Raw genomic sequence first — 60,948 nt, forward strand, 5'->3', positions numbered from 1 at the left:
TTTTGTCTGGTTGTCGCACTCAACTGGTTTCAATGACCTAATTACATGTTGAATATGTTCCCTCTGTTCCCCCAATGTCCTTGTCGGGTATTGTTTATAGTAAGTACGTGTGCTTTATGTGACTGGTGCGATACGGGTTTTGTTGCCCATGTGTTTTGTTATTTTTGTATATCGGTAGTTATGTACATTAAACAGCTCCGGCTATTTACCAAGTTCTGCTCTCTTCCGTTTGACTTCCATGCCACCAGTTACACACTCCTGACACCCTGGTTCTAAATCAATGGTTGTTTAGTAGTCCGAAAATGTCAGAAATATTCACTTGCTTGACCTTGCTGTTGGTAATGTAATTAACTTTTTGTTACATGCAAAATGCTTTGCGGACTTCACCGGACAGATGTGGCTCTCCGGTTTTGTGATGAAACACTTGAATTTATTCTGCCACTGTGTCTTATTATTGTCTCGGCCTTAGGCCTATATATCACATTGGCAGGGGACAGGAACTAAGAGGTTAGAGAGCAAACAATGAATTATCACAACACATACAGTAGTAATTATGGCTTTTTTACCCTGGCCTGGCATCCACAGTGATTGTCATTATCATAATGAAAGCGTGTGTTTGAGAGCCGTATTGGCCAAGTTGCTCTGTTTAAAACTATATAAAGATACACAAGTTTGTATTTCTAGGATTCAGAACACTGTCATTCTTCAACACTTTGTATGACCCCTCGTCAGACAATGCAATGAGTCCACAGTGGTTACCGGTGAGAGGTAACCTCAGACAGTGGTTACCTCTGAGACTCGACGAGGAATAACTCCAAACCGTTCTCATAATGAAACGCTACCAAGCACAGCGTCAACTAAAGTGTTTATCTACAGTTTGTTTTGAACAGCATTCCTATTATAGTCTTAGGAAACTTGTATTGATATAAGTTCATTATTTTATTCTCATGGAATTGCATTTACCATCGTGACAAGAGGACAATGTTGATAAAGATCAAGAGTATTGTGACGTAGCAATATAGTCATAATGACATTACAGACGATTATTTATAAGTGTCTTCTTCAGTCTTTGCCTCTCTAACCTGTGATATCAGACAACCATCCCCTGCCCCATCCCCAGCCCTCTCTCCAAGCCCTATCACCAGCCCTCTATCCCCCCCACCCTCATCTTCAGTCCCAGACCTCTCTCCAAGCCACATCCCCAGCCATCTATCCCCCTCAACCCCACCCTCATCCTCAGTCCCAGACCTCTCTCCAAGCCACATCTCCAGCCATCTATCCCCCCTACCCCCATTCCCAGTCCCAGACCTCTCTCCATGCCACATCCGCAGCCCTTTATCCCCCTACCCGAATTCCCAGTCCCAGACCTCTCTCCAAACGACATCCCAAGCCCTATTCCCCCCCCCCCCCCCACACACACACACTTAGAACTTAGGGTCACCATAGGAGAACCCCTTTTGGTTCCAGGTAGAACTCTTTTGCGTTTCAAGTAGAACCCTCTGTGGGAAGGGTTCTACATAGAACCGAAAAGGGATCCACCTGGAACCAAATAGGGTTCTTCAAAGGGTTCTCCTATGGGAACAGCCAAAGAAACCTTTTAGGTTCTAGATAGCACCTTTTTTTCTAAGAGTTCACCCCCATCTCCAGTCCCAGACCTCTTTCCAAGCCCCAGCCCACTGTCCATCCATCTCCAGGCACAGACCTCTCTTCAAGCCCCAGCCCACTGTCCATCCATCTCCAGTCCCAGACCTCTCTCCAAGCCCCAGCCCACTGTCCATCTATCTCCAGTCCCAGACCTCTCTCCAAGCCCCAGCCCACTGTCCATCCATCTCCAGTCCCAGACCTCTCTCCAAGCCCCAGCCCACTGTCCATCCATCTCCAGTCCCAGACCTCTCTCCAAGCCCCAGCCCACTGTCCATCCATCTCCAGTCCCAGACCTCTCTCCAAGCCCCAGCCCACTGTCCATCCATCTCCAGTCCCAGACCTCTCTCCAAGCCCCAGCCCACTGTCCATCCATCTCCAGTCCCAGACCTCTCTTCAAGCCCCAGCCCACTGTCCAGCCATCTCCAGTCTAAGACTCAGTATATCAAGGCCCTAGCACATCCAGCACAGACATGGTAGCAAACACCCAGACTTCCTCTGGTCGCTGTCTCTCTCTCTCTCTGCCAGACAGAGGACTGGAGGCCAGAGACAGGGGACACAGGAGGAATGTAGGACGTCAATGGGAAGGAACTCATTCAGAGGTGCCAAAGGAGAGAGATTATTAATTGTAGTTTATGACAGCAAGCTGGGAGGGGAAAAGGATTGTTGATGAGCACAAGCACATTTACTGTAGGTTGTCTGATTCGGAAACTATGGTTGAGGATTAAGGACTTGTGTTTTATTATTACTGCACATTGAACCACAAGTATTTAACGGGGTGTCACAACAAAAATAGTGTCAACGATAACTCCACTGTAGTAGCCTGGGTAATGATAACTCCACTGTAGTAGCCTGGGTAACGATAACTCCACTGTAGTAGCCTGGGTAACGATAACTCCACTGTAGTAGCCTGGGTAACGATAACTCCACTGTAGTAGCCTGGGTAACGATAACTCCACTGTAGTAGCCTGGGTAACGATAACTCCACTGTAGTAGCCTGGGTAACGATAACTCCACTGTAGTAGCCTGGCTAACGATAACTCCACTGTAGTAGCCTGGGTAACAATAACTCCACTGTAGTAGCCTGGGTAACGATAACTCCACTGTAGTAGCCTGGGTAACAATAACTCCACTGTAGTAGCCTGGGTAATGATAACTCCACTGTAGTAGCCTGGGTAACGATAACTCCACTGTAGTAGCCTGGGTAACGATAACTCCACTGTAGTAGCCTGGGTAACGATAACTCCACTGTAGTAGCCTGGGTAACGATAACTCCACTGTAGTAGCCTGGGTAACGATAACTCCACTGTAGTAGCCTGGGTAACGATAACTCCACTGTAGTAGCCTGGGTAACGATAACTCCACTGTAGTAGCCTGGGTAACGATAACTCCACTGTAGTAGCCTGGGTAACGATAACTCCACTGTAGTAGCCTGGGTAACGATAACTCCACTGTAGTAGCCTGGCTAACGATAATTCCACTGTAGTAGCCTGGGTAACGATAACTCCACTGTAGTAGCCTGGGTAACGATAACTCCACTGTAGTAGCCTGGGTAACGATAACTCCACTGTAGTAGCCTGGATAACTGAGCTATATTGATGTAATATGTTTTATCTTGACAGCTACGGTATAAAGCCAGACTGTCCATGCCCAGAAACACAACTTTATAAGACAACTTTATAAGGTTGGAATTCAGTATTAATGAGATACAGGATAACAAAGGGGCCCTGTGTTTGTCTGTGGGAACAAGTACAGTATGGTCCCCTCCTTTCATTTCCATTAAGACTAAACATAATCTCTGTTGTGTGCCAGGGCTTAGAAGAGGAAGAAGAGGAACCCTTAACCAATGACAGATGCTTCGATATGTATCGTAAAAACGGCTTTGAAACTTGGCCTCTGGAGTATACTCACATTCACTCCTTACCAAGGATGCAACATCTGATGGCAGGAACTATTTCCCCAGCTCAATCAATACCATATGATTCACAGGGTGTATTAGTACACCATTGGGCTCTTTTGTCAATGCAAAACAAGCTGTATTGCTTATGAAGATAAACTGATATGAAATGCCTTTAGTGGCAATTCAATATGATGGGTCTGTCTAATTTCACACATCATTAGACTAAATGAAGTAGAGTAAGTGGAGTACAGTGTGCTTGCACTGCCCCACAGACTAATCTCTCTCTCTCTCTCTCTCTCTCTCTCTCCCACACACACCCTGAGGTTGGAAAGCCCTTTAGCCTTGTGAGACATGTCACACTCATCCAATCCACGGAATTCTCACAGGAACTCGCTCTCATGCAGGTGAGAAAACACACACACAGGACACAGAGAGAGAGAGAGAGAGAGACAGAGAGAGAGAGAGAGAGAGAGAGAGACGGAGAGAGAGAGAGAGACGGAGACGGAGAGAGAGAGAGAGAGAGAGATGGAGAGATAGAGAGAGAGAGAGAGAGAGAGACGGAGGTCCTATTCTACTCAGCACGGAGGCAGACTCACTGTTTTGGTGCGTGTGTACACTGTTTTGGTGCGTGTGTACAACGTTTCCAGCGCGTATGCACTGTCTCCACTCTCAGCTTATTAAAACGGAGATGACCATGCAAGAGGGAGAGAGACAATAATAACTTCAGCATCGCACTCAAGTCATTGTCAACATACTTATTATCTTAGCCCTATCAGGTGACCACAACCTTTCCAAGACGAATAGATTTAGCCAATTTGAATTCTTGTTAAATGGGCATTTCCCGGAGACGGGAGGTATTACTATTGAAATGTTTAGTATTTTATGTTAAAAATGCAACTACTGGATTTTATTTCATAACTTGCTCTGCATTTTTGTTTGAGAAGTGGACAACATTCTGACGGAATAGTATCGCCTTCATACTTCAAACCAAAAGGACCTTGCGTAGATGAAAAGTTGTCCAACTGAGTTTTTTATTTTGGCGCTTTGGGAATTTAAAAGGGAATAAAGAGATTTAGGAACTGATGATGACGAAGACTGTCAAATTTATCACCGGAATATTTATAGTTTTCCAGTATCAAATAACTCATGTGGAATTGATGCCTGCCAGTGGTAAGTCATTATTTAAAATAGTCTTTATTTATCGTAAGTCATTATTGTTCTTCAATTCTCTTTGGTGTGTTTTGTTTTTGAAGCTCAGCCGTGTGGACTAAGATTTCTATATAGCCTTAATGTTTTGGCAAGATATTTACTTTTTAAATAAATCAAATATTGAAGGAATTACTGCAAACATTAGACCAGTAAAGTACAGGATAAAATGCTGTGATAGGCTATATCACTGCCATACTGAATCCTTAGAGAGTGGACACAGTTCTCTGGCATAGAATAGAATACTTCCCAAGTGACTTTCCTAAGATAAGAGGAGATAAGATAACTTAACAAGATAAGTGGACTTGCTACATAAATGTCACTTTGCTGACATGCATGTAGGTTTGTTGCTGCTTGTAGTGTCAGTTCATGGCTCATTAAAGGGGCAATAAGTAATTGCAACATTCATTTGTATACCCATGGATTCTTGAAGAATATAATTTATAAATGCCTCATGAGCTTCAATTGTCACACTCCATCAGAACCCAAACTAGGAGCTTGTTTTACTCTGGTGTTTGTAAGCAAAGTAATTGTAAACAAACACGGTATAGCCTCAAAACAAGTTTAAAACCGTAAATTTGATCTAATGGATGGCCAGTCCTTGCATCTGTAGCTCTGTCTTAGAATTTGACAGATGCTACATGTATCCAGACCTATCCCTAAGCTATTTACCAAATCAGTGGCGAGGTGCCCGCTTTCTTACTGTTTACAACTGCAGATTGCTCATTAAACCAGTTTCTTTTAGGTGTTCTATATGTCTCCCAACCATAACACTTCTACGTCTGCTGATGCTAGTAGAACACTATGTGACATACTCTATGAGACTCACAACATGTCTTCCTCCGTCATAACTGCCCCATAACGTCTGGGTTGGGCCTGCCAGTGTGAAGAATGTGCGGCAGCCTTTCACTCTCTCCTGCGAAAAGAGGGGGGAGTTTAGGTGCACTGCTGTCCCTGGCAGGATGATTGAGGGAAGGTGGATGTTTGTTTTTCCCAGGGAAGAGAGGTTAGTATGCTGTTTGTGTCTGTCACATGTTGACACTGACAGGCAGGCAGACGTAGGCTAGTATATAAAGATGGGTTTAGTTCCAAGGTCTGAAGACGTTCAGTCATTGTCAACCTCACATGGGAGATTCCTGGGCCCTTTTCAAACACTGGTGAGATGAAAGGTAACCAGCACACTATGTCACAGGGAGCCCCTTCTACTCTCCTCAGGGGTCTCCCATCCTGGTGTGCAGGGGTTGGCCCTCTCTAGATGAGAGTCAGATCTGGATCAAATACATTATGTGTCAAATACTTTGAAGTGTACGCTTGATTTAGCTTGACCGGAATTCAGGGTGGTTTGCATTGGTTCCATTGGATTAGGCAATGGAAGGCCTGTCCCAGACCTGCTGTTTTCAACTCTCTAGAGACAGCAGGAGCAGTAGAGATTCTCTGAATGATCTGCTATGAAAAGCCAACTGACATTTACTCCTGAGGTGCTGACCTGTTGCACCGATCGACATCCACTGTGATAATTATTATTTTACCATGCTGGTCATCTATGAACATTTGAGCATTTTGGCCATGTACTGTTATAAGCTCCACCCAGCACAGCCTGAAGAGGACTGGCCACCCCTCATAGCCGGTTCCTCTCTAAGTTTCTTCTAGTATTTCTAGGGAGTTTTTCCCAGCCACCGTGCTTCTACACCTGCATTGCTTGCTGTTTGGGGTTTTAGGCTGGGTTTCTGTACACCACTTTGAGATATCAGCTGATGTAAGAAGGTCTTTATAAATACATTTGATTTAGGCTAAATCAAGCACACCTCATGTATCTGAATGTGTTTTTGTTTGGTCCAGGTCTGGGGAGTGTGTCTGAGGACCAGGGATCCTCCAGCCAGAGGTGGAGGAGGTGGCTGGCCATCCCCAGGCCAGGTGCCCCGAGCTGGGCCAGTGACGACCGCCACAGCCACTACAAGGACCAGGATGACCTACTGACTGAGGAGAGACATGACAACAGCTCCCAGATTGAAGTAGGAACAACAACAACAATTTCAAAGGCCAGGGTGTTTCCTGACATCATGACCAGGACAGTAATAAAGTCTGAGCCCTAGTTAATTAGACCCCAGGGTGTTTCCTGACATCATGACCAGGACAGTAATAAAGTCTGAGCCCTAGTTAATTAGACCCCAGGGTGTTTCCTGACATCATGACCAGGACAGTAATAAAGTCTGAGCCCTAGTTAATTAGACCCCAGGGTGTTTCCTGACATCATGACCAGGACAGTAATAAAGTCTGAGCCCTAGTTAATTAGACCCCAGGGTGTTTCCTGACATCATGACCAGGACAGTAATAAAGTCTGAGCCCTAGTTAATTAGACCCCAGGGTGTTTCCTGACATCATGACCAGGACAGTAATCAAGTCTGGGCCCTAGTTAATTAGACCCCAGGGTGTTTCCTGGACAGGTCTTGTGTTTAGGAAAAGTCAGGACCCTGTCATGTTTAATAATGTTTCATGTTCTGTCATATCGGCATGAAATATAATTCTATGCACTCTACATCTCACTGTCAGAATCAAGCTTGAAATTATCTCTAATTGTTCAGCACATATTCAGGACTTATAGTGTATAACATCTAACACGGTGTGTCCCAACCTTGGTCCTCCAGTACATGTTTATTGTAACCCTGGACAAGCACACCTGATTCAACTTGTTAACTAATCATCAAGCCCTCAATGAGCTGAAGAGGTGTGTTTGTCAAGGGCTACACACTGAATTCTAACATGAATATTGTTTATCCCAGGAAACACTGAATGCTAACATGAATGTTGATTATCCCAGGAAACACTGAATGCTAACATGAATGTTGTTTATCCCAGGAAACACTGAATGCTAACATGAATGTTGATTATCCCAGGAAACACTGAATGCTAACATGAATGTTGTTTATCCCAGGAAACACTGAATGCTAACATGAATGTTGTTTATCCCAGGAAACACTGAATGCTAACATGAATGTTGTTTATCCCAGGACATGAACCATAGCTACTACACATCTAAGATCTACGGGGCTACAGAGACTGCTGGTAAATATCTGTGGGTGGACATAGATCAGCTGGACCCAGGGAAGGGGAAGATCCACGGCCTGCTGTCCAACACACACAGACAAGCAGCGGTACGCAGCCTTAGGGCAGAGGATATCAAACCATCAAGGATAAGGGCATGCTCCTGTTTAGTGGATACTGTCATGACAAGTCAGTGCCTAGCTCTACAGCCGACTGCTACCTGTATGACTTCTACAATATCAGTGGTGATCACTCATACCTTGTGGCACCTTGTCTTGTCACTGAAACTCATCTTTGTTTTTGTGGTTTTTCTCCTTTCATTTCTCCTTTCAGAGTGTTCATCTGTCCTTTGACTTCCCGTTCTATGGTCACATACTGAGAGAAATCACAGTGGCAACTGGTGGTATGTCAAACTCTGATGAATGAGAATGAATATGTGAGAGACTACCACCATTATAAGGGACCTCCACAATCACTTCCTGAAATAAGAGGGGTGTGTGTGTGTGCGTGTGTGCGTGTGTGCGTGTGTGTGTGTGTGTGTGTGTGTGTGTGTGTGTGTGTGTGTGTGCGCACCCCCTCCATCAGGTTTCATCTACACAGGCGATGTCATCCACAGGATGCTGACGGCCACTCAGTACATCGCCCCTCTGATGGCCAACTTTGACCTCAGTATGTCCACAAACTCGACCATCAGTTACTTTGACAACGGTAAGACATATAGACATAGAGCCAAACAGGCAATTGTGTCTCAATAGATGTTAAGCCCTGCTCAGTCAATCAAAGGTTTTCTAGAAAAGTCAAGGGCAACTAACTTTATCCATGTGCAGTGAATTAACATAGCTACTGTCTTTGTGTATCAAGCACAGCCTTGGTGGTTCTAACCAGCCTGTGTGTGTTTCTCTGTCTGTCCTTTAGGTACAGCCTTGGTGGTTCTAACCAGCCTGTGTGTGTGTCTCTGTCTGTCCTTTAGGTACAGCCTTGGTGGTTCTAACCAGCCTGTGTGTGTGTCTCTGTCTGTCCTTTAGGCACAGCCTTGGTGGTTCTAACCAGCCTGTGTGTGTTTCTCTGTCTGTCCTTTAGGTACAGCCTTGGTGGTTCTAACCAGCCTGTGTGTGTGTGTCTCTGTCTGTCCTTTAGGTACAGCCTTGGTGGTTCTAACCAGCCTGTGTGTGTTTCTCTGTCTGTCCTCTAGGTACAGCCTTGGTGGTTCTAACCAGCCTGTGTGTGTGTCTCTGTCTGTCCTTTAGGTACAGCCTTGGTGGTTCTAACCAGCCTGTGTGTGTGTCTCTGTCTGTCCTTTAGGTACAGCCTTGGTGGTTCTAACCAGCCTGTGTGTGTGTCTCTGTCTGTTCTTTAGGTACAGCCTTGGTAGTCCAGTGGGATCAGGTTCACCTACAGGACAGTGTAAGTCAAGGCCCATTTACCTTCCAGACCGCTCTGCACAGTGACGGACGCATCGTCTTCGCCTACAAAGAGGTGACGCTCCTCTTCCTCGCTAACTATTACTTATTCTAGAGAAGTAGAGCTATTTGCCTTGAGCTTTAATTGTAATGAATGTGTATACCTCATTGTCCTGTGTGTAGGTTCCCATTGACATCAGTGAGATCAGGTCAGTGAACCATCCTGTCAAAGTGGGCCTCTCAGACGCATTTGTGGTGCTTCATGAGATTGAGCAGATACCCAGTGAGTACCATAATGTCTCTGTGTGCCCCCCCCCCCCCCCCCCCCCCGCATCCCTGGTCTTCCAGTAAGATTAGATCTGACTGCAGTCTGACCACCATTGACCACCTTCTCATTATGCCAGATGTTCGCAGGAGGACCATCTATGAGTACCACAAAGTGGACATCCTCAAGTCCAAGATCGCCAACTCTACAGCGGTTGAGATGCTTCCTCTGCCCAGTAAGTTTATATCCCCGTTTATACCTTGTTCTAACGTGTCCTGTGTCCTGATCTTGTCCACATTCTGATTGTGCCCACATTTTCAGACGTGCGTCTACACATAGTGTTAAAATGTGTCACTTATCTGTCCACTGTGTCCATATTTTGACCTGCTTTCCTGGTCTCTCCCTGTATGTAAATCATTTGACAGATAGTCTTTCAAAATAATATTTATTTATTTTAAGACATACTGTATATTGATGCCATAAGTCAATTGTGCCACGTCAATGGTTTTAGAGGGCCTTATACAGTGGGGCAACAAAGTATTTAGTCAGCCACCAATTCTTCAAACAGGTGCCATTAATACAGGTAACGAGTGGAGGACAGAGGAGCCTCTTAAAGAAGAAGTTACAGGTCTGTGAGAGCCAGAAATCTTGCTTGTTTGTAGGTGACCAAATAATTATTTTCCACCATAGTTTGCAAATAAATTCATAAAAAATCCTACAATGTGATTTTCTGGATTTTTTTTCTCATTTTGTCTGTCATAGTTGAAGTGTACCTATGATGAACATTACAGGCCTCTCTCATCTTTTTAAGTGGGAGAACTTGCACAATTGGTGGCTGACAAAATACTTTTTTGCCCCACTGTATATTGATGATTTGAATGGTTTCACTCTCCAGATCCGAATACACTTGTAAGATATCCAGATACAGTGGGTCCCTGGCTACCTTTGGAGGTGTTCAGGAAGATCTGATCACAATCAGTCTTTTAACTGTCTACACCAGTCCAAAAATGTTGGCACAATCACAATCAGGGCAAAGGACACATGTTAGAACTAGGCATAAACGGGGCTTAAGTCTACAGGGTTCTTTACAGTTATATCTATGGTAATTATTTGTGCTGGGCTAGAGCAACTTTTGGTGTACTAGGATCTCACTTTTTTTTCTCTTAGCTTGTCTTCAGTTCTCCAGCTGTGGACCTTGTATGTCATCTGAGATCGGCTTCAACTGCAGCTGGTGCAGCAGACTGCACAGGTAAAAGTCCAGGTCAAGTTTGTTATTGCCATTTGTAGGTACAGAATGCATACAGTGGAATTTTGCTGTGACAAGAGTTCAAAGAGAAATGTAACAACCTATCTCTCCCAAATCAGCACCATGTTGTGTCCTAATGGTTGTTCTGTTCTGTTATTTATAACAGGTGTTCCAGTGGCTTCGACCGGCATCGTCAGGACTGGGTAGATAAGGGCTGTCCTGAAGCGGTATTGAACAGTTCACTATTCACTTCATTTGTTTTCTTCTGCCTCAAGGAAACTCATTCAAAACTGGAAAGTAATTCACGTTGTCTTGATTTCACAGGGGAAAAACCAGAGCTGTGTTCAGATGGTTCACACCAACACCACAACACCTTACAATGTGCCTAACGCTCACACTACAACCACTCCAGTTGCCATGACAAGAACAGTGCGACAGCGGACTACCACCTCCATCACCACAACTACCTCCTCTACCACCACTACCACTGCCACTACTACATCCAGAGCCAGACCTAGCCCCACTGTCACCACTGCCCTCCCCTTCACCAGTGCTCCTACGGTGGGTAAGTAGTAGTACCACTACCTGGCCTTTTTGATCAAAACACAATTACCATTTGGTGTGATGGGATGAGTGAGTGCCCTGGTGGGTTTACAATGACTTAACATTTACCAAGCCCTGGTGGGTTTACAATGACTTAACATTTACCAAGCCCTGGTGGGTTTACAATGACTTAACATTTACCAAGCCCTCGTGGGTTTACAATGACTTAACATTTACCAAGCCCTTGTGGGTTTACAATGACTTAACATTTACCAAGCCCTGGTGGGTTTACAATGACTTAACATTTACCAAGCCCTCGTGGGTTTACAATGACTTAACATTTACCAAGCCCTCGTGGGTTTACAATGACTTAACATTTACCAAGCCCTCGTGGGTTTACAATGACTTAACATTTACCAAGCCCTGGTGGGTTTACAATGACTTAACATTTACCAAGCCCTGGTGGGTTTACAATGACTTAACATTTACCAAGCCCTCGTGGGTTTACAATGACTTAACATTTACCAAGCACTCGTGGGTTTACAATGACTTAACATTTACCAAGCCCTCGTGGGTTTACAATGACTTAACATTTACCAAGCCCTCGTGGGTTTACAATGACTTAACATTTACCAAGCCCTGGTGGGTTTACAATGCCTTAACATTTACCAAGCCCTGGTGGGTTTACAATGACTTAACATTTACCAAGCCCTGGTGGGTTTACAATGACTTAACATTTACCAAGCCCTCATGGGTTTACAATGACATATTTTAAAAGTCTGAAGTGGTGCAAGAAATAGAGTGGAAACACATTCTAGTTCATTCCTGCTTACACAATCCAATGCTTTGAAACCCTTGATGTGAAGTGAACAAGTGCACACTTGGAAGTGAACAAATGCACACTTCAGGTATAAGGATGGAGAATGGGAGTTGGGCTGCGGTTTGTGTTTGCTCTAGCTGCTCAGGGACGTAGAGATGACGAGGGTCCGGTCTGCAGCTATTTCCCAGCCTGCTGTCAGATAATTGTGCAGCCGCTTATACAACGCAATGACAAATACTACACACTGGCACCATACTGCACACGTGGATCTTATCTGCTGAATGATGCCTCTCACTAGGTATCTGTCTATGTCAGTCTGGGGAGGATGGAAGGTATGTTCTCATCGTATACTGTTTATGAACACACACAGTACATGCCTATATGGCTCTGGGATAAACATTAACTACAGGCCTCTGACTTGCCTCAGAAAGCTGGTGACCAGTTCTGATTTAATTTGGCCCTCACATCCATCCATATGTATTTTTTTCTTTCAGATGACTCTAAGTTTTCCCTGCACACAGAAAAAGAATTGCGTAAGTGGTTGCCAATCTCTTGCATGGTTCCAACGTTCTCATGAATAATACATAATACACTTGTGAGACTATTATATTGGTTTCATTACACTGGCAAGCTACATAAAACACACCTAAAGCATTTTTATTAAAACAAATATTATTTTGGATATGGAAGACAGCCCAGCAAACAGTGAAGATTCCTACAACGTTAGGTAACGTTTGTTACTTGTCCCCCTCCAGCTGCTGAGGTGGACGAACCAGAGGAGGAGCAGAGAGAGGTGCGCCTGCAGACTGGTCTCCTGGTGGGCATCTCGCTGGTCATGATCACCATGGCAGCAGCCGTCATAGCAACGGTGTACATGTACAACCACCCGACCTCAAGCGCCAGCCTATTCTTCATAGAGGTAAGTAGGCCCACTGCCCCCTGCTGGCCTGGCTGGCACTCACAAACATTTGTATGTCTTTATTTACAACATGATTTGGTCAGGGAAGTCACTGAGAGTACATCTAATTTAATGTATTTTGTTAAGGCTTAACACATTGTGACATTTAGGTAAGTGAAGACCTTCATCAGACAATGTCAGACATTGTTTTTGCCTATATGGAGTAGTTACACATTTTAGGGAAGCTCCTCTAATACATTTTGTTTAGCACAAATCTCCTTTCAGTTCTTCTGCCTGTGCTTCCCACAGAGGCGGCCCGCACGCTGGCCAGCCATGAAGATGAGGTTCTGTCGCAGCTCAGGGAACCCTGCGTATGCCGAGGTGGAGGATCCAGGGCTGGAGAAGGACGATCTGGTGGTCATCGACCCCAAACACACCTTCGTCATCTCCGGCCACGACCGCAGGGAGAGCTTCATGGACAGCAAGGATGGCTTCATCGTCCCCAACCAAAGAGAACGGTTCCTGTCAGACCATTGCTGACCGGACCTGACTGGATCTAAACGGATCTGACTGAACCGGACCTGGCCAAAACTAACCAGACCTGACCATTCAGGAGGCTTTGGGGAGGAACTAGTATTTTATACTGTGGAAGGAGAATGTATACTTCGCTACCTTGCATTCTAACTAAAAGTGCATGAATAAAGGAACAGACAGGATTTGTAAGAGACCATATTCAGACACTTAGAGGACAAATGGAAGTTTGAGGGGGAAAAAAGCTTATTTTGTTGTTTAAACCAACACGTTTGGGCCTTCTTCAGTTCTACCGTGGAAGTGGAATTCCTTGAACTAATAGATGGCCTTTTATTTAGCATGTACAAACGTCAAGGTTCAGAGCTGCTGAGGAAGAAAAACTAGCTGATTTTAAAAAACAATGAAATATATAAGCTAAGAATGTCATCAGCATGTTGACCAGGTTTTGTTTTTCCTGGTGGAATGCACTGCTACAGCTGTCTGGAGATGGAAATGGCAGTGCCTCAGGAGAATCTCAGGCCGACTCAGAGTGACTCAACGACAGCTACAGGACAATCTTGAACAATGTGCTGATGATTCTCTACTGTACATATGCTTAATCTGCTGTCATTTTCACGACGTTTGAAACATTTGTGATTTGTGTGAGAATGCTGTGATTGCAGAGGACAGGACACATAATAAATTAAACTGGACAGATGAATTAACCTATACCTCTCAGGTAATTTAGTCGTGTTTACTAAATGCAGGCCTAAGTGCAGGTGGTGGAGGTAGAATGCTGTTGAATGTCTATGGAAAACAAAGGCAAGAGCACTGTTTGGGTGAAACAAGTGGATGTTAGAAGATGCTCCTGGAAGCACTCATTGGAACATAAAGGTTGTGTTTAGAGAGTCAGCCCAATTCTGATATATTTTCCACTAATTGGTCTTTTGACCAATCAAATCAGATCATTTCACATCAACTATTTTTCAGCGCTGATCTGCTTGGTCGATTGACCAATTTAGTGAGAAAAAAAAACATTAGAATTGGGTTGCCTGTCTAAATGCAGCCAACAAAATATCGAAGTCTGTTTCCATAAAGATGGCCTTTACTTCTCTAGTATGAAGTCCTGGGAAGATTTCAATTACATACTCCTCGTGTCCTCTTTCCTCATCTCCTTCTCAAAAACCCATTGGAGGGGTGGGAAAGAGGACGCGAGGAGTATGCAATTGAGATCTTCCTCCTGTGTTCAGGTCCCAGGCTCCATCAGGACAGGAGGAATGTCAGACACTGGTGCCACTTCCTCGGCTCAAAAACCCAAACAAACTTTATTTTTCCAACTCCTTAAACTGTAAGGTTAGGCAAGCTCTGTGTGTGGATGAATCTCAAGATTGATTACTTCAAGGCTTTAGTTCATGACTTTGTTCATACAATTGTTATAGCGGAGGACATCTACAGGTAGCCTACACAGTGAAACATCTATCTGTAGGAGCACAATGATAAGCCAAAAGTAATACCATTATTATTTTATTGTATATAATTTACAATGTAAATTCATACATCAGATGCACAAGGTTCCAAAGAACTAACAACCATATGAGACTTTCTGTCTACCTGAAAGTTTAATATTCTGTATGACCAATATTCAACAGATAATTAATACAGTATAAGAAATCACTGCTGATTGTTTTATTGAAATTAGGAATGTTATTTTGCACGCACTTCAATAACTGTCTATTTTATGTAATGATTGTTCCCACACCAATGATAGACCAGTGTCTTTTATAAATATTTATCAAATAGGTTAACTGTTAAAAACATGTTAAAACAAGCAGTAGTATAAATCATATCTTGCCTTTCAGACAATGGCCACACATCTGTTAGAGTTACATCTCCATCGTCATAACAACATTCTCATTCAGCTATATAAACATGGCTCTGGTCACCGATTGGTTGGAAGGTCCAATAACAAAGAGATGATTGACATTTCACTCAACAGCATATTTAAGAAAAAGATTCTATCAAAACTGCTTTGTTTCTTAACTTAATCCATTCTTTGTTTTTACATCAAATTTACATAAAGTATGTAGCTACTATATCTCATTATTAAGAAATGTACAACTCGTCTTTATCCACAGTGCCAGAAGTAGTGGTAAAACTGTTAGTCTGTACTCTGTAGTGTCTTGGTGGCAGGGTAGCAACCCTCTTACTGGACACTGATGATACCGTGGACAAGGGGCTCAAGGCACTGGTGTGGGGGGAGTCAAGGGGTCATGGCAGTGGTCAACATGCCCAGTCAGTTAGGTTTCTTTATCTGAGAAGAGATAAGGCATGTGGGTCAAAATACAGAACAACATGAGACCACACACTCTATTGAATACAATAACTAATGTGATTCTAGTAAATGTGTGACTATCTTGCCAAAATAATGGAAAAACTTGAATGAGGGATACAAAGTATATTGAAAGCAGTTTCTTCCACACAGCTGTGGTTCCTGAGTTAATTAAGCTATTAATATCCTATCATGTTTAGGGTCATGTATAAAAATGCTGGGCAGGCCATTATTTGGCTATCATGGCTATGCCCCCATAGGATGACAATGCAGCCACAAGGCACGAGTGGTCACTGAATAGTTTGATGAGCATGTAAGCCATATCCCATGGTCATCTCAGTCACCAGATCTCAACCCAATTGAACACATATGTGAGATTCTGGAGCGGGCCGTGACAGCGGTTTCCACCACCATCAACAAAACACCAAATAATGGAATTTCTCATGGAAGAATGGTGGTCGTATCCCAACAATAGAGTTCCAGACACTTGTAGAATCTATGCCAAGGTGCACTGAAGCTGTTCTGGTTCGTGGTGGCCCAACGACATACTAAGACACTTTATGTGGGTGTTTCCTTTATTTTGGCAGTTACCTATATATGGCATATATGACATATGTATATCTAACCCTTCAAGGGTGGAGCAGGTAGCCGCCTCCTCGTTTGCCGTGAAGAGTCCAATGTTTGTGGCTGCAGAGAGTCATGTGACACTTAATTAGTTTGTTAGAAAATCACAAGGTATGTGTTTGTTAAACGCTGGTAGTGAGTGACAAGTGGGGACCAGGAGTTTTTCCTGACCCCACACTGCTGACCAGGAAAACCTCCTGGTCTTAGTCCTACGTGGCTTGGTCCGGTCCAGTACCTTAGGCTGTTCTTGGAGCTTAAAGAAGCGGTTCTGTGGGACCACATTGAGACCTGCGATCTTCAGAGCTGCGATCCTGTCTGCGATTTCCGACACCTACAACAAAGTAGAAATATTCATATTATCTGACTCAGATAAACTTAAAAAGGACTTAAGAAGCACAATTGAATGTTTTTATGTCAATCATAAAGACCCCTTTCTAATTCTCTTTCAAACATTGTATTTTATATTTTTCATTATATGGCAATCACCAACATTCAAACACATACAATTTTCTAATTCTAATTTCACCATACCCAAAGTAAAATCCCTGTAACGGTCATCGTCGTCTGATGAGGAAGAATCGGACCAAAGCGCAGCGTGGTAAGTGTTCATGACTTTTATTAAAACTGAACACTAGAACAAAGTGACTAAACGAAACCGAAACAGTCCTGTCAGGTGCAGAACACTAAACAGAAAACAACTACCCACAAAACATAGGTGGGAAAAAGCTACCTAAGTATGGTTCCCAATCAGAGACAACGATAGACAGCTGTCCCTGATTGAGAGCCATACCCGGCCAAAACAAAGAAATACAAAACATAGAAAAAAGAACATAGAATGCCCACCCCAAATCACACCCTGACCAAACCAAAATAGAGACATAAAAAGGTCAGGGCGTGACAATCCCAGGTTAAAAAAATTCAAAGCAAAAGACTGATTCTGAAATGCCACAATGGGCTCAGGTCAAAAGTCTTGCACTCTTATACGAAAAAATAAACACATTTCAATATATTTAACTTTATGTAAAATGTATTTCAAATACATGTACTGTACACACATATAATACGGACAATTCCAGAAATGCATGGCTGTGACATGTAGTTTGCAGGGTGGCCAAAGTGGTTCCTAATTCGGCATATGACGTAGTTTGGCCCTTCAGAGGATTCTTAAATTGCTCTTTATGTATTTATCAATGGAGATACATTTTTGGGGGAAACCAACCCAAAACTTTAGCAGTAATATAATTTAAATTGTTATGGTGGGAAAGAAAAAAAAGATATACAGTATATCGATTTCACCTCATTTTTACAATCTGTCATTAAGAGCACATGTACAATAAAAATCTAACATTTTCCCATCGCAAGAAGTTATTAAAATAAAAAAATACAAAATGACTATAGTAAGTGTTGCCCCCCCAACAGGCTTTACTCTGCCTCCACCCCAATGGACATTTATTTATTCACTGCTACAGTTGTTATGATGTACAGTACCAGTCAAAAGTTTGGACACACCTACTCATTCAAGGGTTTGTCTTTATTTTGACTATATTCAACATTGTAAATTAGTAGTGAAGACACCAAAACTATGAAATAACACATATGGCACATATTGTACTGTAGTAACCACCATTAAAAGTGTTAATCAAGAGTTTGAATAATCTCAAATATAAAATATATTTTCATTTGTTTAACACTTTTTTCAAATCTGATCATTGCTAGACAACCATTTTCAGGTCTTGCCATCAATTTTCAAGTAGATTTACATCAAAACTGTCCTTGGCCATTTAGGAACATTCACTGTCTTCTTGTTGATAAGGAACTGGATAATATGTGTGAAATGCTTGATAATGTGTATGATATCAACAGAGAAGTATATTTTCTGGGTGATTTAAATATTGACTGGCTTTCATCAAGCTGCCCACTCAGGAAAAAACTTCAAACTGTAACAAGTGCCTGCAACCTGGATCAGGTTGTCAGTCAACCTACCAGGGTAGTTACAAACAGCACAGGAAATAAATCATCAACATGTATTGCTCAAATCTTTACTAATGCTGCAGATAATAGCCTTAAAGCAGTATCCAATTCCATAGGATGTAGTGATCACAATATAGTAGCCATATCTAAGTTCCAAAGGCAGGGCCTAATATAGTGTATAAGAGGTCATACAACACGTTTTTAGTGATTCTTATGTTGAGGATGTAAATAATATTTGCTGGTCTGAAATTGCTTATTCCAGTTACTAATAAGCATGCACCCATTAAAAAAATGACTGTAAAAATTGTTAAATCCCACTGGATTGATGAGGAATTTTAAGAAATGGTATGGTTGAGAGGGATGAGGAAAAAGGAATGGCAAATAAGTCTAGCTGCACAACCGATTGTCAAACGTACAGCAAATTGAGAAATCATGTGACTAAAGTAAATTAAAAGGGAAAAAAAATATACTATGAAACACAAATAAATGATATAATAAATTATAGTAAAACGCTTTAGAGCACCTTAAATTACTTTTTGAAAAAAGGCAAACTCAGCTCCATCATTTATTGAATTCATTGAATCATTAATTGAATCAGATGCCTCATTCATCTGATACTGCCAACTATTAAAATTATTTTTTATTGGCAAGATTAGCAAACTTAGGCATGACATGACAGCAACAAACGCTGACACTACACATCCCAGTATATCTGACCAAATTATGAAAAACAAGCATTGACCTTTTGAATTCCATAAAGTGAGTGTGGAAGAGGTGAAACAATTATTGTTGTCTATCAACAATGACAAGCCACGAGGTCTGACAACCTGGATGGAAAATGACTGAGGATAATAGCAGATGATATTGCCACTCCTATTTGCCATTTCCTCAATTTAAACCTTTTAGAAAGTGTGTGTGCCCTCAGGCCTGGAGGGAGGCAAAAGTCATTCCGCTACCCAAGAATAGTAAATCCCCCTTTCCTAGCTCATATACCCGACCAATCAGCCTGTTACCAACCTTTAGTAAACTTCTGGAAAGAATGGTGTTTGACCAGATACAATGCTATTTTACAGTAAACAAATTGACAACCGACTTTCAGCACGCTTTATAGGGAAGGACATTCCACAAGCACGGCACTTACACAAATGACTGATGATTGGCAGAGAAATTGATGATACAAAGATTGTGGGGGCTGGTTTGTTAGACTTCAGTGCGGCATTTGACATAATCGATCATAGTCTGCTGCTGGAAAAACTGATGTGTTATGGTTTTACACCCCCTGCTATATTGTGGATAAAGAGTTGCCTGTCTAACAGAACATCCTCTGCCCCTCCAACATAATCCAGGTAGAATCAGGAATTCCCCAGGGCAGCTGTTTAGGCCCTTTACTGTCCTCAATCTTTACTAATGACACACCACTGGCTTTGAGTAAATAATACATTCCAATTTGACATTATGGGGTATTTTGTTTAGGCCAGGCCAATCTCAATATGATCCATTTTAAATTCCGGCTGTAACACAACAAAATGTTGTGAATACTATCTGAATGCGCCGTATGAGACACAGAGGAAATCCAGACTTGGACACAAACCTGGAGGTCAGACTGCTGCACCTGGGCGGAAGCCGTTGCCACCTGCTCCTCCAGGTAGGACAGCTCCAGGTCTGAGGTGGCACCGCCGATGGCCCGGGCACAGTCCTCCAGGTCGCCAAGCTCCGCCTCCAAACCGTAAGCTGTGCCCGCCACCACGTACACCTGGTGGGCACAGTTCAGTTTGCACAGACAGACTGTGGTCATTTCAGTTGTATAACATGAACAAAGGTTAGCATCACACACCATTCTTAAACCCACAATGAACGTAAGATACAGTGCATTCGGAAAGTATTCAGACCCCTTGACTTTTTCCACATTTTGTTACGATACGGCCTTATTCTAAAATGGTTTAATTTTTTTTTCCCTCATCAATCTACACACAATACCCCATAATGACAAAGTGGAGACAGGTTTTAAAAACCAGAAATACGTTATTTACATAAGAATACAAACCGTTTCTACAACTTGATTGGAGTCCACCTGTGGTAAATTCAATTGATTGAACACAATTTGGAAAGGCACACACCTGTCTCTTTAAGGTCCCACAGTTGACAATGCATATCAGAGCAAAAACCAAGCCATGAGGTTGAAGAAATTGTCCGTTGACACAGATCTGCAAAGTGTACGAAAAAAATGTTTTGCAGCATTGAAGGTCCCGAAGAACACAATGGCCTCCATCATTTATTTATGTGTTTTTTATAACCACCTTTAAATGCTGCAAAAAAATGTTTTGGTACCCTTCCCAAGATCTGTGCTTCGACACAATCCTGTTGTGATACAGCACGGGATCGAACCCCGCTCTGTAGTGACGCCTCTAGTACTGCGCTGCAGTGCCTTGGACCACTGCGCCACTCGGGAGACCCCAGCCTCCATCATTCTTGTTTGGAATCACCAATACTCTTCTTAGAGCTGGCCACCCGGCCAAACTGAGCAATCGGGGGAGAAGGGCCTTGGTCAGGGAGGTGACAAAGAACCCAAATGATCACTCTAACAGAGCTCCAGAGTTCCTCTGTGGAGATGAGAGAACCTTCCTCAGGACCTCAGACTGGGGCAACGGTTCCCCTTACAACAGGACAAAGACCCTAAGCACACAGCCAAGACAATGCAGGAGTGGCTTTGGGACAAGTCTCTGAATGTCTTTGAGTGGCCCAGCTAGAGCCCCGACTTGAACCTGATCGAACATCTCTGGAGAGACATGAAAATAGTTGTGCAGCGACGCTCACCCCATCCAACCTGACAGAGCTTGAGAGGATCTGCAGAGAAAAATGGGAGAAACTCCCCAAATACAGATGTGCCAAGCTGGTAGCATCATACCCAAGAAGACTCAAGGCTGTAATCACCGCCAACGGTGCTTCAACAAAGTACTGAGTAAAGGGTCCGATTTTTTTTTTCTTCAGTTGTGTATATTTTATATATTTTTTTAAACAACAACTTGTTTTTGGTGTGTCATTATGGGACATTGTGTGTACTAGATTGATGAGGGGGAAAACTATTTAATCCATTTTAGAATAAAGCTGGGGGGTCTGAATACTTTCCGAATGCGTTGTATGTTGAATGAACGAACAGACAGACAGACAGACAGACAGACATTATCCTCCAGTCTGCTGAGTTGTTTGTCCAGCCTCTTTGTGTCAGTGTTGGGGGACAGTGAGGGGATGCAGTCATCCCTCTCCACCCCCTGGAGTCGGTCTTCTGTTGCGTTTAACACCTTCAGCACCTCAGTGGTGATACTGTGCAGTGACACCTCCGAGTACCTCTACACACACACACACACACACACACACACACACACACACACACACACACACACACACACACACACACACACACACACACACACACACACACACACACACACACACACACACACACACACACACACACACACACACACACACACACACACACACAGTTTGTGATGTCACCTGCTGTAGCAAAGCAGAAATGAACTGGAGTGTGTTTTCTAGGCCCTTGTCATTAGGACTATCCTAACATGAAGCAATGGAACAAGGAAGGACAGGGGAAGAGAAAGGAAAAGACAAGTTAGGGAAAGTAAAAGGGTCTAGAGTAGCAAGCACATAGTGTTACAGCTGTTAGTTGCTTTCAGGTTAGAAATGTCAGAAGAAATACATAGCCACATACTCTATCTCTAGAGGTAAAGCTAGGTCCTTTGTTTCTTACATTCAGTATCTCCTCCTGAACACAGGGGAAACCCTTTCTCCAGGTTTGACTCCTGTCTTATGCAAAGTGCCAAACCTGCCTGATAGCTGTTCTAGCATTAGCATTTTATTCATTAGATATTAATCTACCTCTTCCTTTAACTATTTTTCTCTATTATTTTCCTCTCCTCTCTCTTCTCATTCTAGGTCCATCACCATTTCTCCATCCATCTCTACCTCCATTCCACCCAGTGTGTTCACTAGGCTGCAAGTGATGTTATCACATAACACCTTCTTCCACAATGTCCACACTATCTGTTCTTTCTCGCTCTTGTCCTCCCACCCCACCTTCCACCTTTATCTCTGCTTCCCCTAGCCTCTTTCCTTCCTTCCCTCCTTCAAACATCATCTCCATCATCCTCTGTACCGTCGTTTCCCTCTTTCTCTTCCTCTTTCTCTACTTTTGTGTCTGTGTCTTCGTGTTGCAGCTCTACCTCTTTCTCACTCTCATCCTCAAAGTCAAACAGTCTCACGTCTAGTTCGGTGATTCTATCGCGCCTCTTCTCGTTCATCATCCTCCCCTCCACCACCATCATCACTCCCAGGTGCCAGGGCTTCTCCTTCTCCACCTGTCCCCTCCTCCTCTCTCCCTCCATCTCTCCCCGTCTTTCTCCATGCCACTTTCCCCCCATTTCTCCACATCTCTCTCCGACCAACTCTGTCACTCTCTCTGATAACTTAATTATGTCTCCTACATTCCTCTCTGCTCTCTCCTCCTCGTTAGACGAGAATTGTGAGGCGCTAACAAGACTGGCCAGGTCTCTCAACTTGGAGATCAGTTCCTCCCCCTTCATCTCCCACAGAGCCTCCGCAACTATCTCTTACCTCTCTTCTCCTCCTTCTCTCTCCTCCCTCTCTTTCTCCATCTCTCCACCATCAAAACCCGCTCTATCCAGATCATCCTCTGTGGATGAAAACTGTGTGGCATCGACTTGTCTAGCCAGTCTACACAGTTTGGATGTCAGCTCTTCCTTCTCTCCCTCCCTCTCTCTTTCTCTCTTCTCCTCCATCTCTCCATCGCTGAGACCCACTTGGTCAAGCTCGTCCTCTGTTGATGACAACTGTGTGAATTGGCTAGCCAGCATATGCATCTTGATGGTCAGCTCCTCTCCTCCTTCTCCCTCCCTCTCTTCAGCTCTCTCCTCCATCCTCTCTTCCTCCCATTCCTCCACCCCCTACACATTCTGTCTAACTCATCTTCAGTGGATGAGAACTCTGTGCCTCTGAACTGACTAGCCAGATTGATAAGTGTTGACTCTCCTCCTCCAAATCCCTCCCTCTCCTTTGTCTTCTTCTCCTCTTTATTCTCCTCCACTCTTCCTCCCTCCACCTCCATATGCCATAACCTCTCTTCCTCCCTCCATCTCCACCTCCATATGCCATAACCTCTCTTCCTCCCTCCATCTCCACCTCCATATGCCATAACCTCTCTTCCTCCCTCCATCTCCACCTCCATATGCCATAACCTCTCTTCCTCCCGATCTCTTTCTCTCTTCAGGGAGGCGAGATGAAGCTTCTGGAGCTTCGACCCTTGACCCCCAACCTGACCTTCTCCTACCTCAGACTCAAAGTTGAGGGTGTTCGTGCTGGCGTGGTGGCCCAGCGAGGGTAATGGGATGCTGGGTTGCTGGCCAGCAGAGGCCTGGGCGTCTGGAGCCTCTGACCCCTGGTTGTTGTTGGCGCTGGAGGTCATCTTCCTGCGTATCTCCAGCAGGGCAGCATCCCAGGCCCCCTCGGCGTTGTAAGAGCCCATTTCGTTGCAGGCGGATATCACACCGAATTCCCACTCCAGGACACTGAATACCAGCGACTTCCACTTGGTCAGCAGGCTGGGCCGAGAGAGCTGGGTGCTCTGCAAGGCGATCCAGTTCCCGTCAGGGCTCTTCAGCACTGAGGACGCACCTCACACACACCAGGGTAGACAGATACCACACACACAGAATTGTGTGGAATTCACCACACACAGACATGTAAACACACACACACACACACACACACACACACACACACACACACACACACACACACACACACACACACACACACACACACACACACACACACACACACACACACACACACACACACACACACACACACACACAAAGGAGGGAGCCTTTAGCCACCAGTCTCTAGCTAGAGTACATCACCAAAAGGTAACTCTGAAACTTACTACATAAGGTGTGTGTACTAAAGACATTTTGTAAAGATGTGTGTGAATAGTAAATTGCAGTGGCCAGCAGGCTCTTACTGGAGTTGTCCAGGCGGTCAATACTCTTCCAGCTGGCCAACCCTGCCGCTCCTCCCTCCTCCTTCAGCCCCTGCTGAGAGTCCTGGGAAACCCCGAAGCACTGCATCACAACGTTATCATCCAGAAGGGAGGCAGAGCGAGACCGCCAAGGTAAATACACACACTTAAATATGGGTAAAGAGAGGTAATGATAACCAACCAAGTCACACTCCATATACTGTATTATGTTCTGGTCTTATGTGACAGACTGGGCTTTTAAACGTGTTAGCCTGCTAAGCTAAAGCCTGGTCATCATTCAACACAAGTCTTCATGTTGGGCAAACCATAGTCTCGAGTTACCATGTCTCGTTTATCACTCTGCTTTCTGAACAAACATGAAGAAGCCTGGCTATCGAAGTTCAGCCACCTGCGCACCACAATACTGTGTTAGCCCTCTGAACTGTAGCCTAGGCAAGGTTACTAATCACATAAGCGTAGTTCCCTGAACCACCTTACTCTACCTTGGCGTGGACTGATGTGGTGATCTGGGGCTGAGAGCTGGGGCAGCTTGAATCCACAGGCTTTTCACCACTCTGGTTGCCTGGGGGCCAGTCCAGGTCACAGTTTGGCTTCATCTCAACCAGGTTCTTCCTCCGCCGGATGATCTAGGATGGAATTGAGTTGAGTTGAGTTTAATTTAATTGAAATTAAATTAAATGGTACTTACTGTCTGTACGATGGTTGTGGCCATCAATATCCCTCAATATTTTTGTTAAACAGAAAACCCAGACATATGGCAGCAGATCCACAAGGTCTGCCATGAGAGGTGACTGTATAGTTCCCCTAAGGAAAAGCACCTTTAGTAAATCTGCATTCTCTGTGAGAGCTTCCCATGTCTGGAATACACTGCCATCAGACACACATAACTGCACCACATATCACACTTTCACAAAATGCTTGAAGACATGGCTAAAGGTCAATCAGATTTGTGAACATGGTCCCTAGCTGTGTGTTGCCACTCCATGTTGTCTGTTGTCTGTAGCTTGTGAGGTGTGGAAACACTTTGTTGCTTTTATGAATTTTGTCTTGCTGCTTTTTGTCTTATGCTGCTCTGTCTGTATGCTACGTCTTGCTTGTCCTATGTTGCTCTGTCTGTATGCTATGTCTTGCTTGTTCTATGTTGCTATTGTCTATATTGTAATTGTTTTTAATAACCTGCCCAGGGACTGCGGTTGAAAATTAGCCGGTTGGCTAAAACCGGCACTTTTACTGAAATGTTGATTAATGTGCACTGTCCCTGTAAAAATAAAAATAAACTCAACTCAACTCAACCTCTGAGTCATATGAGTGACTCTCCCTATCACCTCTGAGTCATATGAGTGACTCTCCCTATCACCTCTGAGTCATATGAGTGACTCTCCCTGTCACCTCTGAGTCATATGAGTGACTCTCCCTGTCACCTCTGAGTCATATGAGTGACTCTCCCTGTCACCTCTGAGTCATATGAGTGACTCTCCCTGTCACCTCTGAGTCATATGAGTGACTCTCCCTGTCACCTCTGAGTCATATGAGTGACTCTCCCTGTAACCTCTGAGTCATATGAGTGACTCTCCCTGTAACCTCTGAGTCATATGAGTGACTCTCCCTGTCACCTCTGAGTCATATGAGTGACTCTCCCTATCACCTCTGAGTCATATGAGTGACAGACAGACTGACCGCCGCAGAATATGTTACCCGATTGTCGGTGTATCCCTCTGCCTTGTAGATGGCCTCGTCGATGGCCTCCTCTGCCACCCTCAGTGCCACTGTGAGGGTCTTTGCTGTACTCTGAAAAGGGAAAGGGGGTATAATAGAAATGAAGCTTATATTTATCGTTAACTGTAATTGCGTTAGTTACACAGAGTATACAAAACATTAGGAACACCCCCCCCCCCCCCAGCCTCAATTTGTCGGGGCATAAGGGATCGTAGCTTTCACCCGGATTCACCTGGTCAGTCTATGTCATGGAAAGAGCAGGTGTTCTTAATGTTTTGTACACTCAGTGTATGTTCTAACATTCCCTCCATCTTGTGCCAAAATCTGTTATTTTTAAGTCGTGGTTCCAACAGTTCATATTTTTTTCTAAGAGATTGTCAGTTGGATAGAGGTTTTATATATCTTACCTATCATATGAATATCCTGTCCTATCTTAAATAGGATTTCCTCAACATTGCCCTGATGTCCAAAAGATTTCTGATCTACATTTCGTGACAGAAACCTTTTAAGATGCATGTATTTGAAAATGTCTACATTGGTCAGCCCAAACAGACCAACAAAAAACGATCTGCTCCTTCAATAAAGACATTAAATACTTGCACTTGAAGTAAGAGGAGATTAGGAATGTAGAGTATATACTGTATAATTATTTAACTACAGGTACCCCGAATGTGAGCAAAAATAGCTGTATGTAGCGGTATCAGTATTGTTGTCCTTTAATCTACTCCAGTTTGTGTTGGGATGGTAGGGTATATAGAAAAAAGACATTAAATACCTAACCCTACATTCACTATGTCAGAAAAAAGTATTTGTCGCTACAGACGCTGCCCTCATTCCCGATGCTCTTCTCTATGTGCTTCCCTCTTCACACAGGACAGGTATGGGTCATGTTCAGAAGGCCACAATGTAGCAAAACAGGTTGAAAGAGGAAAATAAAATGGGTGTTTCATATTGGACAACTTCAGGTAGGACATCATCTGTTTCATATCTCTTTCTCCAGTTTTGTGCCCACTGAGCACATGCAGAGCATTCAAACACACAGAAACACTTCAAAAACCTCAATAAATGTTGAAAGAATTTTGAGCATGACAGTGAAAAAATACTCTCATAACATGAGCACACATTGGTTGATTAAACAATGATACTGTAGCCTCAGAGTAATTGCAGTTGAATTAGGGGTTTGCCTGAGCAGGGGTATTTTCTGTACCTAGTCATAGATTCTCAGTCTTCTTTGAGCTCTATTCAGGTCCTCAAGATATGCACACAATGCTGTGGTTATTTATTGTTATATAACTGCCTTACTGGGTCTTGTGTCAGGCCTTATCAGCCTTATCCCTGTACTGTGCAGGTCCAGTGTATAAATAGTTCAGATTGGGGAACAGTAGCGTAATCTATAGTCCTTTTTAAAGGGAAGGTGGTTGAGGGACATGAACTAGATTTGAGAACAAATTAGCGACTCTATTGCTAACTGGCTGTGTCCACACACCATGCACACACACTCTTTCCTCCACCTCTCTCCTCTCCTCCTCTCTCTCACCCTCTCCTGCAGGTCACAGAGGAGGACTGAAGGCACTATAATCCAGACAGTAGTGCAGCAACAGCAGTCTGTTATCTACAGTGCAGCTCTTCCTCCATTCTTAATGCTGCCTGGCATGACTCAATCAGCAGCCTCCAGCCTGCTTCCCCAGGCTCTCTGTGTGCTCTGCAGAGGTAGTTTGACAGATTTCAGCACACTCACGTGATGAGTAACCTTGCTTAAGGCCCTAATGCCTAGGCTTTAGCTCAGTGGACTAACAAAGTATTGTCGTGACACACAGATGCACCGGGTTCCAAGCCAGTCAGTCGCACTCGCTATGCTTCAATCAAATCCTATGGCCTAACCAGGCACCAGCACAAGCCTCTTTGTACTGCCAGAAAGCACATTTTGGATGACTTAACTTTGAACTTCGAGCTGACATTCATTGTTGTTTAATGCTACCAATTGGCTATGCAGAACTATGCTACCATTCTCCTTCTTGTGGTATATTGAGTCACTAGCCTATGGCTCTGTGTGCTACGGCTCTGTGTGCTACGGCTCTGTGTGCTACGGCTCTGTGTGCTACGGCTCTGTGTGCTACGGCTCTGTGTGCATCGGCTCTGTGTGCTACGGCTCTGTGTGCTACGGCTCTGTGTGCTACGGCTCTGTGTGCTACGGCTCTGTGTGCTATGACTCTGTAAGAGGTACATGTTATGACAGTTTACACCAGCAGGGACGCCTTAAGCCTCTACAAAAAAATTCTGCAAGAATTAGAATCTCAAAGAGCCAGTGGAGTTTATGCATTAGTGATACTTAAGATTGATTATTCTATTGATTACCTATAATGAACATTTGAATTACAAGCAAAGGCTTGGAAATGACTACCTAGAAATAACAACATTCTGCTCTAGCACGTCAAACATGGTAGAGCATCCTCCTCTCAACTGGTAAATCAGGTCCAGCAAGAGAGAGAGAGAGAGAGAGACAGAGAGAGACAGACAGAGAGAGAGACAGAGAGACAGGGAGAGAGAGCGAGAGAGAGACAGGGAGAGAGAGAGAGAGAGAGAGAGACAGAGAGACAGAGAGATGACCCCTGCTACTGCAAATAGCTCCTGGCCAAAACAGCCCTGACGGTCCTCTCCCTGAAGGTTCTGGATGTTAGGAGGCTTTATGAATATGGTAGAAGGCATTATTACACATGCACAATGTTGTCAAGCACATACACTAATAATAGCACATATCTGATGCATTCACGTAGCCTTCCTACCTACACACGCATACACTCTGAGAAAAAAGGTACTGTCTAGAACCTTAAACGGTTATTCAGCTGTCCCCATAGGAGAACCCTTTGAAAAACCCTTTTTGGTTCCAGGTAGAACCCTTTTGGGTTCCATGTAAAACCCTTTCAACAGAGGGTTCTACAAGAAACCCAAAAGAGTTCTACCTTAAACCAAAAAGGATTCTACCTGGAACCAAAAAGGGTTTTTCAAAGGGTTCTCCTATGGGGACAACCAAATAACCCCTTTGGAACCCTTTTTTCTAAGAGTGTACATTAGAGCTGTTTGGTAGGGGGACCTCGGTTCGGTCTGCACTGTGAACCCGAATAAATACATTCAAATAAAACACTAGGCCTATAGGCTATGCTGCGTTGTATGCCATTGCCTCCTGAGTAAATCTGAGCTGGAAGAAAATACATTCTAGGCTATTCCGTTAAAACAACGTTGTAATCAAAATTCCAATCTTAAAACACTGTAATAATGGGTATGGGACAAATGCTCATACACTGAAACTAAATGGGTCCTTGTTATGAATTTTATGAACAATGGCTAAACAATGTATACATTTAACTATAACTATAACTAATTGAATTCTACCCTGTTTTACTATATCTGATTTATAATGTGTGTGTGTGTCTAAAGTAAGCAAAGAGGGTCATTAACCTATGTTTGAACCAACTCAACTATAACTCTGTGGCGATCAAATAAGACAGCGAGAGCCCCTCCAGGTTTTTCCGTATCTGGAACTGTCTGCTAAGTGGTAATAAACTATGGTGAGACTTCAGGAAATAATCCAGATATATTGTGTGTCATGTATGTGCGCTAGTAAGTTGGAATGAACTTTTGAACCTGCTTTGTCCTGGTCGAGAGGAGGAGATACCTTTTATAACCTATGACGTCATATGTGAAATAGAAGCTGTTGTACATGGTTCTATGAGCAGCGTGCTCCAAGAATACTATTGGCTAATTTTGATAGACTGGTCTCTGTCTATTTCATGCAAATAGGGATCTTACAAATTCCTAGAAACAGACAGAATGATTTTAATTGAATTGGTTAATGAACACATATAGGAATTGTTAAATTCCTTTGACAGTCCTGTAGGTACTTTTCCAGTCAAAACCTTCTCAATCCTCAGCAGCACTGATAAGCTTTCACATCTTTGACCCTCTTTCCTACTGATCAACCTTTTGGCCTCATCTATGGACATAGATATTGGGAGCCCATTGATGACTCCCCTCAATCTAGCATAAGCACCAGAGACATGGATTTTCATCTTCTTCCCATTATGCTTTTCCATTAGCAGAATCTTCCCTTGCTGAGCCTGCCTGCCTACCACACAATATTAGCAATCTACCATTTCCAATGAACCGGGCTTGTTTGACTTCAACTATCTCTTTCTCTATGGCATTGGTTAATTGGATAGGGTGTAAATGAGGCCCTGTGGTCTCACCAAACACCATCACAACTTTCCACTCTGACACATTGTTAGTCTTGCTTCCTACCTTGGCCCTCTTCATGCTTTCTGTACTAGACACTCTACTGCTTTCAGTATCATGCTCTCTCTTCCTCTTATGTCTTTCCACTGCCGACCATTCAGATCCTTGACCCTCATCCTCCTGATCCATATCATCAGAACTGACACCCATATTGTTGGCATTCCAGCACAGACGTTGCTTCTACAACTTTTTCTCCATTTCCTCCACGTCGGCCGCACTATTCTCCACCATTTCCAAATATCCGCCATACGTTCCTGCAAACCGTCCCGACTACCTGCTTCCTCTTCTGTCTCTGGTCAAGAACCTTCAACATTCAGCTAGCCGTCCTCTCCCTCGCGCGTTATTAGCTCTGGTAAATAAAGTAGCCCCCCCCCCCCCCCCGGGTCCGACCATGTCTATACGGAACTGGTCGTCCTCTGGTCCGTTCGGATCTCGGGTCTCTATATTGAAAAATGTATTTGTCCGGGTGGGAAAGCCCCAGGTCAATTTCGGAACGGGTCCAACTTTTTAGATCTCTACATGAGAGGCCCAATACCGCAATACTTACCGAACCTAGAGTACATGTTCAAACACCCATACATATACAGTATGCATACACACTGTGGAACGGCCCTAAAGTACAATACACACACACACATACACACAGACAGAGAACAGACAGAGAACAGAGAGAACAGAGAGAACAGACAGAGAACAGACAGAGAACAGACAGAGAACAGAGAGAACAGACAGAGAACAGACAGAGAACAGAGAGAACAGACAGAGAACAGAGAGAGAACAGAGAGAACAGACAGAGAACAGACAGAACAGACAGAGAACAGAGAGAGAACAGACAGACAACAGACAGAGAACAGAGAGAACAGACAGAGAACAGAGAGAATAGAGAGAACAGACAGAGAACAGAGAGAGAACAGTGAGAACAGGCAGAGAACAGGCAGAGAACAGACAGAGAACAGACAGACAACAGACAGACAACAGACAGAGAACAGACAGAGAACAGAGAGAACAGACAGAGAACAGAGAGAATAGAGAGAACAGACAGAGAACAGACAGAGAACAGAGAGAACAGACAGAGAACAGAGAGAACAGACAGAGAACAGAGAGAACAGACAGAGAACAGAGAGAACAGTGAGAACAGACAGAGAACAGACAGAGAACAGACAGAGAACAGGCAGAGAACAGACAGAGAACAGGCAGAGAACAGACAGAGAACAGACAGAGAACAGGCAGAGAACAGAGAGAACAGACAGAGAACAGACAGAGAACAGATAGAGAACAGGCAGAGAACAGAGAGAACAGACAGAGAACAGTGAGAACAGACAGAGAACAGACAAGGAACAGAGAGAACAGTGAGAACAGACAGAGAACAGACAGAGAACAGGCAGAGAACAGACAGAGAACAGACAGAGAACAGGCAGAGAACAGACAGAGAACAGGCAGAGAACAGACAGAGAACAGGCAGAGAACAGAGAGAACAGACAGAGAACAGGCAGAGAACAGAGAGAACAGACAGAGAACAGACAGAGAACAGAGAGAACAGGCAGAGAACAGACAGAGAACAGAGAGAACAGTGAGAACAGACAGAGAACAGACAGAGAACAGAGAGAACAGAGAGAACAGGCAGAGAACAGACAGAGAACAGAGAGAACAGTGAGAACAGACAGAGAACAGACAAGGAACAGAGAGAACAGACAGAGAACAGGCAGAGAACAGACAGAGAACAGGCAGAACAGGCAGAGAACAGTGAGAACAGGCAGAGAACAGACAAGGAACAGAGAGAACAGACAGAGAACAGGCAGAGAACAGACAGAGAACAGTGAGAACAGGCAGAGAACAGTGAGAACAGGCAGAGAACAGACAGAGAACAGTGAGAACAGGCAGAGAACAGACAGAGAACAGGCAGAGAACAGACAGAGAACAGACAGAGAACAGTGAGAACAGGCAGAGAACAGACAGAGAACAGTGAGAACAGGCAGAGAACAGACAGAGAACAGTGAGAACAGGCAGAGAACAGACAGAGAACAGGCAGAGAACAGACAGAGAACAGTGAGAACAGGCAGAGAACAGTGAGAACAGGCAGAGAACAGACAGAGAACAGTGAGAACAGGCAGAGAACAGACAGAGAACAGAGAGAACAGACAGAGAACAGACAGAGAACAGACAGAGAACAGGCAGAGAACAGAGAGAACAGACAGAGAACAGACAGAGAACAGGCAGAGAACAGAGAGAACAGACAGAGAACAGACAGAGAACAGACAGAGAACAGACAGAGAACAGACAGAGAACAGACAGAACAGACAGAGAACAGAGAGAGAACAGAGAGAACAGACAGAGAACAGACAGAGAACAGAGAGAACAGACAGAGAACAGAGAGAGAACAGTGAGAACAGGCAGAGAACAGGCAGAGAACAGACAGAGAACAGGCAGAGAACAGACAGAGAACAGACAGAGAACAGACAGAGAACAGAGAGAACAGACAGAGAACAGAGAGAACAGACAGAGAACAGGCAGAGAACAGAGAGAACAGACAGAGAACAGGCAGAGAACAGACAGAGAACAGACAGAGAACAGAGAGAACAGACAGAGAACAGAGAGAACAGACAGAGAACAGAGAGAGAACAGTGAGAACAGGCAGAGAACAGGCAGAGAACAGACAGAGAACAGAGAGAGAACAGTGAGAACAGGCAGAGAACAGGCAGAGAACAGACAGAGAACAGAGAGAACAGACAGAGAACAGAGAGAGAACAGTGAGAACAGGCAGAGAACAGGCAGAGAACAGACAGAGAACAGGCAGAGAACAGACAGAGAACAGACAGAGAACAGAGAGAGAACAGTGAGAACAGGCAGAGAACAGACAGAGAACAGGCAGAGAACAGACAGAGAACAGACAGAGAACAGAGAGAACAGACAGAGAACAGACAGAGAACAGGCAGAGAACAGGCAGAGAACAGAGAGAACAGACAGAGAACAGGCAGAGAACAGAGAGAACAGACAGAGAACAGGCAGAGAACAGACAGAGAACAGACAGAGAACAGAGAGAACAGACAGAGAACAGAGAGAACAGACAGAGAACAGGCAGAGAACAGACAGAGAACAGACAGAGAACAGAGAGAACAGACAGAGAACAGAGAGAACAGACAGAGAACAGGCAGAGAACAGACAGAGAACAGACAGAGAACAGAGAGAACAGACAGAGAACAGAGAGAACAGACAGAGAACAGGCAGAGAACAGAGAGAACAGACAGAGAACAGACAGAGAACAGACAAGGAACAGAGAGAACAGACAGAGAACAGGCAGAGAACAGAGAGAACAGACAGAGAACAGGCAGAGAACAGAGAGAACAGACAGAGAACAGACAGAGAACAGACAAGGAACAGAGAGAACAGACAGAGAACAGGCAGAGAACAGAGAGAACAGACAGAGAACAGTGAGAACAGACAGAGAACAGTGAGAACAGACAGAGAACAGACAGAGAACAGAGAGAACAGACAGAGAACAGAGAGAACAGACAGAGAACAGTGAGAACAGACAGAGAACAGTGAGAACAGACAGAGAACAGTGAGAACAGACAGAGAACAGACAGAGAACAGAGAGAACAGACAGAGAACAGGCAGAGAACAGAGAGAACAGAGGGAACAGACAGAGAACAGTGAGAATAGAGAGAACAGTGAGAATAGAGAGAATAGAGAAAGAACAGAGAGAAAAGAGAAAGGAGGACTGTTGAGATGCCAGTTATACATAGTGTATGTAGCAGACCAGTGTTGACATACCGTCTTATAAAATGTTACTTTAGTTGCGCTTGATTTCGATTACCCACAGTGGGTGGTGTTTGTACTTTTGGGAGTATTCTATTGGTTACATTGCGCCAGGTAAGTTATTTTGTGCACTCCACCAACAATGTGTAGCTTGTATGGCGGTCTTGAGTGTGTGTTACCACATCCTCTGAGTCAAGAGGTCCCTTTCCCTGAAGGCAAGGCACACACACGTCCTCATCTCACCTTGTTGAACCTCTGCCAACTTATTGTGGGAGACCTCACTCTTCTGATTGCAAACATTAGTGGTGCGCAGGTCAGCTATTTGTTCTCCCGCACCCACCTACCTGCAATTGCTAATAACCCATCCGCAACCACCCGACTATATGTGATAAAGTGAAAATCTGAGGCCCGCCCCCAACACTAACCTGTAAATATAGAAAATGCGCTATAGGTTACAGTCAAAGACAGCAGGACAATATTTTGACAGGGGGAGCAGATTTTTGGATAAGTTTCTGCTTATAATTTCAGACATTATTGTAGGCTATTTGTTAGTCAACTTTCTCTTTTATATGTTGCCCTAGAAGACTAAATAAACCCTTGCTCATCAGAATAATGTAATCGATCGCTAGAATGAATTCTTCTGTCTAGTTGACAAACTAACATGATCCAAACATACCAAGACAGTCGTGAAGAGGGCACGACAAAACCTATTCCCCCTCAGGAGACTGAATAGATTTGGCATGGGTCCTCAGATCCTCTAAAGGTTCTACAGCTGTACCATCGAGAGCATCCTGACTGGTTGCATCACTGCCTGGTATGGCAACTGCTCGACCTTCGACCGCAAGGCACTACAGATGTACGGCCCAGTACATGACTGGGGCCAAGCTTCCTGCCATCCAGGACCTCTATACCAGGCAGTGTCAGAGGAAGGCCCTAAAAATAGTTAAAGACTCCAGCCACTCTAGTCATAGACTGTTCTCTTTGCTGCCAAACGGCAAGCGGTACCGGAGTGCCAAGTCTAGGTCCAAGAGGCTTCTAAACAGCTTCTACCCCCCCCAAGCCATAAGACTCCTGAACAGATAATCAAATGGCTACATAGACTATTTGCATTCCCCCCCCCCCCCCGCCCCCCCCTTTTACACTGTTGCTACTCTCTGTTTATTATCTATGCATAGTCACTTTAATAACTCTACCTACATGTACATATTACCTCAATTACCTTGACTAACCGGGGCTCCCGCACATTGACTCTGTACCAGTACCCCCTGTATATAGCCTCGCTATTGTTATTTTACAGCTGCTCTTCAATCATTTGTTACTCTTATTTGTTACTCTTATTTGTTACTCTTATTATTATTTTTGTGGTATTTTTATTTATTTAAACTGCATTGTTGGTTTGGGCTTGTAAGTAAACATTTCCCTGTAAGGTCTAAACTTTTGTATTCAGCGCATGTGACAAATAAAATGTGATTTGATTTGTAATGTTTTCTCTGTCATGTTTCTAATTCTAACCCGAACACTAATTCTAACCCGAACACTAATTCTAACCCGAACACTAATTCTAACCCGAACACTAATTCTAACCCGAACACTAATTCTAACCCGAACACTAATTCTAACCCGAACACTAATTCTAACCCGAACACTAATTCTAACCCGAACACTAATTCTAACCTTATACCTAAACCACCTAGAAATAGCATTTCATCCTGTGGGGACTAGCAAAATGTCACATTTTTGTTTGTTTAGTACTCGTGGGGACTTCTGGTTCTCACAAGTATAGATAACCCCCCCCCCCCCTCACACACACACACACACACACAGACACACACACACACAGAGAAACACACTCACCCCTGCAGACAGAAACACACCCCTCCACACTAACCTGCCCTTCTGGCACGCGGAACAGACCCAGGCTTTGTCTTTCTTGCTGTAGAAGTGGCAGGTCTTACAGACGTTGTACTGGCAGTCCAGACACTGGCACATGGAGTTGACCAGGAAGGTGAAGGAAGAGCAGCAGCAGATGTAGCGATGTTGCCGGGAGAGCAGGGAGCAGCGACTGTCCTCCTTGTCCAGCTCCTGCTTCAGGTCACTGAGAGAGGATGAGAGAAAGCGAGGGAGGGTGGGGGGAGGGAGGATGGGAGGATGGGGGAGGGAGAGAGAAGGAGAGAGAGGAAGATGAGAGGTGGGGGAGGGTGAGAAACGGGATGAGGTGAGGGAGAGAGGAGAGAGAGGATGAAAGAGAGAGAGGATGAGGGGTAAAGAGAGAGTTAGGGGGAAGAGAGGGGGAGAGAGGATGGGTGAGAGGGGGAGGATGGGAGAGATGCTAGTACACCCAGGCCATCTGGCTTATCTCACTAACAATACACCTACTTATGTACCCATGCAATACATGAACCACAGTTTTAGGAGGAAAATGCTTGTGTTCAAATCACATGTACACAGTAATGTTGAAAATCAGGACACTGTCAAACATGACAGAATAAGACGAAGAGTAGTTTCACTCATTCCAAACGTTCCATTCACATTTGACATCATCTGACTATTTTCCAAAGATTTGTACCCTCTCCCAAAAAATTACAACCTTTCATATATACACTGAGTGTACAAAACATTATGAACACCTGCTCTTTCCATGACATAGACTGACCAGTTGAATCCAGGTGAAAGCTATGATCCCTTATTGATGCCACTTGTCAAAACAAATCTAATTTTAATTTGTCACATACATATGGTTAGCAGATGTTAATGCGAGTGTAGCGAAATGCTTGTGCTTCTAGTTCCGACCATGCAGTAATATCTAACAAGTAATCTAAAAACTTCACAACAACTACCTTATACACACAAGTGTAAAGGAATGAATAAGAATATGTACATCAATATATGAATGAGTGATGACTGAGCGGCATAGGCAAGATGCAGTAGATGGTATAGAGTACAGTATATACATATGAGATGAGTAATGTAGGGTATATAAACATTATATAAAGTGGCAGTGTTTAAAGTGGCTAGTGATACATTTATTACATAATTTTCATTATTAAAGTGGCTAGAGATTTGAGTCAGTATGTTGGCAGCAGCCACTCAATATTAGTGATGGCTGTTTAACAGTCTGATGGCCGTGAGATAGAAGCTGTTTTTCAGACTCTCAGTCCCAGCTTTGATGCACTTGTACTGACCTTGCCTTCTGGATGATAGCGGGGTGAACAGGCAGTGGCTCGGGTGGTTGTTGTCCTTGATGATCTTTATGGCCTTCCTGTGACATCGGGTGGTGTAGGTGTCCTGGAGAGCAGGTAGTTTGCCCCCGGTGATGCATTGTGCAGACCTCACTATCCTCTGGAGAGCCTTACGGTTGTGGGCGGAGCAGTTGCCGTACCAGGCGGTGATACAGCCCGACAGGATGCTCTCGATTGTGCATCTGTAAACGTTTGTGAGTGTTTTTGGTGACAAGCCAGATTTCTTCAGCCTTCTGAGATTGAAGAGGTGTTGCTGCGCCTTCTTCACGACGCTGTCTGTGTGGGTGGACCATTTCAGTTTGTCTGTGATGTGTACGCCGAGGAACTTAAAACTTTCTATCTTCTCCACTACTGTCCCGTCTATGTGGATAGGGGGCTGCTCCCTCTGCTGTTTCCTGAAGTCCACGATCATCTCCTTTGTTTTGTTGACATTGAGTGTGAGGTTATTTTCCTGACACCACACTCCGAGGGCCCTCACCTCCTCCCTGTAGATCGTCTCGTCGTTGTTGGTAATCAAGCCTACCACTGTAGTGTCGCCTGCAAACATGATGATTGAGTTGGAGTCGTGCATGGCCACGCAGTCATGGGTGAACAGGGAGTACAGCAGAGGGCTGAGAATGCACCCTTGTGGGGCCCCAGTGTTGAGGATCAGCTGGGCGGAGATGTTGTTTCCTACCCTCACCACCTGGGAGCAGTCCGTCAGGAAGTCCTGGACCGAGTTGTTCAATCCACTTCAATCAGGGGAGGAGACAGGTTAAAGAAGGATTTTTAAGCCTTGAGACAATTGACATATGGATTTTGTGTGTGTGTGTGTGTGTGTGTGTGCCAGTCAGAGGGTGAATGGGCAAGACAAAATACTGAAGTTCCTTTGAACAGGGTATGGTAGTATGTGCCAGGCGCACCCTTCTCATTTACAATGACGGACTTCATTGGCCAATCCCAGACGACACTGCGCCAATTGTGAGCCACCCTATGGGACTCCCAATGACGGCCAGTTATGATACAGCCTGGATCCGAACCAGGGTGTCTGTAGTGATGCCTCAAGCACTGAGATGCAGTGCCTTAGACCGCTGCGCCACTCGGGAGCCCCAAAAAATAAATGAATGACTATAATGGATAATTGAACAGACAGGAGAGAGTGAAGGAGAGGGAGGGGGATAAGGGAGAGAGAGTGAAGGAGAGGGAGGGGGATAAGGGAGAGAGAGTGAAGGAGAGGGAGGGGGATAAGGGAGAGAGAGTGAAGGAGAGGGAGGGGGATAAGGGAGAGAGAGTGAAGGAGAGGGAGGGGGATAAGGGAGAGAGAGTGAAGGAGAGGGAGGGGGATAAGGGAGAGAGAGTGAAGGAGAGGGAGGGGGATAAGGGAGAGAGAGTGAAGGAGAGGGAGGGGGATAAGGGAGAGAGAGTGAAGGAGTATGTAGAGCTTTTGTATATGTAACAGAGTGCGTTCTGTTCTGCCTCAAGCCGGCCATGAACTCACAACCTTCTGCACAACAAAAGTCACCCAAAGCCAACATCTTAGCCAATAGAATAAGAAACTAGTCTGTCACTCTGTGAGTGACAGTTAGCTTTTATATCTCAGCACAGGAGGCTGGTGAGGGGAGGACGGATTCCATTCCAGCCATTACTATGAGCTCGTCCTTCCCAATTAAGGTGCCACCGGCTGCCTGTGTATCTCAGGGAATGTGGAGAGAGAGAGGGCAGAGGACACAGGGGATAATCTTAACAGATTAGAGGGTCAGAGAGAAAAAATAAAAGGCATGAATAAACAAAGATGACGTAATTAAGTAATATAATTCTACACCTCGGATGCACTGAGCGCTCGGTCTGTTTGACCCCATTATAGCAGAGGCCAATGGAAAAATGACACATACACACTGCTGCAATATTGTAAATTTCTAGGTATTTTTTGGTGGAGATCACTGCAGTTTCGTTGAGATCAAATGGAGTCCTGATTCTTATGGTAGATTCCCAGGCTACTGTAGTAATGTAGGGAGTTCAAATACTGTCCACACAAAGACAGCAGTGCAGTTCCACAGCAGGAGGACTTTCTAGCTGAAGGCAGAGAACAAGACTTTAGTGACCTGAGCTGTGTCAAACACAATAATCCTCAAACAACTCTGGCAGTCTACTGAAAACAACTTAACTTTTACACACTCCCAATCAGTAGTTTGTGTCTGTGTGTCCCATAGTTGTCCAAATGCAGAAGACACAATGTTTCCTTGTCTGACCTGCCAAGCTCATAGGTTTGTTCTTAGATGCTATATGTATTCACTATGGGCCTGATTCAGACTGTGGGTATTACTGAAGGTGGCTCCCAATAGTGGCTAGTATTTAACATGATACAAATTGTAAAATAAAACTGACTCCATCCCTACAATGTATGAGGTCATACAATAAAAACTCTGATTAACAGCACATTGATAACCTACTTCACTGTGGAAAAGGGGGCCGCAATACATGTCATGTTGGGGCGGCAGGTAGCCTAGTGGTTAGAGCGTTGGGCCAGTATCCGAAAGGTTGCTAGATCGACTCCCCAAGGTAAAAATTGGTTGAATCAATGTTGTTCCCACGTCGTTTCAAAAAAACGTTGAGTCAATGTGGAAAACTGATTTGATTTGACAAAAAGTCATCAATATAAAGGAATTTCATATGTTCTTACCCAACTTTTAACCTAAATCCAATGACATGGTCACACTGTTAGTTGATTTCACGTTGAATTCACGTTAGTTGACAACTCAACCGATTGTAAATCAAAACTAGATGTTGAACTGACGTCTGTGTCCATTGGGGAGATTCTATCGGAGAAAAGAAAGAGCATATGCTTTTTCCACTTGGAACCGGCAGGTTCGCACAAACTTAATCATGGTTTCTTCACATGTAAAGATATTGGAATTATTAGGGAATCAAGTCAAGGTCAGAATGCAGCGTATCTGAGGACACACTACTGCCACACCTTCATTTCTAAGATCTCCACCCAGAACGAATAGCACATTTATAGCATGCTATTCTTATGCTTAAATTCAAGGTCAGAATACACAGAAAGAAAAGTGCAGAGAAACTGAATTACGTTCCATTTACACACGCTTAACTCAGGTCGGATTCCCATGTGTCCTATGTGTAATACACAGCCTGCAGGAGAATGCATGAACCAGAGGTGCTGTGGGCCAACTAGTATGTGTCCACTGGTGTCACTGTAGAGAAGCCAATGCCAGCCATGCTCAGGTAAGGGCATTATTATTCCACACAAACAGAACTGACAATAACAATAACTTCTTGAATTATGTTTAGGGCTAGCGTTTTTTTCCGAGCACATGACCTGACCAGGAAAACCTTAAGGCTCTAGTAACAGCCTACAACTATCCAGGGCCCAGATGTTTTCCTAGTCAGGTCGCATGGTCAGCTCCCGGCTCTAATTATGAGTAATTAAAACTGTCTCATGCCTCAACCCCAAACGGAGAATTCCTGCCACCACCGCAGCTCAGTAAACAAACAACTAATTGCAGCTGACCAATCAGTGGGGAGATAGCATGGCTATGGTGACAATCACACACTGAAGTAATTACAGACATTTTCCAGCTGAATAATGAATCTGACTAAATTAAGATTGAAACATGGAACAGTGTTAAAGTTGGACAGGAGTCCTCCCACCAGGCTTTAATAAGCTGAGGAGGCTGGAGAGGGTGATAGGGCTTCTTGTGTGTGTGTGTGTGTGTGTGTGTGTGTGTGTGTGTGTGTGTGTGTGTGTGTGTGTGTGTCAGTGTGTGTCTGTCTGTCTGTCCGTCTGTCCGTCTGTGTGTGTGTGTGGTAGCAGGTCATCTCTAGGGACAGGAGTTTTTCCAGGTGAGATTATATAGTCAGGAAGACTCCAGTCACAGACATGTCTGTCTGTCCGTCCGTCCGTCCGTGCGTGCGTGGTAGCAGGTCATCTCTAGGGACAGGAGTTTTTCCAGGTGAGATTATATAGTCAGGAAGACTCCAGTCACAGACATGTCTGTCTGTCCGTCCGTCCGTCCGTCCGTGCGTGCGTGTGTGTGTGGTAGCAGGTCATCTCTAGGGAAAGTAGTTTTTCCAGGTCACATTATATAGTCAGGAAAACTCCAGTCACAGACGACAGACATCCAGTTATCACTTGAATTGTGCGACGTCCCTTTATACATGTATGGTATATACAAGTATTCATTTTTCTTTCCACCTAGAATATCCAAGTATGTTTGCTACTATATCATCTCTCAGCCACAGCCAACCTAGAAGTAACAATTAGATATTACCACAGTGGTAACAGATATACTTTCTCTGTACTTGCTCTGATCTCTGAGACCACATTCTCAGTGATGTGTCTTCCAGAGCCTCTGGTCTCTCACTCATCCCTGTGTGATATTCTGATTCTGTGAGGTCAGAGGAGAAATTGAGCCAACAGCAATCACTAAGGGACAGAGGGGTGTGTGTGTGCAGCGTAACTTTCCTCAAAATCTTGCTGAATGAGAGCGTACTCTTGTGGAAATTCAACACTAGGGACACCTCAAGCCAAGCTTTATTATCAGCAAGCTGGAGAGGTTACAACAAACTCTGCACACTGTACAGGTCTATCAGATGCTCTCTTGGGGCGGTCCCAGCGGTTGTCTTATATACGGCTATACACAGACAAGTTATATTTGCCTGATTTAGCATAATTAATTAATCACTACTGGTGGCTCGCACATGTGACTGGTGGCTCGCACATGTGACTGGTGGCTCGCACATGTGACTGACCAATACCTCACGAGGCTCTCTCTCTCTCCAAGTTGAGACCTTGAAACTGAGAGACCTCGGTTGTTCCCATAGCAATGTTCTGGGCGTACTGCCAAGTTGAGGAACAGTGATAGTGAGAATTCCTCCATACACGATCAGTCAGTCACCTGCATGAACCTTTCTAATTAGTTATTAGAAAGTAGCACTGATTCGATAATTTGTAGCATTGATTTGATACATAAACATAACATTTCCCTCACATTCCCTCCTTTTATCACTCTGTGATAATTGTCGTTAGATTTTAATGTAAGCATTAGATTATAGCTTCTATCAATTGAGGTTCTATCAAAATATGATATTAAAGTAAGTGAAATCAACAGGTTGCTTACATATCTAAAATACACACCATAATACACAAGGGATCTGCAAATTTAGGATTCACTAAATCGCTCAATGTTTAAGCATTTTTTTACATAGTTCTTACTACAAAATATAGTCAAGAGCCTATCTGTTTTGCAGAGCCAATTTATGCAATTCTTTCAGTTCGTCATTCAATTGTTCCAGGGCATTTTGAGTAGAATCGCCAATTTCCTCCATGTGTTTAGAGATATCACAAATTTGATCTAGGGCACATGCAACTCCATACCCCAGAAAAAACACACATCAAAGAATCTGTAGGCAGGTGCCTGAGCGTGAGTGATGTCAGCCAGAGTCCTCTTATGTCTCCTCAATCCAGGAGGTTTGTAGTCTCTTAACAGATCCTTCAGACTCTTATCATTGTTTGGAACGGCTCTCATAGCTGTTACCACAAACCCAACAGTACAACTACCTCCCCAGTTCAGGACCAGGCTATAGTAAGCCTTTTTTTCCATACAAGCAATAGGTGCCATTTGGGGCTCCTCTCAAAGGAATAATAACATTATAAACTGAAATACCATAAGTAACATTACCAGGTTTCCCTGTGTCCGCATTGTTAACAGTTGACTTACAGGTATTGGACCCGTTGTAATACATTGTAGTTCACCCAAATCATTTCTTCCTTCTCCTCTAATACACCAAAGGGCTGTCATCACTCCTGCTACTGAGATGGGTGGGAGTGAAGTATTGTCTGGGCCTAGCAAACGATGGTGGGCCTCTGTGGTTATATAATGCAGAAAACGTCATGGGGTCAGGGTCACGTGGCATCTCTTCCAGGAATGGTAAGTCCCATTTGTATAGTCAGATTTTCCCCTAAGAGGATTCCCACAAGTGGTAAACCTGCTCCTAACTTTTGTCCAGATGTAAGATTAGCAACCATTAGCAACAGATTTTCCTCAGGGTTATGAGGGCCCAACAGGGCTCTCCTTCTCCAATGATCATCTACTTCTGGGCCACTATTCCGGACCGGCATTGGCCCCTTTGGGACTTATTTCACCCTTTGTCTGGATTCCAACAAGAGGACAACCTACTGTTCTAATTAACACTCCTATACTAATGCAGAGGGGCGCACTGCACCACCGGAACTGGTGAAGCCCCATCTTCTTCTGGATCAGGAACTCGTCTGCAGTGTGACACGTGGATCCAGGTATTTCTCTCAGCAACCTTCACCGCAATGGGGCTGGTCAGAAGAACTTGGTATGGCCCTCTCCAACTGGGGTCCTTCCAACTCTTTCTCCTGAAGTCTTTGACCACCACGAAATCACCTAGGCTCAAACAGTGCTCGGCTGTTCGGCAAAGACGCCTTCACTCGAGGAAAGAGAGTCTTGAGAACACTGTTACGGGTGGCACAATACTCAACCATGTCTCCCTCCATTCCTTGCAGGGACAACCTGTTCTGGGTGAACGGTGCATTTGTCATTTGCATGGGACAGCCAGTCAGCACCTCGTGTGGAGCGAGACCAGTGACTCTATGGGATCTGCCTCTCATACTCATCAGTGCTATTGGAAGCACTTTCACCGATGTCAGGCTTATTTCACCAATCAATTTAACGAATTTAATTTTCATAGATTGGTTCGCCCTCTGGTCGGAAAATATTTTTGATGGCAGACCCCACCTGGGTATGATCTCTCTCACAAGTGCTTTCGCCATAGCAACCGCTGTGGCTGTCCTGCAAGGGAAAGCTTAAATCCATTTAGAAAACATGTCAACAATCACCAAACAATACTTGTTCCCCTCACAAGGGGTCAACTCAGTGAAGTCCATCATTAAGTGCTCAAAAGTTCCTTCAGGCCTGGGATGGGACGCGGGGGATACTGAAATGTCACGTTCAATATTATTAGTTGTGCAAATCAAACACAGTTAAACCTACTGTCCACCAATATTTATTTACAAAATCCACCATCCCTGCATTGGACATATGATCCTGACCATATGCTAACTTGGCAATGAAATAGAAAGTACAACTGGGCATGGCTGGTCTACTCCTCTCATCCAGCCATACACCCGATGCGTCTTTTTGACAGCACCCAGCCCACTTGCGTCTCTCTGAATCATCAGCCGTTGCCTGGAAAGCAACCACATCATCAACGGAGAAAGGGTTGGTAGGAGCTGGAATTGCTGCCATCTGTAGGAAGGGGAAACAGAATAGGAAGCAGTTCATTTAGCTGCATGGTCAGCTTTAGCGTTCCCCAGAGGAATGTTGTTGGTAGAGGAAGAATGTGCTTGACACTTGATTATAGAAACAGAGGAGGGCTGCTGGACAGCCTGTAAGAGAGACTAAACATAGTTACCGTGCGCAATCTGTTTTCCAGACGAGGTCAAAAACCCTCTGTTCTTCCACAATGTTCTAAAATCATGCACAACACCGAACGCATATCTGCTATCAGTGTAAATGTTAACAGAGCTGTCCTTTCCCACAATACAAGCTCTAGTCAGGCCAAAAGGTCACATTTGTGGAGAGTCAAGCACTCTCCACAGTTTCAAAACAGTCACAACATCTACTTAACATTGCAAAAATCAGAAAACTTTCTGTCCAAAAATTATGCAGAAAAATGTATCCATGCATTTGTCACTTCTAGGTTAGACTACTGTAATGCTCTACTTTCCGGCTACCCGGATAAAGCACTGAATAAACTTCAGTTAGTGCTAAACATGGCTGCTAGAATCTTGACTAGAATGAAAAGAGTTGATCATATTACTCCAGTGCTAGCCTCTCTACACTGGCTTCCTGTTATGACAAGGGCTGATTTCAATGTTTTACTGCTAACCTACAAAGCATTACATGGTGTTACGACTTCTGCCGAAGTCGGTCTCTCTCCTTGTTTGGGTGGCGGTTGACGGCCTTCTAGCCATCGCCGGTCCACTTTTCATTTTCCATTTGTTTTGTCTTTGTCTTTCACACCTGGTTTCAATCCCCCAATTACTACTTGTTCATTATTTAACCCTCTGATCACCCATGTTTGTTTGTGAGTAATTGTTTGTATGTTATACGGTCCGTTATGTGGGCTTGCTTTATTGTATTGTTTTTGCCTATTTTGAGTAAATTATGTTTATTTACTCATATCTGCTGTCCTGCGCCTGATACCTCTACACAAGCTACACACAGACATCATAACACATGGGCTTGCTCCTACCTATCTTTCCGATTTGGTCCTGCCGTACACACCTACATGTACGCTATGGTCACAAGATGCAGGTCTCCTTATTGTCCCTAAAATTTCTAAGCAAACAGCTGGAGGCAGGGCTTTTTCCTATGGAGCTCCATTTTTATGGAATCGTCTGCCTACCCATGTGAGAGACGCAGACTCGGCCTCAACTTTTAAGTCTTTATTGAAGACTCATCTCTTCAGTCTGGCCCAGGAGTGTGAAGGTGAACGGAAAGACACTGGAGCAACGAACCGCCGTTGCTGTCTCTGCCTGGCCGGATCCTCTCTCTCCACTGGGATTCTCTGCCTCTAACCCTATTACAGGGGCTGAGTCACTGGTTTACTGGTGCTCTTCCATGCCGTCCCTAAGAGGGGTGTGTTACTTGAGTGGGTTGAGTTACTGACGTGATCTTCCTGTCTGGGGTTGTGCCGTGGCGGAGATCTTTGTGGGCTGTACTCGGCCTTGTCTCAGGATGGTAAGTTGGTGGTTGAAGATATCCCTCTAGTGGTGTGGGAGCTGTGCTTTGGCAAAGTGGGTGGGGTTACATCCTGCCTGTTTGGCCCTGTCCAGGGGTATCGTCAGATGGGGCCACAGTGTCTCCTGACCCCTCCTGTCTCAGTCTCCAGTATTTATGCTGCAGTAGTTTATGTGTCAGGGGCTAGGATCAGTCAGTTATATCTGGAGTACTTCTCCTGTCTTATCCGGTGTCCTGTGTGAATTTAAGTATGCTCACTCTAATTCTTTCTTTCTCTCTCTCTTTCAGAGGACCTGAGCCCTAGGACCATGCCTCAGGACTACCTGGCCTGATGACTCCTTGCTGTCCCCAGTCCACCTGGCCGTGCTGCTGCTCCAGTTTCAACTGTTCTGCCTGCGGCTATTTATTTTTATTGATCTGTTATTTTACCAGGTAAGTTGACTGAGAACACATTCTCATTTGCAGCAACGACCTGGGAAATAGTTACAGGGGAGAAGAGGGGATGACTGAGCCAATTGTAAACTGGGGATTAGGTGACCGTGATGGTTTGAGGGCCAGATTGGGAATTTAGCCAGGACACCAGGGTTAACACCCCTACTCTTACGATAAGTGCCATGGGATCTTTAATGATCTCAGAGAGTCAGGACACCCATTTAACGTCCCATCCGAAAGACAGCACCCTACACAGGGCAGTGCAATCACTGCCCTGGGCCATTGGGATATTTATTTTTAGACCAGAGGAAAGTGTGCCTCCTACTGGCCCTCCAACACCACTTCCAGCAGCATCTGATCACCCATCCAGGAACTGACCAGGACCAACCCTGCTTAGCTTCAGAAGCAAGCCAGCAGTGGTATGCAGGGTGGTATGCTGCTGGCTATGGAACCCTGACCTGTTCACCGGATGTGCTACCTGTCCCAGACCTGCTGTTTTCAACTCTCTAGAGACAGCAGGAGCGGTAGAGATACTCTGAATGATCAGCTATAAAAAGCCAGCTGACATTTACTCCTGAGGTGCTGACTTGTTACACCCTTGACAACCACTGTGATTATTATTATTTGACCCTGCTGGTCATCTATGATGATCTTTGAACATCTTGCCCATGTTCTGTTATAATCTCCACCTGGCACAGCCAGAAGAGGACTGGCCACCCCTCAGAGCCTGGTTCCTCTTTAGGTTTTTTCCTAGGTTCTCGACTTTCTAGGGAGTTTTTCCTAGCCACTGTGCTTCTACACCTGCATTCCTTGCTGTTTGGGGTTTCAGGCTGGGTTTCTGTACAGCACTTTGAGATATCAGCTGATTGTAAGAAGGGCTCTATAAATGAATTTGATTTGATTTGATGGCCTTAAGATAGAAGCTGTTTTTCAGTCTCTCGGTCCCAGCTTTGATGCACCTGTACTGACCTCGCCTTCTGGATGTTAGCGGGGTGAACAGGCAGTGGCTCGGAGGGTTGTTGTCCTTGGTGATCTTTTTCCTTGATGGCCTTCCTGTGACATCGGGTGGTGTAGGTGTCCTGGAGGGCAGGTAGTTTGCCCCCGGTGATGCGTTGTGCAAACTTCACTACCCTCTGGAGAGCCTTACGGTTGTGGGCGGAGCAGTTGCCGTACCAGGCGGTGAAACAGCCCGACAGGATGCTCTCAATTGTGCATCTGTAAATGTTTGTGAGTGCTTTTGGTGACAAGCCAAATTTCTTCATCCTCCTGAGGTTGAGGAGGCGCTGCTGCGCCTTCTTCACGACGCTGTCTGTGTGGGTGGACCAATTCAGTTTGTCCGTGATGTGTACGCCGAGGAACTTAAAACTTACTACCCTCTCCACTACTGTCCCGTCGATGTGGATCGGGGGGTGATCCCTCTGCTGTTTCCTGAAGTCCACAATCATCTCCTTTGTTTTGTTGACATTGAGTGTGAGGTTATTTTCCTGACACCACACTCCGAGGGCCCTCACCTCCTCCCTGTAGGCCGTCTCGTCGTTGTTGGTAATCAAGCCTACCACTGTAGTGTCGTCCGCAAACTTGATGATTGAGTTGGAGGCGTGCATGGCCACGCAGTTGTGGGTGAACATGGAGTACAGGAGAGGGCTCAGAACGCACCCTTGTGGGTCCCCAGTGTTGAGGATCAGCGGGGTGGAGATGTTGTTACCTACCCTCACCACCTGGGGACGGCCCGTCAGGAAGTCCAGTACCCAGTTTCACACGGCGGGGTCGAGACCCAGGGTCTCGAGCTTGATGACGAGTTTGGAGAGTACTATGGTGTTAAATGCTGAGCTGTTGTCGATGAACAGCATTCTCACATAGGTATTCCTCTTGTCCAGATGGGTTAGGGCAGTGTGCAGTGTGGTTGCGATTGCGTCGTCTGTGGACCTATTTGGGCGGTAAGCAAATTGGAGTGGGTCTAGGGTGTCAGGTAGGGTGGAGGTGATATGGTCCTTGACTAGTCTCTCAAAGCACTTCATGATGAGGAAAGTGAGTGCGGTAGTCGTTTAGCTCAGTTACCTTAGCTTTCTTGGGAACAGGGACAATGGTGGCCCTCTTGAAGCATGTGGGAACAGCAGACTGGGATAAGGATTGATTGAATATGTCCGTAAACACACCAGCTAGCTGGTCTGCGCATGCGGCTGGGGATGCCGTCTGGCACGCCGTTATTGGCATATCCTCACTTTAGATGTGAACTCTATTTATATTGTATATAATGTATGTAGTGCAAATTCCATGTCTGTATTCTGTCTTGTGTATTACGTCTACTGCTGGCCAGGTAAGGTCAATCAAGACCAGCTACATTTTTTATTATTTCAAGTATTATTTGCACTCAGGTCTGATACCCACCTCTGGCTTGTTAATAACTCCTGATTAAAGTACTAACTACAGTGGGTGATTAGTACTCTGGTCAAAAGTAGAGCACTATATAGGGAATAGGGTTGCATTTGGGACGTAGCCTAGAACTGGTCTCAGCACAGTAGCACCTTAAACTCAATGGTGAAAGAACACTCACTTTAATCTGATAAGCCACAAGAATCATGCCGTTTTGCCTGCGTGCGTGCATGTGTGCGTGCGTGTGTGTGTGCATGTGTGCGTGCGTGCGTGTGTGTACAGTCCTGCTTATCCTTTCAGTATCTCTGGTTTTTGAACATCCTCCAGCCCAGGAGAAGAACATGTTTAAACAGTACAGTGACAACACTATAAAACAGCATTGCTTGCTTATGAGTGAGAGAAAGTTGGAATGTACATGAGTGAATAATTCGTTATTAGGCTATACCAGTATTACCTTGTGATTATAGTAATGATGAACAGTTATTGAAGAATGGGCTGTTAGGCTATCCTCATTGGTAATATCCAAATTTACCATAACTTTGACAGGGTGTAATAATAACCTTTTTATTCGTCAACAAAAATCTATCTTATATCGAAACATGAAATGCAGATAAATAAGAAACTCACCGGATCCGTGTACTAGGCTACTTCTCAGGTTCACACAGTACAGTGAGCAAATCCCCGGTCTCTGGCCCGATGTTGTGCAAGTCAGCTGCCATGGGCATGATTTATGAACACCAGAAACACTGTAGGCTACATGATCATATCCGTGTAAGTTAAGTCCATTTCATGTTAGTCTCTTCAGAATGTCGACTGTCTTCTTTAGGCAACTCATGCATAGGCCCAAAGCTAGTAGCCAAAGTTTCATTCTCTGTAGCCTACAGTAAGGAAAGGGCGGCATCTGAACTAAACTGACAAGACCTGCGATGTGCGCGGCTGGCTAAAGAGTCTATGAATCAGATCACTGGATATGAACCGTTATTTTCCTGCTTGGAATGAACGCGGTACACAGTAGACTGAACTGTCAATAACGTATTATAGCCCGCCAGTAATATCACAAACACTAGCCTATATTCATTTCATTGACAAAAGTGAATATAATAAAGCAACACATATATTCCACTGAGTGTGAGTAAATGCATTATGTTCTAAGTTTCCTTCATCCATTTCTAACGAGCAACTAAACCTAGATTTTTGGGGTTAAACTTCTCATGGAACAATGTTTAACACTCCATAATCATATTGGCCAACTAGACTTGAATAATGAACTGGTACATTTAAATGTGTTCCGTGTGGGCACATTTGATAAAAAAAATTGTACGTCATGATGACCAACCCAAAGCTCACCAAGGGTTTCTTCCTGGTACTCTTCTCCCATTCAGATAGCCAGGAGCCTGATCTCTTTGCTCCTCATAGCTTTAGGCTACTGAACACAACAAGAAAACAATGCATTCTATACACGCTTCAGCACAACATGGGAAAGGAGACAGAAAACATCTGCTCAACAGCAAGAGATGGTGAAATAAAATACAACTTATAACCAGGAAACTTCACAGTCACATAGCTCCTGCTGGAACAGTGAAGAGTCACATAGCTCCTGCTGGAACAGTGAAGAGTCACATAGCTCCTGCTGGAACAGTGAAGAGTCACATAGCTCCTGCTGGAACAGTGAAGAGTCACATAGCTCCTGCTGGAACAGTGAAGAGTCACATAGCTCCTGCTGGAACAGTGAAGAGTCACATAGCTCCTGCTGGAACAGTGAAGAGTCACATAGCTCCTGCTGGAACAGTGAAGAGTCACATAGCTCCTGCTGGAACAGTGAAGAGTCACATAGCTCCTGCTGGAACAGTGAAGAGTCACATAGCTCCTGCTGGAACAGTGAAGAGTCACATAGCTCCTGCTGGAACAGTGAAGAGTCACATAGCTCCTGCTGGAACAGTGAAGAGTCACATAGCTCCTGCTGGAACAGTGAAGAGTCACATAGCTCCTGCTGGAACAGTGAAGAGTCACATAGCTCCTGCTGGAACAGTGAAGAGTCACATAGCTCCTGCTGGAACAGTGAAGAGTCACATAGCTCCTGCTGGAACAGTGAAGAGTCACATAGCTCCTGCTGGAACAGTGAAGAGTCACATAGCTCCTGCTGGAACAGTGAAGAGTCACATAGCTCCTGCTGGAACAGTGAAGAGTCACATAGCTCCTGCTGGAACAGTGAAGAGTCACATAGCTCCTGCTGGAACAGTGAAGAGTCACATAGCTCCTGCTGGAACAGTGAAGAGTCACACAGCTCCTGCTGGAACAGTGAAGCGTCACACAGCTCCTGCTGGAACAGTGAAGCGTCACACAGCTCCTGCTGGAACAGTGAAGAGTCACACAGCTCCTGCTGGAACAGTGAAGAGTCACACAGCTCCTGCTGGAACAGTGAAGAGTCACACAGCTCCTGCTGGAACAGTGAAGAGTCACATAGCTCCTGCTGGAACAGTGAAGAGTCACATAGCTCCTGCTGGAACAGTGAAGAGTCACATAGCTCCTGCTGGAACAGTGAAGAGTCACATAGCTCCTGCTGGAACAGTGAAGAGTCACATAGCTCCTGCTGGAACAGTGAAGAGTCACATAGCTCCTGCTGGAACAGTGAAGAGTCACATAGCTCCTGCTGGAACAGTGAAGAGTCACATAGCTCCTGCTGGAACAGTGAAGAGTCACATAGCTCCTGCTGGAACAGTGAAGAGTCACATAGCTCCTGCTGGAACAGTGAAGAGTCACATAGCTCCTGCTGGAACAGTGAAGAGTCACATAGCTCCTGCTGGAACAGTGAAGAGTCACATAGCTCCTGCTGGAACAGTGAAGAGTCACATAGCTCCTGCTGGAACAGTGAAGAGTCACATAGCTCCTGCTGGAACAGTGAAGAGTCACATAGCTCCTGCTGGAACAGTGAAGAGTCACATAGCTCCTGCTGGAACAGTGAAGAGTCACATAGCTCCTGCTGGAACAGTGAAGAGTCACATAGCTCCTGCTGGAACAGTGAAGAGTCACATAGCTCCTGCTGGAACAGTGAAGAGTCACATAGCTCCTGCTGGAACAGTGAAGAGTCACATAGCTCCTGCTGGAACAGTGAAGAGTCACATAGCTCCTGCTGGAACAGTGAAGAGTCACATAGCTCCTGCTGGAACAGTGAAGAGTCACATAGCTCCTGCTGGAACAGTGAAGAGTCACATAGCTCCTGCTGGAACAGTGAAGAGTCACATAGCTCCTGCTGGAACAGTGAAGAGTCACATAGCTCCTGCTGGAACAGTGAAGAGTCACATAGCTCCTGCTGGAACAGTGAAGAGTCACATAGCTCCTGCTGGAACAGTGAAGAGTCACATAGCTCCTGCTGGAACAGTGAAGAGTCACATAGCTCCTGCTGGAACAGTGAAGAGTCACATAGCTCCTGCTGGAACAGTGAAGAGTCACATAGCTCCTGCTGGAACAGTGAAGAGTCACATAGCTCCTGCTGGAACAGTGAAGAGTCACATAGCTCCTGCTGGAACAGTGAAGAGTCACATAGCTCCTGCTGGAACAGTGAAGAGTCACATAGCTCCTGCTGGAACAGTGAAGAGTCACATAGCTCCTGCTGGAACAGTGAAGAGTCACATAGCTCCTGCTGGAACAGTGAAGAGTCACATAGCTCCTGCTGTAACAGTGAAGAGTCACATAGCTCCTGCTGGAACAGTGAACAGTCAGTCATTCACACTGTGAGATTTCCTGGGGGAAGGAGGCTTTCTTTTTGTAGCCCAGTCCCAGATTTGTTTGTGCTGTCTTGCCAACTCATTAGAGTGAAACAGATTTGGGACCAGGCTTTTTGAGCCAGTGAAGTGAGTCTTTGGAGGATAAAGCTGCTGGACGGTTGTTTCACATGAAGCCCAGTCACATGCCTTGCTTTACTGTGGGTTATAAAACAAAAAAAATGTTGACAGCTCTCCAGCCAAATTAAACATGTTAACGGTATTGATGACCATAATAAATGACGTGACATTTTATCAAGTAACAATCATGTAAATTCCTGCACCAAAGCCTTCCATCTTATCCTTCAATGGAGACGGTCCGTTATAACTGCCCAACTGTCCTTTTATCCACTGTTTATGCATACATGTGTATAGATGATGTAATGCATTCTAGATGACGCCTGTCCCATGTTTGCCTAGGATTGTTTTTGTGTTTTAAAACTCCATATGAGTGGTCCTCAATGTGTTTAAAAATCATTGATTATTGTGGAGTGACACTTAAATACATTTTAAATGTCACATTATGCACTACTATTCCCTACATGGTCCACGATATTAGTGCACTACATTGGGAATTGAATTGAGAGAGAGAGAGAGAGAGAGAGAGAGAGAGAGAGAGAGAGAGAGAGAGAAAAGGGAGAGAGAGAGAGAGAGAGAGAAAAGGGAGAGAGAGAGAGAGAGAGAGTGAAATGGGAAGTAAGTGTGTTGCATACATGCATGAGTGTGCTAAATGTGTGCTAAAAGTATAAATAGGTTTGAGTGTGTAGCCAGGTTCCAGTGCATCAGCATGGAGCAGGCTGTGTGGCTGCTGGGTCTCCTGTGTCTGCAGGTCTGTCTGCTCTCCACCACGGCCCTCCCTGGACCAGACAGACGGACGGCAGCCTTGCAAACCAACCAAGCCATGGTAAGACATTCTAATCCTCTGTTCTTTACTGTGTTCTACATACAGAACTAAATAGAACACTAATCATTATTGTAGGCCTGTCTACAGTATATGGTTCTACCAACCTTTGGGGCCGGGGAGCATTATGGGTCATTATGGGTTTGTCCACTGAGGTCACTCATAAAGTAATCAATACATGTTCTACAGAATATTTATGATATTACAAAAATATATAAATGTGTGCATGTTCAGGCTTCAACTTCGTGTGGCATCTACACTGAGTATACAAAACATTATGAACACCTGCTCAGTCCATGATATTGACTGACCAGGTGAATCCAGGTGAAAGCTATGATCCCTTATTGATGTTAAATGCACTTCAGTCAGTGTAGCTGAAGGGGGGGAGACAGGATAAAGAAGGATATTTAAGACTTGAGACAATTAAGACATGAAAATACAAAATATTTCAGTTCCTTTGAACAGGGTATGGTAGTAGGTGCCAGACGCCCCAGGCTGTGTAAAGAAACTGCAACGCTGCTACGTGTTTCATGTATGGATAGATCCATTGCTATCATATTCACATTTCTACCAGGGTTATGTTCAGAGTTCTTTTTTACTTCAGAAGTTCCTTTCTCTATAACTGTTTCCTGTTATCAATGAGGATGCAACTGTTGTACTGTGTAATATCATACTGATATAGTTGTTGTGTGTGTTAAAGATAATATCAACTCCTTATCTTATCTGAGGAAACAGTTCCGGTGCCAGAGAAGTTACATCACGGTGTTGTCGAAGCAATTTCCATGGTTACATGGTGCTGCCCTCCCCCTACCAAAACCAATGTGCATTATTCATCAGCACAAGATAGCTATCTAAGACTACTCTAGCTAAGTATGACACTATGTAATCTCAACAGGAAGGATCCTCTCCAGTCATACCACGACCACCACCACCACCGCAGGTGAGAAACAATTAACCCACAACTTTGTGTTCAGAAAACAAATTTGATAAGAACCACTGTTCTTGTTTCTACCCTCTGACCTCAGAATTCACAGGAGGAAGTAAGGAGTGAATGCAAGAGAAACAGTGAAATATGTCGCTCTCGTAGTGGAGCCATGGGACCCATGGGAATCAAGATGTGTCTTCCGGGACCCAACAGGGTAAGAGACGGCCAAACACAAACATGAAGAACCAAAGAGGTCCTCAGTAAACAAAGTCTGAGAAATGGTTTGGTGACCTGACAGATTTAAAAGACATTAAATGGACATTCTCTTCTCCTCATATAGTATAACAACATGCAATTCCAAACCACTGCTTGCCTCTAGTCTACGACCCAATATAGTATACATGTATGCCTATATAAAACACTTCCAATCACTTTTTCTTACCGATTTTGTCAAATCCAAAATGCAGCACTCAAAGAGGTCCTGTGTTTTGTGTTCGTTATTAGAAATGATTTCCACTCTCTGATGCTTCTCTCCTCTAGCCTCAGAGTTCATGGATTAAGACACAGGGAGAATCTGGAAATGTGTCGCTCCCCCGTAGGAGCCATGAGTCTAGTCTCCTCTTGTGGAATAACAATATGTAATCACTCTCAACAGGGACACACCACCATTCCAACATCCTAGACCTTATCCTCCTCCATTTCTGGAGAGAAACAAAGAAAATAACACATTTAATACGAACCAGTGTTCTTGTTTCCACCTCTGACCCTTCTCTCCTCTGACCTCAGAGTTTAAGAACTAAGAAGCAGGTGAAAGTCAAGCTAAACATCGCAAAGAAAATGCCACAAATGCTTCACTCCAATTCAGGAAGCTTGTCTAGTGTCCATGCCTAGACCACTCTGTTGGGTAAGAGACCACCAAACACAAACATGAAAAATCAACGAGTTCGTTAGTAAGCAGAGGCTAAGTGAATTGGGAGATGGCTTGGTCACCTGACAGATTCAAAAAATGTCTTGAGAACCACTTAGCTTGTTTCCGTCTCTGATTGTTCTCTTCACCAGGACTAAGAGGCAGCAGAGGCAGAAGAAATTCAAAATGGTGTTGCACGCACTTTGGAGCCACGACTCCAACTTGGCGGCCAGAGGCTCCTGAAGACAATCACATATTCACCCCTTTCTGCTGGCTTATCATTATTATAATATCTGTGTTGGCATATTATTTCTCTGTCTGATTTTAGACTTCAAAACAGTGTAAAAGTTATTTCCAAAGAAAATGGGTTGTTGTTATTACTGTCTTACTATTATCATTAGTAGTAGTCATGGTAGGATCTGTATGTCACACACTGACAAAGACCAAACCAACAGCCTGGGAAGCCAAGATCAACTCCCTCTTGTCTGACAAACTGTTACAATAAGCAAGTATACCACTAAGAGTTTATTGTAACATGGGGTCCTCCTAAATCCTCTTTCCATAATACGGTCCAGCCCTCCTCCCTATTGATCCCATACAGATTGTGTGTGTGTGTCGTTGGCATTATGTAGTGTTCCCTCACTCCATCTGTGTGAGTATAAAGAGGTTTGAGTGTGTAGCCAGGTTCCAGTGCATCAGCATGGAGCAGGCTGTGTGGCTGCTGGGTCTCCTGTGTCTGCAGGTCTGTCTGCTCTCCACAACGGCCCTCCCTGGACCAGACAGACGGACAGCAGCCTTGCAAACCAACCAAGCCATGGTATGACTTTCCTCTAGATTCTACTAGGTTTCTTCTCTATACTTTAACATGTGGTACGCTCTGGAGAACCACAGCTGAGAATCAGTCTTGGGCTTCCACCTGGGTTAAAATTAGGTTACACAACACATCATTGAGTGAGAGTGTGCACATTGGTATAGGGAGGCTCATCTACATCCTCCCCGGACCTCCACCTCATGTCAGAAAAATATTACCACATAACTATTTCCACATCAATAAACACACAGCAGGTAGTGTAGCAGAGATGACTTTGAGACCTGATAGATTCTACTGGTATCACTTGGACATCAGGTGGACATGAAGCCACTGGTTGTGCAGCTCAGAGCGAAGAGACAGGAGGGGAGAGTCCCAGACAGATACAGAGGGAGAGGGAGAGGGAGAGGGAGAGGGAGAGGGAGAGGGAGAGGGAGAGGGAGAGGGAGAGGGAGAGGGAGAGGGAGAGGGAGAGGGAGGGGAGTGTCCCAGACGGATACAGAGGGAGAGAGAGAGAAACACAGAGAGAGAGAGAGAGAGAGAGAGAGAGAGAGAGAGAGAGAGAGAGAGAGAGAGAGAGAGAAAGGGGAGAGTCCCAGACAGATACAGAGGGAGAGAGAGAAACAGAGAGAGAGAGGGGAGTGTCCCAGGGAGAGGGGAGTGTCCCAGGGAGAGGGGAGTGTCCCAGGTGGATACAGAGGGAGAGAGAGAAACATAGAGAGAGAGAGGGGAGTGTCCCAGGGAGAGGGGAGTGTCCCAGGGAGAGGGGAGAGTCCCAGGGAGAGGGGAGTGTCCCAGGGAGAGGGGAGTGTCCCAGGGAGAGGGGAGTGTCCCAGGGAGAGGGGAGTGTCCCAGATGGATACAGAGGGAGAGAGAGAAACACAGAGAGAGAGAGAGAGAGAGAGAGAAAGGGGAGAGTCCCAGACAGATACAGATGGAGAGAGAGAAACATAGAGAGAGAGAGGGGAGTGTCCCAGGGAGAGGGGAGTGTCCCAGGGAGAGGGGAGTGTCCCAGGGAGAGGGGAGTGTCCCAGATGGATACAGAGGGAGAGAGAGAAACACAGAGAGAGAGAGAGAGAGAGAGGGGGGGGGGGGGGGTGTCCCAGACGGATACAGAGGAAGAGAGAGAAACACAGAAAGAGAGAGAGAGAGAGAGGGGGGGGGGGGAGTGTCCCAGATGGATACAGAGGAAGGGAGAGAAACACACAGAGAGGGAGAGGAGTGTCCCAGACGGATACTTCCTAAAGGGATGGGTGGCCTGCGTCCAGGGAGTTGTCCTTTGATGTCACTTCTGAAGGATGATATTACACCTCCACAGCAACCCGAGTTGAGAGAGCGGGTGCTCAATGGGTGACATGTCTGGTAAGTATGCAGGCCATGGAAGAACTGGGACATTTTCAGCTTCCAGGAATTGTTTACAGATCCTTGCGACATGGGGCCATGCATTATCATGCTGAAACATGAGGTGATGGCGGCGGATGAATGGCACAACAATGGGCCTCAGGATCTCGTCACGGTGGCTCTGTGCATTCAAATTGCCATTGATGAAGTGCAGTTGTGTTCGTTATCCGTTGCTTATGCCCATAACATAACCCCACCACCACCATGGGGCACTCTGTTCACAATGTTGACATCAGCAAACCTCTTACCCACACAACTTCATACATGCTGTCTGCCATCTGCCCGGGACAGTTGAAACTGGGATTCATCCGTGAAGAGCACACTTCTCCGGTGTGCCAGTGGTCATGGAAGGTGGGCAATTGTCCTCAGAAGTCGGTTATGACGCCGAACTGCAGTCATGTCAAGACTCTTGTGAGAACGACGAGCACGCAGATCATCTTTCCTGAGACGGTTTATCACCGTTTTTTTCCCCCAGAAATTCTTTGGTTGTGCAAACCCACAGCTGTCCGGGTGGCTGGTCTCAGACAACCCCGCGGGTGAAGAAGCCGGATATGGAGGTCCTGGGCTTGTGTGGTTACACGTGGTCTGCGGTTGTGAGGCCGTACTGTCAAATTCTCTAAAATGACGTTGGAGGCGGCTTATGGTAGAGAAATTAATATACAATTCTCTGGCAACAGCTCTAGTGAACATTCTTGCAGTCAGCATGACAATTGCGCGCTCCCTCAAAACTTGAGACATCTTTGGTATTGTGTTGTGTGACAAAACTGCACATTTTAAAGTGGCCTTATCTTGGATTATCTTGGCAAAGGAGAAATGATCACTAACAGGGATGTAAACAAATTTGTGCACAACATTTGAGAGAAATAATCTTTTTGTGCATAGGGAACACTACTGGGATCTTTTATTTCGGCTCATGAAACATGGGACCAACATTTTTGCGTTTATATTTTTGTTCAGTGTAGTAAAGGGGGAAACTCATATCTTCCACCGCCAATGTGTAGCACACACTTGGGTGATGCACGGCAACCATTTTGTGCCTGAACGCTCACCACATATCAGCTATCATGGAGAGGTGAGGAGTGATATATGTCAATTGGGAATCAGGGACTTTTAAAGACCACAGAGAGTCCAAAAGACAGCACCCTATGCAGGGCAAGTATCTCCTTCAATGCCCTTGGATCTCCTTAGAACAGAGGGAAAAGTGTCCCATCCAAGGGCTGACCAGGACCGACCCCGCGTAGTTTCAAAGGCAAGCCAGCAGCGAGATGCAGGTTGGTCTGCTGCTGGCTATAAAATGCTGTTTTCTCCAAATAAGACAAAGACTTGTGAAAATGTTCACAAACTTTCACTTGTGGAGCCTACAACTTAGTGTGAAAGATTTGACATCCCTGTCAGATTCACACATACACATTCATTCATCACTTCCATATTACAACCACACCTTGGTCTGTTGTAATGCAATATGTGTTTGTGATTTCTCTAGTCTTTCACTGCACTAACATCTGATTGTGTTCTCGCTGTCACCGCTTCATTTATTAAATTACGTTTTGAATGAGGCCAATCTGTCTGTTCAATTACATGACAGATGATGTTGAGAGAGTTTGTGGCAGTACACAAAGTTACGACTTTGCTTAACATTGTTTTTGTAACAATAATTACAAGACTGTAAGCCCCATATCATTTTTAGACACAGTTATGGTAGTGAGGAGGATACTGTACTCTATGAATTAACAAAGTAGTTGTGTTGATTGATTTATTTTTATTTCAGGGGGTGGATCAGCTTTTATATTGTGGCTACATTGTTGCTTCCATCAAAGTAATTGTCTGCATCATTTCCAATCTGCCATATCAATCCTCAAATCCTTCTGTTCACCTGATTTAGAATTCCTCACAATCAAATGTCGACCGCATTATCTACCAAGAGAATTCTCTTCGATTATAATCACAGCCGTATATATCCCCCCCCAAGCAGACACATCGATGGCTCTGAACGAACTTTATTTAACTCTCTGCAAACTGGAAACGATTTATCCGGAGGCTGCATTCATTGTAGCTGGGGATTTTAACAAGGCTAATCTGAAAACAAGACTCCCTAAATTTTATCAGCATATCGATTGCGCAACCAGGGGTGGAAAGACCTTGGATCATTGTTACTCTAACTTCCGCGACGCATATAAGGCCCTGCCCCGCCCCCCTTTCGGAAAAGCTGACCACGACTCCATTTTGTTGATCCCTGCCTACAGACAGAAACTAAAACAAGAGGCTCCCACGCTGAGGTCTGTCCAACGCTGGTCCGACCAAGCTGACTCCACACTCCAAGACTGCTTCCATCACGTGGACTGGGACATGTTTCGTATTGCGTCAGATAACAATATTGACGAATACGCTGATTCGGTGTGCGAGTTCATTAGAACGTGCGTTGAAGATGTCGTTCCCATAGCAACGATTAAAACATTCCCTAACCAGAAACCGTGGATTGATGGCAGCATTCGTGTGGAACTGAAAGCGCGAACCACTGCTTTTAATCAGGGCAAGGTGTCTGGTAACATGACCGAATACAAACAGTGCAGCTATTCCCTCCGCAAGGCTATCAAACAAGCTAAGCGTCAGTACAGAGACAAAGTAGAATCTCAATTCAACGGCTCAGACACAAGAGGCATGTGGCAGGGTCTACAGTCAATCACGGACTACAGGAAGAAATCCAGCCCAGTCACGGACCAGGATGTCTTGCTCCCAGGCAGACTAAATAACTTTTTTGCCCGCTTTGAGGACAATACAGTGCCACTGACACGGCCTGCAACGAAAACATGCGGTCTCTCCTTCACTGCAGCCGAGGTGAGTAAAACATTTAAACGTGTTAAACCTCGCAAGGCTGCAGGCCCAGACGGCATCCCCAGCCGCGCCCTCAGAGCATGCGCAGACCAGCTGGCCGGTGTGTTTACGGACATATTCAATCAATCCCTATACCAGTCTGCTGTTCCCACATGCTTCAAGAGGGCCACCATTGTTCCTGTTCCCAAGAAAGCTAAGGTAACTGAGCTAAACGACTACCGCCCCGTAGCACTCACATCCGTCATCATGAAGTGCTTTGAGAGACTAGTCAAGGACCATATCACCTCCACCCTACCTGACACCCTAGACCCACTCCAATTTGCTTACCGCCCAAATAGGTCCACAGACGATGCAATCTCAACCAC

At 44.9% G+C, this 60,948-nt stretch overlaps 2 protein-coding genes across 4 annotated transcripts; one reads left to right on the forward strand and one right to left on the reverse strand.

The window, feature by feature from the left end:
* The first annotated feature begins 7,550 nt into the window (after window positions 1–7,550).
* Window positions 7,551–14,182, forward strand: plxdc2a (plexin domain containing 2a). The gene is made up of 12 exons (XM_031807093.1): window positions 7,551–7,899; window positions 8,123–8,192; window positions 8,375–8,497; window positions 9,147–9,265; window positions 9,373–9,472; window positions 9,594–9,689; window positions 10,622–10,703; window positions 10,867–10,927; window positions 11,025–11,265; window positions 12,558–12,596; window positions 12,819–12,982; window positions 13,271–14,182. The coding sequence occupies exons 1-12, from the start codon at window positions 7,759–7,761 to the stop codon at window positions 13,499–13,501; spliced, it is 1,467 nt and encodes a 488-aa protein (XP_031662953.1). The 5' UTR covers window positions 7,551–7,758; the 3' UTR covers window positions 13,502–14,182.
* A 797-nt stretch (window positions 14,183–14,979) lies between these two features.
* LOC109872324 (rab effector MyRIP) lies at window positions 14,980–36,354 on the reverse strand. 3 transcript variants are annotated; one of them, XM_031806603.1, is made up of 10 exons: window positions 36,125–36,352; window positions 26,170–26,262; window positions 24,957–25,100; window positions 24,457–24,556; window positions 23,764–24,095; window positions 21,575–21,742; window positions 19,987–20,148; window positions 16,660–16,755; window positions 16,427–16,487; window positions 14,980–15,782 (listed from the first exon to the last, which is right to left on the reverse strand). In XM_031806603.1, the coding sequence occupies exons 3-10, from the start codon at window positions 25,068–25,070 to the stop codon at window positions 15,769–15,771; spliced, it is 1,047 nt and encodes a 348-aa protein (XP_031662463.1). In that variant the 5' UTR covers window positions 25,071–25,100; window positions 26,170–26,262; window positions 36,125–36,352; the 3' UTR covers window positions 14,980–15,768. The 3 variants fall into 3 exon arrangements, 2 of the variants coding, with proteins under 2 accessions (XP_031662463.1, XP_031662464.1); XM_031806604.1 differs by lacking the exon at window positions 16,427–16,487 and having other exon boundaries at window positions 36,125–36,354; XR_002252440.2 differs by lacking the exons at window positions 19,987–20,148; window positions 21,575–21,742; window positions 23,764–24,095; ... (2 more) ...; window positions 26,170–26,262; window positions 36,125–36,352 and adding an exon at window positions 16,956–17,130.
* Window positions 36,355–60,948: the final 24,594 nt, after the last annotated feature.

The sequence above is a fragment of the Oncorhynchus kisutch genome, linkage group LG27 (assembly GCF_002021735.2).
Source record: "Oncorhynchus kisutch isolate 150728-3 linkage group LG27, Okis_V2, whole genome shotgun sequence".
NCBI lineage: Eukaryota > Metazoa > Chordata > Actinopteri > Salmoniformes > Salmonidae > Oncorhynchus > Oncorhynchus kisutch.

Excerpts from the sequence above, each read along its gene's own strand:
- LOC109872324 (XM_031806603.1), bottom strand. The coding sequence starts at position 25,070 with ATGAAGCCAAACTGTGACCTGGACTGGCCCCCAGGCAACCAGAGTGGT. Across the intron at positions 21,743-23,763 it reads CCCTCAACTTTGAGTCTGAG|AGGTACTCGGAGGTGTCACT; the intron begins GTAGGAGAAGGT and ends GTGTGTGTGTAG. Across the intron at positions 16,756-19,986 it reads TGCAGCAGTCTGACCTCCAG|GTGTCGGAAATCGCAGACAG; the intron begins GTTTGTGTCCAA and ends ACTTTGTTGTAG.
- plxdc2a (XM_031807093.1), top strand. The coding sequence starts at position 7,759 with ATGAACCATAGCTACTACACATCTAAGATCTACGGGGCTACAGAGACT. Across the intron at positions 8,498-9,146 it reads CATCAGTTACTTTGACAACG|GTACAGCCTTGGTAGTCCAG; the intron begins GTAAGACATATA and ends TCTGTTCTTTAG. Across the intron at positions 9,473-9,593 it reads TGAGATTGAGCAGATACCCA|ATGTTCGCAGGAGGACCATC; the intron begins GTGAGTACCATA and ends TCATTATGCCAG.